Genomic DNA, 71892 nt, shown 5'->3' with positions numbered 1-71892 from the left:
ATCAGTCTGCGCACCGACAGCGGATCCGAGCAGAAGACGACGACATCGTCCATGTACAGGGAGGCTTTTACCTGAGTGCCTCCACTGCCTGGGATCGTCACTCCTCTTATGCCCGGATCCTTCCTGATGGACTCGGCCAAGGGTTCTATGCAACACACGAAAAGAACAGGCGAGAGAGGTCAGCCCTGCCTGACTCCAGATTTAATCGGAAAGCTATCTGTTTCCCACCCATTGATTGAGACTGCGCTACTGATGTTAGTGTAGAGCAGTTGGATCCAATATCGAATTCCCTCCCCAAACCCCATTTTGGAAAGCACATCCACCACGTAGGTGTGCGATATTCTGTCAAAGGCCTTCTCCTGATCCAGGCTGATGAGGCAAATGTCCACACCCCTATCCTGCACATAGGCAATCGTATCCCTGAGCAGCGCCAGGCTGTCAGAGATCTTCCTGCCCGGCACAGTGCAGGTCTGGTCATGGTGTATCACCAATTCCAGAGCGGATTCGACCCGATTGGCGATGACCTTGGACAGAATCTTATAGTCCACATTCAACAGTGAAATGGGTCGCCAAATTCTAATTTCCTCCCTTTCTTCCTTGTGCTTGTAGATGAGGGTGATGATGCCTTTCCTCATGGATTCTGACATGCTGCCGGCCAGGAGCATACTCTCGTACACTTCTAGTAGGTCTGGGCCCTTCCAGTCCCACAGAGCCGAATACAACTCCACCGGCAAGCCGTCGCTTCTGGGGAGATTTACTCTTCTCGAAGGACTCAAGGGCCTAAGTCAGTTCGTCAGGAGTTCGCGGTTTGTCAAGCCTCTCCCGTGTACTGTCGACTAAGACCTCCGTGATAGAGGACAAGGAGGACTGGGAGGCCGTGCTGCCCGTGGGCTTCACGTCATACAATCCGGCATAAAACGATTTGCTGATCCTCAAAATGTCGGACTGCGCTGACTTTACTGAGCCGTCTTCTTCCTTCAGGCTGCTGATCACAGAGCTCTCTCTCTGTACCTTTTCGAAGAAGAAACGTGAGCACGTCTCATCCTGCTCCACGGAGCGCGCTCCGGAATGGAAGATGTTCTTGGAGGCAAAGGGCTAGGCTTGCTGGCTCTTCACCTCTTAGAGTTCCTCCTTGACATCGACCCCCACCGACTGCAGCCGGAGCAGATTCTGCATGTATTTCAGGAGTCGGGACATTTCCCTCTCTTCCTTTCTAGCTTTCTGGGTGCCTTTGACGATGAAAAAACTCTTGATGTTTCCCTTGTTCGCTTCCCACCAATGTGTCAGGGACTCAAAGAGGGGTTTCATGGTTCTCCAACCTTTGTAATCCCTCTTGAGCTCCTCAATGTTCTCTGGGGTCAGCAGTTGCACGTTTAGCTTCCATGCCCCCCTGCCCACCCTCTGGTCTTCCTCTAAGTGACAGTCAACCAGTAGGAGGCAGTGGTCAGAGAACACCGGCTTGACATCGGTGGATCTGACTGCGAATGCGCGGGACACAAACAGTAAGTCTATCCTGAAACGGATGGACCCGTCTGGTCGCGACCGGGTGTATCTATGCTGTGCTCAGTCTGCAGGGTTGCTGAAGACGTCGTGCAGCTTGGCATCCTTAACTGTTTCCATCGGGGATCTGGACGTAGCGTCCAACCTTCTGTCGGCCCTGCCGGATCGTCCAGCCGCATCGATGTTGCAGTTGAAGTCACCGCCCACAATGACCGGCCTGGACGTCACCAACAGCAGTGGGAGCTGCTGAAAAACCGCCAGCCGGGCGGTCTTTTGTGCCGGGGCATACACGTTAATTAACCGGAGTGGAGCATTCTTGTACATTACTTTTGCTACGAGGAGGCACCCACCCATGACCTCCTTAACCTCGGAGACAGTGAAGTTGCCTCCCCGCAGCAGAATACCCAGGCCGGAGGAACGAGAGTCGTATCCGTCCGATCAGATCGATGGCCCGTATGACCACCACCGTGACCATTGTCTGTAGTAGCTGAGGTGCGGTATCGCACACTCCTGCAGAAACAACAGGTCAGCTTTGACCTTGGCAAAGTAATCCAAGGTCGCCACACATCGCGTAGTTGATTTAATGCTATGCACATTTATGGATACCATCTTTACACCCATTTTAAAGCATTTAGTCTCTTACCAAACCTGTTGCCTCTGAGAGTCCCAGGCCTTTGGTCTGCTCCTGCATACCCATAGTGTTTACAAATTGCCTCACTTTGGATGGGCTGAGGAAACTGTCCTGAACATCCCCATTGGCAATGTTCTGCTCAGGTGGCATCTGGGGTTCGTGCAGAGAATGGGATTTGAAATGTCCTCTGTTGGAGAAGCTTCTCCAATCCTCTCCCTCTCTGGGGCGTTGCTACTCCCGGCTTCCCGGAGCTGGGGTGCGCTGAGCGCCTCACTGCTCCCAGATTCCTGGGGCTGGGATGCGCTGGCCTCTTCGGGTTGTGGGCAAAGTTGGGGTGCGCTGGTCTCCTCATTGTCTCCAATGTTCTGGAGCTCAGGTGTCTCGTCCTCCAACTCCCTAGAGCTTTGCCGCTTCTTCTGCAGGTGTCGCCCAGGCACTTCTTCGTCCGAAGAGCAGCTGCCCTTGTTATCCGTGTCGGATGGGAGACGCCTCTTGCCTCTTGTCTGGGAAGTGGCTTGGTCCCTTCTTCCTTTTGGCTCTCTTCACCAGCTGCCACTCCCCCTGCTGATTTTCCGCTGCTTCCTCCTCCTCCATTGATTCGCTCTCCTGAGGAGTGGGAGGTTCAGGGGGCAGTGCTGTTGATCGGTTGTCTGCTGCCTCAATCTTTTCCTCCACCTTGTCTCTCCCTGTGTCCTCCTTTGTCCCCTTGTTTTCACTGGGGGCCATGGTGGTTGGAGTGTTGCAAGTGTCCTTGGTAGTGGTGACTCGAAGCATTTCTGCTGCTTCCCCCTCTTTGGCTTTGGCTGCCTGTGCATAATTGAGGCAGCGTTTGGGGCAGGTCCTGTAGAGGTGAGCTGCCTCGCCACACAGGTTGCAGCTCTTAGTCTGTTTGCAATCCTTTGTCTGGTGCCCTTCCTGTTTGCAGTTCTTGCAGAGGGCGCCGATGCAGTTGGCCGCCACATGACCAGACTTGCCGCATGAGCAACAAAGTTTGGGTTGCCCAGCGTAAACAAAGTAGCCATGGCTTCTCCCGATAGCGAAGCTGGAAGGAGGGTGGAAGATGGTTCCCTTACCGTCGGGGTCTTGAGCGTGACCTTAACCTGGCGTTTGCATGTCCAAATCCTGAAGGCGTCTCTATCCTCGCTGGAGCTCCCAACTTTGTTGACGTACCTGGCGAGGAAGGTGAACACGTCGGCGACAGGGTCGTAGGGGTTACAGAGACGCACCGTCACCACATGGTCCCGTTGCAACGGCGGAGCAAAGAGCGGCTCCACCGTCAGGATCTTCATCTCCGGCTGGTCTCTGTTCTCCTCGAACACCTTCAGGAACGTGACGCAAGCTGCCACTCGCTTGAAAGTCACATCGAAATGTCCAGCGCTTGGGAAGTCTTGCAGGGAGTAGATCTCCTCCGCTTCAAATCCACATGCCTTCAACAGGATCCGCTTGATGAAGAAGGCCCGATCCATGGGTGCTCCTCCTTCGCTGCCCTTCACCGTCACCCGAACAGTGTTACGTACCCCATCATATGGGGCTCGACTGGTTATAGCCATCGCTTCACGACTACACTTTATCTTAGCCAAAAGGCCGAGTCAATCGAATGTTGGCCAACAAATCCCAAAATGAAGAGCTGGTACCGGCAAAAAATCTCATGTCAGTTTCGGCAGCTTTACCACAGCCACCAGTAGCTGCACAATACGCAGATAATATAGATTGGAACGGGCTGGTGCAACAGGCAGCAGGATATGAGGAACAACGGGAAGCAGGTTGGGAATCACCACCCCCATAACCCGTGGCCCCAATTAAGATAGAGCATGTGCCCCCGGTGTCCGGACAACCAGGCAGACCAGCTCAAGCGGCCGTACCGGCACAAAATGGGCAGCCGGCCCAGGCGCCAATACACGGACAGAGAGCTATAACGGGGGGTTCCTGGCGCAACTGAGAACCACGTATGTGTCCCTGTCACCTAGCGACACTATGAAGCTATTGGAAATAAATTACCCCAACTAAAACCTAGACACGGAATGAGTCGTTTTGGCAAAAATTGAGGGAAATAAGGCAATGCCACCGTCTCCATAACAGGGACGTTCGCGGGTTAGTCCGGATAAAACTACCTGAGGCGTTTTGGGGACGGCTGCGGCGAGCGTATCAGGACGGAACCTGGTGTAATGATATCGCTGCAGACCAGGCACAGCAGCAAGCTGATTTCCGAGCCTTTAGAGCAGAAATGGCACAAGTCTTAGGGCAAGCCCCAGTTAATTGGAATACAGTGACTGGAGTAAAACAAGAAAAGGGCGAGAGTGCCCATGAATATGGCAATTGGAAGTTTGAGGCATATTGTAACTATGGGGGTGTAGGTGCACTGGAGGTTCACTAGAGCTTTCCCCACCAGGGACTGCAACGCCACCACGGCCACAAAGATCCTCGCTTTTGAAGTAGTACCAAGGTGGGGAATCCCTTTACAGATAGATTCGGATCAAGGAGCGCATTTTACGGACAGTATTATGAAAAGGACGTGTGAGCTGCTCGGAGTAAAACAGAAATTTCACGTACCTTACCATCCACAAAGCTCAGGAATGGAAGAATGTATGAACCGCACGTTAAAAAATGCTATTGCAATGGCAAACACAGCAACTAGTAGGGGATGGGTGGATGTGCTCCCCCGCATATTGATGCGACTGAGGGCTACCCCCAGCAGGACAACTGGTTTAACCCCTTATGAGTGGATGACCGGGAGGGCAATGCGCTTGCCAGAGGGCAGAGCCACCGGAAGTGAGGATATGGGACCCATCAGAGATAAAATTAAAAACGATATTAAGCAATTGGATGGACAGCTAAAGGAATTACAACAGGAAGTGAAGGACCAACAGGCTATCAGGGATTTAGAAGAGAGGACAAAAGGGGGACCCCCGTCACCACCGGCTGAGGTCGGAGACATGGTGTTTGTTCAAATCACCCCTAGCCAACCAGGTTTTGCCCCAAAATGGACTGGACCGTACGGAATTATTCACGTGCCTGCGCCGATATGAAGGGAAAAGCTAGGTGGAAACACTGGTCGCAACTGAAAAGGTATGATGTAAGTAAGAAAGACTAAATTACCAGGCAGCGGGGGGAAAACGGGCAACGAGCAGTCCGTACTGTGTTAGCCAAGTGGTTTAGGATTCATTCCCGATCTGGAGGACTGGCCATCTGAAAGACAAAAGGGGGAATCCTCAACTACGGGCAGGGTCACCGTGGGCTGTGCACAAGGAGGGACGTAAAGGAGAAAGCTGCCTCTTATATCCAACCTAAACCCTGGTGATCACCAGCAGTGTGCTTCATTACAGAAATAACAATAACCAGGTAACCTCCACGCCAAGATGGAAAAAAGCTGGGTGTCCATGATCATTACCAGGGCCCTGGCTATCGCAGCCACCGGCATACAGAATGTAAACCGTGAAGCAGTGGCCGGTATGGGCTTATACTACAAGAATGTCAGCGACGGATATTGCGTGAAAGGTGTGAATGTCACAACGGAAAGGTCAATGCTCTTCAAGTGTGGCACCAGGCTTACGCAACTATCCATTGGAACGAGCGATGGTGAGAGCCTAGGGCAGAGCTCGCATTCGGGAACGGAACTCCGATGGAAAAATGAGGGTCCACTATGCTTCCAGATCAGCGATGGTTTGGACGGACCCTGGACATGTGCGAAGGGGGCACAGGTCCAGATACAGTGTGTGAGAGATTTTTCGCAATTTACCTTCACAAGGAGGACTTGGGAATGACAGATACCTGGCATTGGATCTTGAGGGCCAAACACGGAGAGTTGACTGCAACGGCGGATCCCCGGACCGACACCACCCCGCTATCACAGGACGCGACGACACCAAAGAGACTATCTTGCCCAGACATGACCCCTGGGCCACAGAATGGACTGCTACTGTATACGGACGGTGAACTCTTGTATGATAATTTTAAACATGAAATTGTACAAGTAATTGTGAACCTGGCAGGTATGCGACTGTCTGAGTATTGCAGTAACCAAGCACCTCTACGAAAACTATACAAATTACTGAGTAAGGCTGTGATTAATCAGGCGGCCGACGCCACGGGTGCCACTAGATTCAGGGGACATCCTGCTTTCCACCGCCAGAAGAGAGAGTTAGTGTGGAAGAATAAAATACATCTACAGGTCAACTAAGGGTTAAACAGTTAGCACCATCGTGGAATACTACAGCACTGTTCCCTCTCTCGTTAGCACCATCGTGGAATACTACAGCACTGTTCCCTCTCTCGTTAGCACCATCGTGGAATACTACAGCACTGTTCCCTCTTTTGTTCTAGCAGGTACACCTGCAGCTGCCAGCTAATTGAGCAGGAGGGGAGAAAGGGAGTGTCATGGGCAGGCTTCCTGGAGTCATTAAGACGGGGCTGGGATGTCTGCCCCCAACACAAGGAGACAGGATCAAGCAATGGTCATCTGTTCTCTAGAGTGTACACCGCCTAGCACTAAAGATAAGGTCAAGCATGGTTATCTATTCTCTGTCTCACTTTTTATTAGTACGTGAGCTTCCCCTAATATCCTGTATAGTCATAAACTTAGAATAGACTAATTGTGTGACAATGATTCTCAATGTAATTGATCATTGAAAGTTAGACAGTCTTATCACCTTCAAGCTCTTTGATATGTACAACCTCTACTATAAATATGTGTGTGCTCTGATGCTTCCTCAGAGTGTGCTTGTATGCTACTGGGCTCTCCGTGATATCACGATTAATAAAGGCTTCCGAGACAAACCTCCTGGGTCTGAGTGTTCACTCCGATTTCCGCGACAGTTAGTTAACAATGTACTGACAGGGGTGAACACAGGGACTTCCCTGGTAAACTCTCTCGACATTCAAGGAATCAACTCCGAGGTCACGAATCTTAAAGGGATCATGAGGCAGCTTGCTCATAAGAGTAGCGAGGGGTGGTGAAACGGCAGCGGCCCTAGGGGGCAAGAGTGTGGCATCTGTATTGGAAAGCGTACACGTTATAGAGACCCATGCTAAAGCCACCAGCCAATTAACAGAAAGGGAGGAACGACAAGAGGGCAGCACCTAAAAAAGCCAGCTTACGGCCAGTGGCTGATCGGGCAATTAAGACACAATCTGGGCCAGATCCAAAGGGGGGAGGTACCGGGCTGGATCAACAGTGCCCGGTTGTGGGGGATGGCCAAGAACCCAGGCATCATCGACGCATGTACATTGAAAGGAGTGACCAGGGTGTATGCGGTGATTCAGAAGTGCACCTCAAACCAAATGAACGTGATAGGTATGGGCAATCCCCTCAGTCACAGCAGACACGGGCCCACACCCTCAGTACCGAGTGGAGAACATTGGGTTAATCCGAGACAATGACTCCCTCCGGTACTACCCCATAGATATGCATGCCATACGCAAGAATGAGGGCATACACAGGGTATCACTGAGCGGGTGCAGGAGGAAAGGTAGCCTCAATTTGCTCCCATCCAGTTGGAACGGGGGTGGTGCTGGACAAATGTGGGTACAACCGAACGGAGGGTTGTATATTAGAAATTACCCACAGAGGAAACCATCACACCCGCTCAGGATACAAGGGAACCCCGGCCCCCAGTTACTATCAGACACAGCGTGAATAATGTACGTCCAACAAAGGGGTCAGGTCTCAGTCAACGCCTCCGACACACTCCACCATACCCTGGAACACTATGACGAACCTAAGCAGGCCCCAATTCCCCACCTTCCCAAAAGTCTGACAAAGTTTGAAGGTGACTTACGAAAGGTGAGGAATCAGCATTACGTGTTACAGGCGGTGTTTAAAAGGCTAATCAATGATACGGAAGAGCACTTGAGAGATCAAGGGGAATGTCCCCCCACCCACTCAGGGAATGGCTCAGGGAATCCCCCCCCCCACCACACAGGTAGCTCTCAGCGATTGCGAGCGAGCATCACGCTGCCCGGGCCTTAATTGGCCCACCCACATAAAATGGCAACTCGCCCTCGATTGGGGGCGTCAATTGGGTTCACGCCGGCCCCTGCACAACTCCCCCCCCCCGATGGGGGGAAGATTCAGCCCATGAATATATTTCAATCTGCGTCACTCGGCAGTGAGAGAAAAGCTGAAAGGATCAATGATATCCTCAGGCTCGGTGTTCATACTTGAATTGTTGGCCTTTGTGTCATCGCATATCACATTTAGACAAAATGCTTTATAGTAAGGTTGATATAAATTGGAACTATTTCTTCCCTTCTATCACTTTACAGATAAACTGCTTTATGCAATGTGCTGCTGACAGTGGAGAATGGCCTTGGCTGACCTCTTTCTCCGGACATGCTTATTCGTACCGTCCACTTTAACAGGCTTCTCGTGGAACCCGCTCAACAGCTACCACCCAGCAAAATAGACGTGGCTGACTTCTTACCTTCCCACTAACTTCCTCATTTTTAAATTAATCCACTGGCCGTCGACATTTTGTTCAAATCGATGGGATTTTACTTTGTCCGAAAGCCTTGCAGATCCGACTAATAATAATGGATCTTTCTGATGGTGATCAGAGAAACAATGAGCGGGACATCCATCGATGTTTGTCCCCCTGTTGGAGCCACTGTCCTGGGTCATGGGAGAAACTCCGTTTCCTGACCACTGTTTCCATCCCTGGCATCTGTCGAAATCTGAGCTCCTTTATTGACAAGAAATCTTGACCCCAAGATGAGCTTCTGAACACTGAGCTGGACCCGGATTTTCCTCCACTCGTTTCTTTCCGTCCACCCAGCCTTTTTCCAGCTCCCACAAACTCTAATTTTCCTAATGACGGTTTTCCTTTCATTCCCCAATAGCTTGTGACTCCAGCCCCCTCCCCGCCGCCGCCGCCCACCAACTTGCTCCCCCCCCTCCCCCACCCCCCAGTCTCCCGCCCCGGAGTTCTCTCTCCCCCCCCACCACACCCCCCGTCTTCCCCTCCGAGCTCTCTTCCCCCAACCCCGAGCTCCCCTTCCCAGCCCCCTGCGCTCCCTCTCTCCCTCCACCCCCCAGAGTTCTCCTCCCCCCCCGCGCCGAGCTCTCTCTCCCCCCCGCCAACCACACCCCCCCCGAGCTCCCCTTCCCCCCGCCCCACCCAAGATCCCCTCCCCTCCACCCGAGCTCCCCTCCTCCCACACCCCCCAACAAGCTCCCCTCTTCCCACAACCCCCCGAGCTCTCCACCCCCCCGCCCCCTTCCCCCCGAGCTCACTCTCTCTCCCCCCCAACCCCCGAGTTCTCTCCCCTCCCCCCCCACTCCCCCGAGTTCTCTCCCCTCCCCCCCCACTCCCCCGAGTTCTCTCCCCTCCCCCCCCACTGCCCCGAGTTCTCTCCCCTCCCCCCCCACTCCCCCGAGTTCTCTCCCCTCCCCCCCCACCCCCCCGAGTTCTCTCCCCTCCCCCCCCCACCCCCCCGAGTTCTCTCCCCTCCCCCACCCACCCCCCCGAGTTCTCTCCCCTCCCCCCCCACCCCCCCGAGTTCTCTCCGCCCCCCCCCCCACCCCCGCCGCTATTTCTATATTTTGCCCTCGGTCCTTTTCTCTCCCGTTTGATTCTCCATCGCCGCGCGCGCCATTCAGTTTACCGCCAAAACCAACCGCCGCCTCCCGATCCCCGGCAACGCCCGCGTGACCCGGCTCAAACCTCGCGAGAGGGCCCCGGAGCGGCATCACGTGACAATGGGTATTTAAGGCGCCGCCGGAGCCCCTGTCTCTCCAGCGGGCAGGGTTTGGGAATTTATGTCTTTGGGAACTCTCATTGGGGGGAAACTCTCAGGGAGGGAAAAACGGGCCGAATGGGCTTTAGTCCGATGAGGCTGTGTGGAGAGCTCGGGCTCGGCCACTGACATTAACACTCGATGTCCGGCTCTCTCCGCTCTTTCCAAAGCTTCTTGTGACATTCAGGCTTTTTCTTCTCTTTCCATCCGGATGAAGCAAATGTGGCTGCAACAAAACAAGGCCAATGCGGTCAGACATTGTGGAGAATGTACTGCCTGGAAAGATGCTGGAAGCCCATGCAATGATTTCCCTAAAGGAATTGGACATCAGCTTGAATTGGAACAATGGCTGGGGTTGGGGGGAGAGCAGAGGAATGGGATCAATTGGATCTTTTAAAGAGCCAGCACAGCCTCAATGGTCGAATAGCTGCCTTTTTTAATGTATGATTTTAGACACTGAAGAATCAATGGGAATCTGCATTGGTGCAAGAATTCATCACATTAATCCTCATTAATTTAGCATTTAATTAGTTCCCTGATTCAAGAAGCTGCTGATCATTTCCAGAGAGTATTTATATTTTCCTGATGCTCTGGACATTGGTGAGAAGTTGTGTAAACATCAACAGCTTGTGTTTTTGTGCAGGCTCTCCCCATAAAAGGATGCCCCAAACTGCTGAATTGTTTAAGTGCTGTCACTTATTGTAAAGAGTCAACACTAAAATGGAGGCCCTTTGGCAAAACTGTTCACTGATTTTAAACTCCTCAGGAGTTCCCTCCCACTCTGAACTGTTTCCACCTGCCTGTATTTCTCTATTCCCCTCAGGCTCCCCTTAAATGTTTGCAATCTGTTCTACTACTCTGTGGTAGTAAGTTTCATCAGAGTATGCAAGTATTTTCTCTTTAAAATCTTGATTTGATTTTAGTGGTTCTTGTATTCATTTAAGCAAATGTGGGACCCCTTTCCCTCAGCAGACTGTCACTGACAGCAATGAGTGTTCATCTGTCCTTGTCGTGTAATTGATCTCCCTATATTTTCTGAACATCAACTTGAATAGGCAAACAAAGCACCCCTCTCAACATCTTTTGCTTTTGGGGGATTTCTGATAGTACAGTGGACACGTGTTGGGGAGTAAGAAGCTGGGGGAAGTCTGGAGGGTATTAAATAATAAAAAGGTACATGTCTTTATTACATCATCTGATTTCTGGATTGTTTAAAAGAATGCAGTCTATTGCATTGAGCTAAAATGAATTGGTGCCAATATTCTACTCTTATTAGGAAGTGAAAGCAATTTGGGTACAGTTTCCAGAGATGCTCAACTTGATTTCCAAACCATTAGTATTTTGGCTGTCAACACTGGCAGGGCACCTACAATCATGGCCCTTAAGGGTGTCAAAAATCAATTTCCAGACTTTGTAAACAAACATCCAGCTCTTGGTGCATGAATGGTTTCTTCAGAAGAGCCATTGCAAATCGTTGTAAAGCCTTTTTTATGGTGAAGGAGGGGCAACAAAAGAGAAGGGGCAGCATAGGACGTGAACATGTCCCAACACCGTGCCCTACCCTGCATAGAATGCAATGTACAGGTAACAAAATCACAAGGGCCTTGGTGAGATGTGCATTAGAATTGTATACCTCAACATAGGGGGTATATGTCATCTCTGCCACCTACTGCATGAAGACCAGCAGCTTATCACCTGTCCAGTTTGAAGGTGTTGACCAAAGTACGTTTATAGCACAGACTCTGAAATGGGGGGGCCTCTGGGACATCTCTGTAATGCCTGAGTCTGTGGGACAGGAGAGCAGGGAAACTGGTCACATTTGTCACCTCAGCAAAGTGGTAGCAAGATGTGGCCATTCAGTCTCACGAGGTCACTGGCTTACTTATGGTCCAGGCTACGTAACTAATGCCATCAATGTTGTGTTTCATTCTCAAATAGAAAAGCACCTCCAAAGGACTTTTACACCCAGAATATACATTGTGCGTGACAACACATGAGGTTTCGGTCAATGTGAAGGATGCTGGAAATTATGATGTGTTCCTTCCAAATTTCTCTTGATCTCATCTTCAAAACAAAATCATTTCAATGGATGGCTTGTGGTTGACCTAAGTTTAGCTCCTCTGCCATGGCTCTGACCTCCAGATGAGTGCTCCAAATGTTACCTGAGGTGTGCCAGTGACAAATTGTGTGTGTGCCTCTACAACAGGATTGGTCATTTACAGATTCTTTGGGATTTTAAAGGGGCCACTTTTGCTGCCTACACTAACCTGTAGAGGCTCTGCAGTATCTTTAGTTTGTGAATATGGGGATATTTGAAACCTACCGCATGCAGTACAAATTCATCATGCCAAAAAAAGGCCTGAGCTGCTTCATTTGAAGTGCTCGGTAGAACGCAGTTTACCTTGTTGTAGAAGGTGTTGAGCTTCTTGTGTTGTTGGAGCTGCACTCGTCCAGCCAAGTGGAGAGCATTTCATCACACTCCTGACTGGTGTCACAGAATTCCCTACACCCATTAGCAATAATGCCGGTAGTTGCAAACGTGTTACAAGAAATTAACAGCGAGTTGTCAACCCCCTGATCTTTCCTTCTAGTAGTTGACCCAGGCTGCTTGGCTAAGCACTTTTATTTTTATTTATTTATTTTTTTGCAACAATTTTTATACCATTGGATGGGCAGGATATTCCATTGACAAGGTCATTTTTTAAAAAATTCATTTATGGGATGTGGGCTTCGCTGGCTGGGCCAGCATTTATTGCCCATCCCTGAAGGAGGAGGAGGAGGAGGTGGTGGTGGTGGTGAGCTACCTTCTTGAACCACTGCAGTCCATGTGGTGAAGGTGTACCCATAGTGCTGTTAGGAAGGGAGTTCCAGGATTTTGACCCAGCTATGGTGAAGGAATAGCAATATATTTCCAAGCCAGGATAGTGAGTGGTTTGGAAGGGAACTTCTACGTGGTGGTTTTCTCATGTATCTGCTGCCCTTGTCCTTCAAGATGGTAGTAGTCGTGGGTTTGGAAGGTGCTGTCGAAGGAGCCTTGGCGAATTCCTGCAATGCATCTTGTAGATGGTACACGTTGCTACTGTGTGTTGATGGTTGAGGGAATGAATGTTTGTGGACAAGTGTAGCTTAAGCTCGATAGGACAACGTGCTCCTTCAGAGATCCAGCACTGATCTGATGGGTAGAATGTCCTCCAGTGCTGTAACCAATGATATTAGATACTCTGTCCATATCCTAGGCTTTCCCTGTCTATCATCCCAGCTGTGTATGATCTGATGGTGTTCCCTTCACAAGCCCCTGTCGAGGTGCTATGTGTTTGCCTTATTTCAATATTAACTGTGTGCAGTCTCTTTGACCTTATACTGTGACTGAGTGCTTGAGAAAGCAGTTCATACATCACCTTCCTCCCTCTTGAGACTTTGGCCTGCTCTGCAGAGCTCTTTCCATATCCAGAGTATTGATCTCAGTCAGACCTCCCACTCATACCATGCTAACTGGCACTAAGTCTCACTTTCTTATGCTGTGCTCAGCACTAAATTTCTTGGCGTTGTGGGTGTGTTTTCCATAGCCTGGCTCTTTCTTTTCCCAGGAAGCCTTCGTAAACGGCCTCAGCATACAATCTGGCAACGTGCCCTCTTTTCCCCAGCTGCTCTACAAAGGTGACAACTTTACACCCCTGGTGGCAGAAATGTTATTCTTGAATCTGCAGCCTTAGCTGAATGCAGCAATTTCTCAGTTGCAGGATCAACCTTGTGTACCTTTTTTTTTCCTGAGTGAGCTTGAGAATGAATGAAAATTTTTCAGAGCAAATGGATTTGCCATCCTCCTTCAAATTCCTCAGGAAGCGCACCCTTTTGTGAGCAGGGCTAGAAGGGGTGGAATGTACAGAAGAATGGGGAGAGAGCAGTCCCCTCGCGTGACTCAAGGGGTTCACACAGACTCGAGGGTCAAATGGCCTCCCTTTGCATTGTTACATTCCATGATGACTCCAAAGCAGGATGGTGTGTTACTCAGCAAGGCTTGCAGGCAATGCTATTGTGAACTGGGACAATCAAGATTGTCTGTCTGTACAATTTGTTGCAGCATCAACTACAGTTGTCATCTGAAGCTTCATATGGCAATGTTCATTTAGTGAAATGCTTCCTTAGAGTAGATCAGGCAGGCATCAATTTGCCCTAAAATCCTGGAGCTGTGTAAAGTCTGAACAAGTGCATGACCTAGATGTTAAGTGTTCTGAATGGGTGCATCACATTTACAACACTTGCATTTGGCAGGGCAGTGATGAGTTCATTTTTGTTTTAAAGAAAGGAAACATGGGCTAGGGCGAGTCCTGAGCTCTGGTAATTAGGACACAAGTGATGTGGTGGGCAGATGCTGATACTGGTCAGATGGAATATTGGAAGTGGAGATGGAGGTGAAATGGGTGCTGTGCCACCACCAATTTTAACATCATTTTAACTTCCCAGTGTTTAATGCAGTTTGTTCGTGTAATACAGGATTAAGTTTAAAAACAAACACTGGAATATGACCTTGGAAACTCAAAAAAAGCCCAAATTTTTAAAGAGCACTACTCTGGTTTGGTTTTCCCTTTTCTTTAACAGTAAGATATGGAGCTGTAACATGGGCCTTCTAAGCAGTGACCCTTGGCAGAATGTTTAGTGGCCAGTTTCTGCTGTGTGATTTCTAGCATTTCCAGCGACTTTCTGCCCTGGGGTTTCACCTCAGCATACGTATTGTGCACCTCTTGTGCACACTTCACAAGCTTGCTACTGCCAGGATTACTACTTTTGCTTTACTTTGCAAAGTAAGCTACACTTGACTGATCCTCTGCTCAGTGCTAATTTTGCTGTTTGGATGGCGCTGAATATGCTAAAGTTCATCCAGAGGCATCCAAGTCCATGATATTACCCTCGCTGCTTAAGCAACACTTGGCCATAGGCACATACCTGCTGCATAATCCATTTGGTCAGCATCAGCCCTGATAATTTTTGTGTGTTAAATAAACCAATATCATTAGAGGATGATGGTAATACTCAAAAGTATAGCACGCGTGCAATTTCCCTTGTTCTCCAGTCTGAAGTCGCTGGCCATTAGTGACTGATACTGATAAACATTTTGATTATTATCAATGACTCAGAATCCTTGCATTTGAAGAACACTCTTTTTTTCAATTTGTGTGATTACGTCTAATAATGACCCTGGAACAAATTCCAGGCAGATTCTGTGAATCTGCTTTTACAAGCTCCGCTCCTTCTTCCAATCACAGCACCTCTTGCAGATGGAGAGCTTCAAATGCAAAGGGGAATGAGCTGGTTGAGTGGGTGAACCTGCTGAAAGTAATGTCTGGGAAGAGTGGAATCAGATTAAAGCTTAACTGTTTTTATTGTTAATTCAACAATTTACAGACTTTATTATATCCTTTGGGAGGAAGGGACTTGCCTGAAGGTGGCAGCTCCAAGTTTTACTTCGCAGACTTTTTTTGTACAATTATCACATGAGAGATCTGGATTTTGCTCATCGTGTCCAGAGGTGAAATGAGAACTACCAGAATGTTGACTGAAGCTTTGCACTTTCACACCGATTTTAATTTGGCGGGGAGGTTTTCTTTCCGGGACAGAGATGAGCATTTTAGAAGATGCAGGCAGCAAATCAACTTGCAGATTCACACTGTCGGCATGAAGCTTAAATGACCAAATAGTGTCTATGGGGGAGAATTGTTGATACACGTACCTATAGGTCCTATAGGGTGTAATAGACAGAGATACCTTGATGTCAACTGACCCACAAGTTTCAGTTCCCAGCATGTGCACCTTTTGTATGGAAGCTCAGAGCTGGCAATGTGAATTCATAACTTGCACCTTTTATGGAGCCTGCTATTACATACTGACTCAGCTACAATTAACAATTAATGTTTTCAAAAGCACTTGAAGTTATTAAGCAATTAATTAATTAAGACATTAATTGCGTAAAAAGACAGACAATTAAGCACAGCTTGCTTTTGTGTCTGTCTGGGGGTTGAGTAACTGGAATTTTGATGTTGCTGAAATTGTCTGGAGTTGGATTCCAGACTTTGATTTTTCTTGCATCCCCTCCAAAACTTTCAAGAAAAGGATCATTAAAGGAAATTGCACGATGGTTCAAACCACAATGCAGGTGCTGTAGTGTCCGGACTGTCACATGACCGGCTGCGAGAGAAACACAGCTGGGAAGATGCTGGGTTAACAGCAGTGCAGTAATATTTTAACAGGAGCAATTACAGCACGAAGATATCGGGATTGGGAGGGTCCAAAATAACAGGCAACACTGAATTAACGCAAGAGTTATTTGAATTCATCTCTGAAAACAATACTGTTGTGACTTTCTTAATTCATTGGAGCACTTCTAATGCAGTAACTTTAAACTGGTGCTGAAAACTGACAGGTATGTTGGCTGTATATTTCTGCTCTGTTTCTCTGCAGCATCCTTCCTGCTGCACTAATACTGGTTTCAGGCTAGCTGAGCACTGATCAAACAATCAAACCATTACCAACTGAGGCAGGAGGGGATCTCCTAGAAAAGTTTCAGGTTCTCTTGACATATGAATGATTTCATATTTTGCAATTTACATTAACTAATGACGTGAATGTGTTCAATCCCAAGTACCAATACTTGATAGTAATGCAAAAGGGTTTCACCCTTACAGTAAACAGCTCTTAAACTGCTGTTGGAATTGATTTTTAGTTTCACCCTAGATGAAAGCCAATCCAGTAGATTCCAGATAAATTTTTCCATAAGCCCATTTTCATACTCATAGGTTGCTATATTATTCGATACGTAAACATTGCAAAGAATATGATCGAACCTCTCCAAAATATAGGATTGTGGGAGTGAACAAAGCATTTTGAGAAGCTCTTTGTCAGTATAAAAACTCGTGGTCTTAGATTGACAGGTGGCAATTAAACGGTGGAGTTATAATAGGCCCTGATATCTTGGAATGATTTAATAGTAAAAGACAGCCAAGAGTATAAACCGGTACCCAACACTTTCCCTTTCCATCCTCCTTTTTCACTGTCAGTGGTAAAGTAAGAGCTTTCAGCCCAGAGAGCAATTAGTGCAGAGGGATTACTGTACATTGAAAGACACGGCATGTCTAACCCAAGCAAACACTTTCAATGTTTCCTGTCATCCAGCCAGCAGTGATCTGCAGCTGGATATTATCATCTCCACACAGAATAGAATCATAGAAAGTTTATGGCACAAAGCGGCCACTTGGCCCATTGTGTCTGCTCGGGCTGAAAAACGAGCCACCCAGCCTAATCCCACTTTCCAGCATTTAGTCTGTAACCCTGCAGGTTCCGGCATTTTAAGGTGCATATCCAGACACGCTTTTAAATGAGTGTTTCTGCTTCTACTAATCTTCAAACGTCTTGATCATTCCCCCTACATTTACATCCAAATTATTAGATATACCTCAAAAAGCAGGGGATCTAATACACGTCAACCCACAAATGCAACTATTTATATGGAAGTATTTCTTCTAGAGCGGCTGAGGTGGGATGTGGTCGTGTTTTATGGAGAAGGTGATGGTTGGGACTGAGCACAAAAAGATCAGTTCTATTGATTTGAAATTTTCACTTGAACGGCATTGCAAAATAATAAAGTAATAACGAGCATCACTGCGGTCCTGCAGCTGAACCTTGTAGAGTTTAAAGACTTTCCATTCTGGAACTACCTCACTCATTAAAAATTGGTTCCAGTGTCATTATTAGACCTGCATGTTAAGGACTAGCTGACTACACCTTTTGTAGCCTTCATGTGTACTGTGTATGGAAAAGCCTCAAACCATCCTTGTTCCTGTGAAAGGTCTTTGCATTTTGGTGATGTTTCTTTAACAGGATGTGCACAGCAGCTTGACCAGCTCCAGCTCAAAGGATTTTCCCAGCAGTGGCTGCTCTCACTCCAGGCCTTTATCTGTACCTCAGATCAGCAGGAGCTGAATACAAGATTTGTGCCAGCAGGTACAGGCTAGGTTGGGAGTGGACAAAACTGCAGCATTTCAGGTTCTACTTGGAATTTACTCAGATATAAAGAGTCAAATGTTTCTCCTTTAGCAGCCACTACAAAAAAAGTACAGAGCACTGATCTATTACAGAGCATTGTAAACTGTGAGGAGGACAGTATAGAACTTCAAAAGAACATAGACAAGTTGGTAGAGTGGGCAGATAGGTGGCAGATGAAGCTCAATGCGGAGAAGTGTGAGGGGATGCACTTTGGTACAAAGAACATGGAGAGACAATATAAAATAAGGGGTACAATTCTTAAGGACGTGGCGGAGCAGAGGGATCGGGGTGCATAGGTCATTGAAGGTGGCAGGACAGTGGTGCGAGCAGTTAGTAAAGCATGCAGTATCCTGGGCTTTATTAAGAGGAGCATAGAGTACAAGAGTGGAGAGGTTATGCTGAGCTCATATAAGATGCTATTTAGCCCTCAGCTGGAGTATTGTGTCCAGCTCTGGGCACCACACTATAGAACGGATGTGAACACATTGGAGAGAGTGCAGAAGAGGTTTACAAATATGTCTCCGGGGTAAGAAACTTCAGTTACGAAGATAGATTGGAAACGTTGGGACTGTTCTCCTTGGAGAAGAGAAGGCTAAGAGGAGATTTGATAGAGGTGTTCAAAATCATGAGGGGGCTGGATAGAGTAGATAGGAAGAATCTGTTCCCGCTCTGAAAAGGATCGAGACCGAGAGAGCACAGGTTTAAAGTGATTTACAAAAGAAGCAAACGTGATGTGAGAAAAATCTTTTTCACACAGCGAGTGGTTCGAGTCTGGAATGCACTGCCTGGAAGTGTGGTGGAGGCAGGTTCAATCGAGGCATTCAAGAGGATTATCACTAGATGATTATTTGAATAGAAACAATGTGCAAGGGTAAGGGGAAAAGGGAGGAGAATGGTGCTAAGTCATAATGCTCATTCGGAGAGCTGGTGTAAATATGATGGGCCAAATGGTCTCCTTCTGAACCCTAACAATTCTGTGATTCTGTGACATTATCTGATTGGTTTTCCTTGTGGGAACTTTTATGTTTTTCATTCTAATGGTTCAGTTTCTGCTGTGTTTCTCAACCAAGAGGCAATCATTTCTATTCCTGCTCGCTACTGGATGGTGCAAAATACTTCAATCAATTAAATATTTTTGAAGTGCTGATATCTGTTGTGATGCTGGAAATGTGTCAGTTAATTTACTCACAGCAAAGTCCCACATACAGAAATGACATCATGACAAATAATGTTTTCAGTAATGTTGGTTGAAGGAGAAATATTGGCCAGGAGACCAGGGAGAATTCGGCCACTCTTTCTTGAATAGTGCCATGGAATATTTTGCATCCAGTTATGATGTTAGCTGGAATATCTGCTCAATTCTCTGGGGTGATACTAGATCTCACACAACCCTCTTCCCACAGAAAAACAGCAGTTTAGAGGTCTACTAATGGAAGTCAAATTACTTTTGGTTATTTTAATGGACTATCTCTTTAAATCTATGAGCAGTGGGCAGCCCAGCTCCACAAGCTTTTCACACACAATCTGGAAACAGGCTTTTTATTGGGGTGTGGGGAGCTGTGTAGCTGTTGGGATGAGGCTCTTTGTCAGAACACAGTACTCTCCAAACAAAGGGTCAAAGGGACTCGAAATGTTAGCTGTGTTTCTCTCTCCACAGATGCTGCTGGACCTGCTGAGCTTTTCCAGCATTTTTTGTTCTTGTTTCAGATTTCTATCTGCATCCAGCATCCATCAGCAGTATTTTGCATTTACTCTCTGATCAAATCATGAGTTGTCTGCAATTTTCCGTTTGAATGTCAGACCTGATCTGCAGGGTGTCTTTGTTTTCAATGTGTCTCACTTCTCACTTCCTTGCATGTCTGACCTATCCACATGTTCTTTGTTTTGCTAATGTCTTTAATTTCTTCAATGCTTCTTTCCATTGTTTCCATCTCACTCAACAATGCAGCAGTTTACATCACAGAAACGAGCTGAGATAATTTCACTTTGGGTACAATCGGGAAATTGCACGGGAAGAACACTTGAAATTGTGCAGGTTAGGTTAGGCTTCTGGCCACCAATTCATTTGGAAAATCATGAATGCAAAATCTCCCTGAACCAACGCAACAAGGCAGAATAATAAAAAGTAACTTTATTTTCTCTGTATTCCTTGATGCATTTGAATGGTAGGTGACAGATAATGTTTCAGTGATATATCTGAAACTGGTTTATTGTAATAAAATGAGAATTTGTAATCTGGGTGACCAGTTGTCCCTGAGTAAGCTGATTTAAAATGGCAGAAAAAAAATTATACTGAACCACTTAATTGTTTCATTGGGACACATCAGTAAGTTTCTTATTAAATTAAACAATTCTGATGCGACAAAAACTTTTAAAACATGCCGATGTCCACTACATGCTTTAACCTGGTCTTGCAGGGTATAGCAGAATGGTGCAACTCCCCTGTTTACGATGAGCAGATGTAACAGTCAACAGAACAATGTTTTTACAGCTGCCTGACCATGCTTTACATTTCTTCTGAAACTGCTCCTCATTAAGAGTTGCTTTTCTCACCTTCAATGTGCCATTTACATGTGGGTATTTGCGCTGAAGTTCAGCTCAGGGCCTTGCAATTTTTCTCCTGTGCAGCTAGGCCAGACACTGCCCCCTGTTGGATTTCTGTGCAACTGTAGGCACAACCACACTAAGGCAGTTGTCCACGTTAGAAAATAGGGTGACAGCACCTGTACCCCGCTTCACCCTGTTGGCTGCAGTTTCTTTTGCCTGTGCCAGCCTTCCTATCCTTTGTGCTGTACTCTCCTTCCCTCCACTTTCCTCAGCACAGCCTTAGTGAACCCAAGACCACGGCTCATTCTTCTAAACTCCAGAAAATATTGGCCACTCCATTCAATCTTTACTGAACCATTGTTGCATCCCTACTATGGAAAATATATCCTTCATTTGGTGAGGAGACCAAAACAATGGTACACAATACTCTGGGTATGATCTCGCCAAAGCTCCGTTTGTTGCAGCAAGAATTCATGTAAACACAAATAAGGATCCTCGGCTTTATAAATTGAGGCGTGGAGTCCAAAGGGAAGGAAGTTATGCCAAACCGTTATGATACACTGGTTAGGCTACAGCTGAAGGAACAGGAAGTGACGGAAGGTAAGAAATGCTTTATCTGATTGTGCTGTGCAGCAACACAAAGGTTGACAATTCTTCAGGTGTGAACCCTGGTGAGCACCACTGATCTTTTCCAACTATTAAACCACTGTCCAATAGCACAGAGTGAAATGTGCTCCTGTTACATTTTCCTGAAACTGAAGTCGGTTAAACACAGCAGCCCATGTTGAGCAATGTACATTGAGTTTGGCTGCTGGGTAGTGATGCAGCAATGATGTCATTAGCACAGTGACCTAAGACGCCCCAATGCTCAGGCCCAAGAATCCAGGCCCAAGTGTCACTCCGTGCTGAGATTCTACCTCTTCCCGGTGTTGGGAAGAATGGATATGGCTATGTTACCAGAGAACGCTCCATTCAGTTGGAACCTGCTGTATCACCTATCCCTTGTGGAACAGTTTATGCAGAAAAACCTGTTGACCACAAGTCCATCAGGCAGTGGGCTGCACGTATTGTAATGTGGTCCTGCGGGAAAAGGAGATAGTGAATGCTGTCGGGTGGTTTCCTGAGCTGAGTGTCAAAGTAATTTGGAAGAATGCCTCATCACCAAAACTTTCAAATTAGCATTAGGATGTAGCTTGGCTGATAGTGACAAAGGCCCTCCCCATCATGTGCATGACGGGTGTGGACACCTGCCTCATCAGCTTGGATCAGGAGAAGGCCTTTGACAGAATATCGCACACCTACATGGGGGATGTGCTCTCCAAAATGGGCTTTGGGGAGGGAATTCGAAATTGGATCCAACTGCTCTACACTAACATCAGTAGCGCAGTATCAATCAATGGGTGGGAAACAGATAGCTTTCCGATCAAATCTGGAGTCAGGCAGGGCTGTCCTCTCTCGCCTGTCCTTTTCGTGTGTTGCATAGAACCCTTTGCCGAGTCCATCAGGAAGGATCCGGGCATAAGAGGAGTGACGATCCCAGGCAGTGGAGGCACTCAGGTAAAAGCCTCCCTGTACATGGACGACGTCGCCGTCTTCTGCTCGGATCCGCTGTCGGTGCGCAGACTGATGCACATCTGCGACCAGTTCGAACTGGCCTCGGGAGCCAAGGTAAATCGTGGGAAGAGCGAGGCCATGTTCTTTGGGAACTGGGCTGACCGATCCTTTGTCCCCTTCACTGTCAGGGCTGACGGCCTGAAGGTGCTGGGGATATGGTTCGGAGGGACCGGGGCATGCGTTAGAAACTGGAAGGAGCGAGTGGCTATGGTGAAGAGGAAACTGGGCATGTGGGAGCGACGCTCCCTCTCCATTGCGGGTAAGAACCTGGTCATCAGGTGTGAGGTACTCTCGCTGTTGCTGTACGTGGCGCAGGTCTGGCCCATTCCAGACTCCTGCGCGACGGCGATCACTCGAGCCATCTTCCGCTTTATCTGGAGGTCGAAAATGGATCGTGTCCGCAGGGACGCGATGTACAAGCCTCTAGATAAAGGGGGAAAAAACGTGCCCAACATCGCCCTCATACTGATGGCCACCTTTGTGTGCGGCTGCATCAAGCGGTGCGTAGACCCTCAGTACGCAAACACCAAGTGTCACTACGTGCTGAGGTTCTACCTGTCCCCGGTGTTGCGAAGGATGGGTCTGGCCACGCTGCCGCGGAACGCTCCAAGTAGTTGGACCGTGCCGTACCACCTGTCCCTGGTGGAAAAATCTATGCAGAAAAACACCTTTGACCACAAGTCCATCAGGCAGTGGTCAGCACGTAACGTCCTAGAGGCCCTGAGGGATAAGGAGAGGGTGGACCCTGTGGGATGGTTCCCCGAGCAGACTGTCAAAGTCATTTGGCAGAATGCCTCATCGCCAGAACTTTCCAACAAGCACCAAGACGTAGCTTGGCTGGTGGTGAGAAAGGCCCTCCCCGTCAGATCCTTCCTACACGCCAGGAAGCTCACCCCCTCTGCACGTTGCCTTCGAGGTGGCTGTGGTGGGGAAGAGACCGTTGTCCACCTCCTTATGGATTGTGCCTTTGCAAAGAAAGTCTGGAGAGAGATGCAGTGGTTGCTGTCGAGGTTCATCCCGAGCAGTTCTGTGACACAGGACTCTGTGCTCTACGGGCTGTTCCCAGGGACACACACCGAGACAAACATCGACTGCAGCTGGAGGATCATCAACTCGGTGAAAGAGGCGCTTTGGTCTGTCCGAAACTTGTTGGTCTTCCAGCACAAAGAGTTGTCCCCGACCGATTGTTGCGGACTGGCACAATCCAAAGTCCAGGACTACGTGCTGAGGGACGCACTAAAGCTTGGGGCAGCTGCCGCAAAGGCGCAATGGGGAAGGGTCGCTGTCTAAGACCTTTCTGCCACAGCGCACCGAGAGACTGGGAACTGTTTAGAGCCCCTCGGGCTGTACAGATCAAAATGAAAGGCTGTAAATGATTGTAATATTGTTTGTACTGACGCACCTGGTGATACATTTTGTAAAAGTTTAACCTGGATTGTACCCTTGTAATGTTGTTTTTGAAATGGTTTGGAATGTGATTGAAGATATTTTATGAATAAAGTATATTTTTACAAAAAAAAAAAAAATCTGTTCTTATCAGTTTAATATCTGATACGTCCCTTATCTGGGGACCTTATATTAAATTGATTTTTGGAGCAGGGAGATGGAATAGGGGCTTGCTCCGTCCACTCCACGCATCGACCCGGTATTGCAGTATCTCTGGGAATGGTGCACCACCCCTTTCCAGGGGATTTTCAATGCTAAAAATAGTTTTCTTACAAACATCTGCTTTCTTTACTTTTCAACATGCACATCTTTCAAAACACAACTTTCTTTCTTTCTCATCGCTTCTCGGCCTTTTGGCTAACATCAAGTGTTGCAGGGGCGACACCATGGTCCTGCCAAGGCAAGGTCGGGATGGAAGGCCGATAACCAATCGCAATCCAAATCCATACCGTGGGTTACCTATCACCGTCCGAGTCACGGTGAACCACAGCGAAGGAGGATCACCTATGGATCGGGGCTTCTTCACCAGGAGGATCCTGTTGAAGGCGTGCGGCTTCCAAGCTACGGAGATCTTCACCCTGCACGACTCCCGCAAAGGCGGTTATTTTGACGTGACGTTCAAGCGGGTGGCAGACTGCGTCCGGCTCCTGAGGGTGTTCGAGGAGAAGAGAGACCTGCCGGAGATGAAGATCCTGACGGCGGAGCCGCACTTTTCTCTGCCGTTGCAACGGGAACGTGAGGTGATGGTGCATGTGTACAACCCCTTCGTCCCTGTCGCCGACGTGGTCACCTTCCTCACCAGGTACTTCGATAAGGTGGGGAGCAGCACCGAGATTCGAGACGACTTGGGGATCTGGACAGGCAAACGCCTGTTTAAGGTCACGCTAAAGACCGATGGTAAGGGAGCCATTTTCCACCCTCCCTCCAGTTTCGCCATCGGGGGAAACCGGGGCTACCTGGTCTACGCTGGGCAACCCAAGCATTGTCGCTCATGCGGCAAGGCTGGTCATGTGGCGGCCAACTGCAGCGCCTCCCTCTGCAAGATCTGCAAACAGGAAGGGCACCAGACAAAAGACTGCAAACAGGCCAAGTGCTGCAACCTGTGTGGCGAGGCAAGTCACCTCTACAGGACCTGCCCCAAACGCTGCCGTACTTACGCACAGGCAGCCAAAGCCGACCAGGGGGAAGCAGAAGGAATGTTTCGTGTCACTCCAACCACCAAGGCCCCCAGGGAGCTCAACGGGACAAAGGAGGACACAGAGAGAGACAAGGTGGAGAAAGAGATTGAGGCAACAGAGAGCCAATCAACAGCACTACCCCCTGAACCTCCCAGTCCTCAGGACAGCGAATTAATGGAGGAGGAGGCAGCAGTGGAAAAGCAGCAGGGGGAGTGGCGGACGGTGAACAACAAGAAAAGTAAGAGGGAGCGAAGAAGAAGCAAAGGCGTTTCCCAGAGAAGCGGCAAGAGGCGTCTCCCATCCGACACGGACGACAAGGGCAGCAGCTCTTCGGATGATGAAGTGCCAGGGCGGCACCGACAGAAGAGGCGGCAAAGCTCCAGGGCGTTGGAGGACGAGACACCCGAGCTCCAGAAAATTGGAGACAACAAGGAGACCAACGCACCCCAACTTTGCCTGCAACCTGAGGAGGCCAGTGCACCACAGCCCCTGGAATCTGGGAGCAGTGAGGCAATCATCGCACCCCAGCTCCAGGAAGCCGGGAACAGCAACACCCCAGAGGGGGTGAGTTTTGGAGAAGCTTCTCCAGCAAAGGTCATCTCAAAATCCGCTCTCTACGTGAACCTCCAGATGCCACCGGAGCAGAACACGGCCAAGGAGATCTACCTCAGCCCATCCAAAGTGAAGGAATTTGAGCTCACTACGGGTATGAAGGAGCAGACTAAAGGTCTGGGACTCTCAGAGACAGTGGGTTTGGTAGGAGAATAAATGCTTTAAAATGGGTTTAAAGATTGTATCCATAAATGTGCGTAGCATTAAATCTACTACGCGATGTGTTGCGACCTTGGACTACCTAGCCAAGGTCAAAGCTGACCTGTTGTTTCTGCAGGAGTGTGCGATACCGCACCTCAGCTCCTACAGGCAATGGTCACGATGGTGGTCCCACGGGCCATCGATCTGGTCGGGCGGAAACGACTCTCGTTCCTCCGGCCTGGGTATTCTGCTGCGGGGAGGCAACTTCACCGTCTCCGAGGTCAAGGAGGTGGTGGGCGGGCGACTCCTCGTAGCAGACGTAATGTACAAGAACGCTCCACTCCGGTTAATTAACGTGTATGGCCCGGCACAAGGGGCTGAGCGGCTGGAGGTTTTTCAGCAGCTCCCACTGCTGCTGGCGACCTCCAGGCCGGTCATACTGGGCGGGGAGTTCAACTGCATCATCGATGCGGCTGGACGATCCGGCAGGGCCGGCAGCAGATTGGACGCTACGTCCAGATCCCTGATGGAAACAGTTAAGGATGCCAAGCTGCACGACGTCTTCAGCAACCCTGCAGACGGAGCGCAGCGTAGATACACCTGGTCGCGGCCAGACGGGTCCATTCGTTCCAGGATAGACTTCCTGTTTGTGTCCCGTGCATTCACAGTCAGATCCACCGAGGTCAAGCCGGTGTTCTTCTCTGACCACTGCCTCCTACTGGCGGACTGCCACTTGGAGAAGGACCTGAGGGTGGGCAGGGGGGCATGGAAGCTAAATGTGCAACTGCTGACCCCAGAGAACATTGAGGAGCTCAAGAGGGATTACAAAGGTTGGAGAACCGTGAAACCCCTCTTTGAGTCCCTGACAGACTGGTGGGAAGTGATCAAGGGAAGCATCAAGAGGTTTTTCATCCGTAAAGGCACCCAGAAAGCTAGAAAGGAACAGAGGGAAATGTCCCGACTCCAGAAAAAGATGCAGAATCTGCTCCGGCTGCAGTCGATGGGGGTCGATGTCAAGGAGGAGCTCCAAGAGGTGAAGGGCCAGCAAGCCTCGCACTTTGCCTCGGAGGCCTCCAAGATCATCTTCCGTTCCAGAGTCCGCTCCGTGGAGCAGGATGAGACGTGCTCACGTTTCTTCTTCCAAAAGGTACACAGAGAGCGCTCTGTGATCAGCAGCCTGAAGGAAGAAGACGGCTCAGTAAAGTCATCACGGTCCGACATTCTGAGGATCAGCAAATCCTTTTATGCCGGACTGTATGACGTGAAGCCCACGGACAGCACGGCCTCCCAGTCCTTCCTGTCCTCTATCACGGAGGTCTTAGACCACAGTACGCGGGAGAGCCTGGACAAACCGCTAACTCCTGACGAACTGACTAAGGCCCTCGAGTCCTTCGAGAAGAGTAAAACCCCCGGAAGCGACGGCTTGCCGGCGGAGTTGTATTCGGCTCTGTGGGACTTGATCGGCCCAGACCTGCTAGAAGTGTACGAGAGTATGCTCCTGGCCGGCAGCATGTCAGAATCCATGAGGAAAGGCATCATCACCCTCATCTACAAGCACAAGGGGGAAAGGGAGGAAATTAGAAATTGGCGACCCATTTCACTGTTGAATGTGGACTATAAGATTCTGTCCAAGGTCATCGCCAACCGGGTCAAATCCGCTCTGGAATTGGTGATTCACCCTGACCAGAGCTGCTCTGTGCCAGGCAGGAAGATCTCTGACAGCCTGGCGCTGCTCAGGGATACGATTGCCTATGTACAGGACAGGGGTGTGGATACCTGCCTCATCAGCTTGGATCAGGAGAAGGCCTTTGACAGAATATCGCACACCTACATGGGGGATGTGCTCTCCAAAATGGGGTTTGGGGAGGGAATTCGAAATTGGATCCAACTGCTCTACACTAACATCAGTAGCGCAGTCTCAATCAATGGGTGGGAAACAGATAGCTTTCCGATTAAATCTGGAGTCAGGCAGGGCTGACCTCTCTCGCCTGTCCTTTACTGTGTTGCATAGAACCCTTTGCCGAGTCCATCAGGAAGGATCCGGGCATAAGAGGAGTGACGATCCCAGGCAGTGGAGGCACTCAGGTAAAAGCCTCCCTGTACATGGACGACGTCGCCGTCTTCTGCTCGGATCCGCTGTCGGTGCGCAGACTGATGCACGTCTGCGACCAGTTCGAACTGGCCTCAGGAGCCAAGGTAAATCGTGGGAAGAGCGAGGCCATGTTCTTTGGGAACTGGGCTGACCGATCCTTTGTCCCCTTCACTGTCAGGGCTGACGGCCTGAAGGTGCTGGGGATATGGTTCGGAGGGACCGGGGCATGCGTTAGAAACTGGAAGGAGCGAGTGGCTATGGTGAAAAGGAAACTGGGCATGTGGGAGCGACGCTCCCTCTCCATTGCGGGTAAGAACCTGGTCATCAGGTGTGAGGTACTCTCGCTGTTGCTGTACGTGGCGCAGGTCTGGCCCATTCCAGACTCCTGCGCGACGGCGATCACTCGAGCCATCTTCCGCTTTATCTGGAGGACGAAAATGGATCGTGTCCGCAGGGACGCGATGTACAAGCCTCTAGATAAAGGGGGAAAAAACGTGCCCAACATCGCCCTCATACTGATGGCCACCTTTGTGTGCGGCTGCATCAAGCGGTGCGTAGACCCTCAGTACGCAAACACCAAGTGTCACTACGTGCTGAGGTTCTACCTGTCCCCGGTGTTGCGAAGGATGGGTCTGGCCACGCTGCCGCGGAACGCTCCAAGTAGTTGGACCGTGCCGTACCACCTGTCCCTGGTGGATAAATTTATGCAGAAAAACACCTTTGACCACAAGTCCATCAGGCAGTGGTCAGCACGTAACGTCCTAGAGGCCCTGAGGGAAAAGGAGAGGGTGGACCCTGTGGGATGGTTCCCCGAGCAGACTGTCAAAGTCATTTGGCAGAATGCCTCATCGCCAGAACTTTCCAACAAGCACCAAGACGTAGCTTGGCTGGTGGTGAGAAAGGCCCTCCCCGTCAGAACCTTCCTACACGCCAGGAAGCTCACCCCCTCTGCACGTTGCCCTCGAGGTGGCTGTGGTGGGGAAGAGACCGTTGTCCACCTCCTTGTGGATTGTGCCTTTGCAAAGAAAGTCTGGAGAGAGATGCAGTGGTTGCTGTCGAGGTTCATCCCGAGCAGTTCTGTGACACAGGACTCTGTGCTCTACGGGCTGTTCCCAGGGACACACACCGAGACAAACATCGACTGCAGCTGGAGGATCATCAACTCGGTGAAAGAGGCGCTTTGGTCTGCCCGATACTTGTTGGTCTTCCAGCACAAAGAGTTGTCCCCGACCGAGTGTTGCGGACTGGCACAATCCAAAGTCCAGGACTACGTGCTGAGGGACGCACTAAAGCTTGGGGCAGCTGCCGCAAAGGCGCAATGGGGAAGGGTCGCTGTCTAAGACCTTTCTGCCACAGCGCACCGAGAGACTGGGAACTGTTTAGAGCCCCTCGGGCTGTACAGATCAAAATGAAAGGCTGTAAATGATTGTAATATTGTTTGTACTGATGCACCTGGTGATACATTTTGTAAAAGTTTAACCTGGATTGTACCCTTGTAATGTTGTTTTTGAAATGGTTTGGAATGTGATTGAAGATTTTTTATGAATAAAGTATATTTTTACAAAAAAAAAAAAAAAAAATCTGTTCTTATCAGTTTAATATCTGATACGTCCCTTATCTGGGGACCATATATTAAATTGATTTTTGGAGCAGGGAGATGGAATAGGGGCTTGCTCCGTCCACTCCACGCATCGACCCGGTATTGCAGTATCTCTGGGAATGGTGCACCACCCCTTTCCAGGGGATTTTCAATGCTAAAAATAGTTTTCTTACAAACATCTGCTTTCTTTACTTTTCAACATGCACATCTTTCAAAACACAACTTTCTTTCTTTCTCACTCACCCGCACCATCTACACACAAAAAACACGCACGCTCACCCAACGCTCACAGACACCACTCTCATCTCACAAACACTCTACCTCACTCATACAAAAACATCTTTCACTTGCAAATACACCTCTCAAACACTCTCTCAGCTGCACCTTTCGCCTCACAACATTTTCAACCAGCTCTCTGCTGCCGCTCCCGCCCGCTGCTGCTGCTGCTGCTGATACAGCAACAGTCAAAACTCACACCTCAAAGCTCACACACTTTACACAGCTACTCGGAAACGTCTACATCCACGTTCACACAATCCTTACACTGCACAAGGAGCCCATTCCGCCCGTCGTGACTGCACCAGCTCTCCCAATGAACATTTCACTTCGTGCCATTCTCCTGCCTTCTCCACGTAACCCAGCACATGCTTTCTTTTCAAATAATCATCTCATTCCCTCTTCAATTGAACCTGCCTCCGCCACGCTATCAGGCGGTGCATTCCAGACCCTGACCACTCGCTGCTCCTATCACTTTTGCTTCTTCTGCTAGTTACTTTAAACCTGTGCCCGCTCCTTCTCGATCCTTTCATCGGTGCAAGCAGTTTCTCCCTATCTACTCTCTCCAGATACCTCATGATTTTCAATACCTCTATCAAGTCTCCTCTCAGACTTCTTTTCCCCAAGGAATACAGTCCCAACTTCTCCAATCTTACTTCATAACTCAACTTCCTCGCCCCTGGAACCAAACTCGTAAACCTCTTCTGCACTCTCTCCAATGCCTTCACTACCCTCCTAAAATGCAAGTCAAAATGCAATCCATCAGAGTCAGCATGGCTTTATGAAGACTAAATCGTGTTTGACTAAATCGCTAGAGTTCTTTGAAGATGTGACAAGCAAAGTGGATAATGGCGATCCTGTAGATGTAGTATGTCTGGACTTCCAGAAGGCATTTGATAAGGTGCCGCACAAAAGATTAATACACAAGATAAGATCACACGCAGCTAAGGGTAATATATTTGCTTGGATAGAGCTTTGGCTAACCAACAGAAAGCAGAGAGTCAGGATAAATGGGTCTTTTGTGGATGGCAAGCTGTAACTAGTGGGGTGCCACAGGGTTCGGTCCTTGGGCCCCAACTATTTACTTGGATTCAGGAGTAGAAGGTACCATAGCTAAATTTGCAGATGACACCAAAATAGGTGGGAAAGTAAGTTGCAGTGAAGAAATAAGAAATTTACAAATGGATATGGACAGGTTAGGTGAATGGGCCAAAATTTGGCAGATGGAGTTTAACGTGGATAAGTGAGGTTATCCAGTTCAGCTCCTACAGGCAATGGTCACGGTGGTGGTCCCACGGGCCATCGATCTGGTCGGGCGGAAACGACTCTCGTTCCTCCGGCCTGGGTATTCTGCTGCGGGGAGGCAACTTCACCGTCTCCGAGGTCAAGGAGGTGGTGGGCGGGCGACTCCTCGTAGCAGACGTAATGTACAAGAACGCTCCACTCCGGTTAATTAACGTGTATGGCCCGTCACAAGGAGCTGAGCGGCTGGAGGTTTTTCAGCAGCTCCCACTGCTGCTGGCGACCTCCAGGCTGGTCATTCTGGGCGGTGACTTCAACTGCATCATCGATGTGGCTGGATGATCCGGCAGGGCCGGAAGCAGATTGGACGCTACGTCCAGATCCCTGATGGAAACAGTTAAGGATGCCAAGCTGCACGACGTCTTCAGCAACCCTGCAGACGGAACGCAGCGTAGATACACCTGGTCGCGGCCAGACGGGTCCATTCGTTCCAGGATAGACTTCCTCTTTGTGTCCCGTGCATTCACAGTCAGATCCACCGAGGTCAAGCCGGTGTTCTTCTCTGACCACTGCCTCCTACTGGCGGACTGCCACTTGGAGAAGGACCTGAGGGTGGGCAGGGGGGCATGGAAGCTATTCGTGCAACTGCTGACCCCAGAGAACATTGAGGAGCTCAAGAGGGCTTATGAAGGTTGGAAAACCATGAAACCCCTCTTTGAGTCCCTGACACACTGGTGGGAAGCGATCAAGGGAAACACCAAGAGGCTTTTCATCCTCAAAAGCATCCAGAAAGCTAGAAAGGAAGAGAGGGAAATGTCCCGACTCCAGAAAAACATGCAGAATCTGCTCCGGCTGCAGTCGGTGGGGGTCGATGTCAAGGAAGATCTCCAAGAGGTGAAGAGCCAGCAAGCCTAGCCCTTTGCCTCCAAGAACATCTTCCGTTCCAGAGTCCGCTCCGTGGAGCAGGATGAGACGTGCTCACGTTTCTTCTTCCAAAAGGTACAGAGAGAGAGCTCTGTGATCAGCAGCCTGAATGAAGAAGACGGATCAGTAAAGTCAGCGCAGTCCGACATTTTGAGGATCAGCAAATCCTTTTATGCCGGATTTTATGACGTGAAGCCGACGGACAGCACGGCCTCCCAGTCCTCCTTGTCCTCTATCACGGAGGTCTTAGGCGACAGTACACGGGAGAGGCTGGACAAACCGCGAACTCCTGACGAACTGACTTAGGCCCTTGAGTCCTTCGAGAAGAGTAAATCTCCCCAGAAGCGACGGCTTGCCGGCGGAGTTGTATTGGGCTCTGTGGGACTGGATGGGCCCAGACCTGCTAGGGGTGTACGAGAGTATGCTCCTGGCCGGCAGTATGTCAGAATCCATGAGGAAAGGCATCATCACCCTCATGTACAAGCACAAGGAAGAAAGGGAGGAAATTAGAAATTGGCGACCCATTTCACTGTTGAATGTGGACTATAAGATTCTGTCCAAGGTCATCGCCAATCGGGTCAAATCCGCTCTGGAATTGGTGATACACCCTGACCAGACCTGCACTGTGCCGGGCAGGAAGATCTCTGACAGCCTGGCGCTGCTCAGGGATACGATTGCCTATGTGCAGGACAGGGGTGTGGACACCTGCCTCATCAGCCTGGATTAGGAGAAAGCCTTTGACAGAATATCGCACACCTACATGGTGGATGTGCTCTCAAAATGGGGTTTGGGGAGGGAATTCGCAATTGGATCCAGTTGGATCCTACTCTACACTAACATCAGTAGCGCAGTCTCAATCAGTGGGTGGGAATCAGATAGCTTTCCAATTAAATCTGGAGTCAGGCAGGGCTGTCCTCTCTCGCCTGTTCTTTGCTGAGTCCATCAGGAAGGATCCGGGCATTAGAGGAGTTACGATCCCAGGCAGTGGAGGCACTCAGATCAAAGCCTCCCTGTACATGGACGATGTCGCCGTCTTCTGTTCTGATCCGCTGTCGGTGTGCAGACTGATCCACATCTGCGACCAGTTCGAACTGGACTCGGGAGCCAAGGTAAATCGTGGGAAGAGCGAGGCCGTGTTCTTTGGGAACTGGGCTGACCGATCCTTTGTCCCCTTCACCGTCAGTGCTGACGGCCTGAAGGTGCTGGGGATATGGTTCAGAGGGACCGGGGTATGCGTTAGAAACTGGAAGGATCCAGTGTCTATGGTGAAAAGGAAACTGGGAATCTGGGAGCGACGCTTCCTCTCCATTGCGGGTAAGAACCTGGTCATCAGGTGTGAGGTACTCTCGCTGTTGCTGTACGTGGCGCAGGTCTGGCCCATTCCAGACTGCTGCGCGACGGCGATCACCCGAGCCATCTTCCGCTTTATCTGGAGGTCGAAAATGGATCGTGTCCGCAGGGACGCGCTGTATAAGCCTCTAGATAAAGGGGGAATAAACGTGCCCAACATCGCCCTCATACTGATGGCCACCTTTGTGTGCGGCTGTATCAAGCTGTGCGTAGACCCTCGGTACGCAAACACCAGGTGTCACTACGTGCTGAGGTTCTACCTGTCCCCGGTTTAGCGAAGGATGGGTGTGGCCACGCTGCCGCGGAACGCTCCAAGTAGTTGGACCGTGCCGTACCACCTGTCCCTGGTGGAAAACTTTATGCAGAAAAACACCTTTGACCCCAAGTCCATCAGGCAGTGGTCGGCACGTAACGTCCTATAGGCCCTGCGGGGAAAGGAGATGGTGGATCCTGTGCGATGTTTCCCCGAGCAGACTGTCAAAGTCGTTTGGCAGAATGCCTCGTCTCCAGAACTTTCCAACAAGCACCAAGACGTAGCTTGGCTGGTGGTGAGAAATGCCCTCCCCGTCAGATCCTTCCTGAAGTCTCACCCTCTCTGCATGTTGACCTCGAGGTGGCTGTCGTGGGGACGAGACCGTTGTTCACCTCTTTGTGGAATGTGCGTTTGCAAAGAAGGTCTGCAGAGAGTTGCCGTGGTTTTTGTCGCGGTTCATCCCAAGCAGTTCTGTGACACAGGTCTCTGTGCTCTACGTGTTGATCCCAGGGACAGGGACGCACATCGAGACAAGCAGGTGGAGGATCATCTACTCGGTGAAAGACGCTCTTTGGTCTGCCCGAAACTTGTTGGTCTTCCAGTGCAATGAGTTGTCCCCAGCAGAGTGTTGCAGACTGGCTGGCACATTCCAAGGCCGAGGACTACGTGCTGAGGGACGCACTAAAGCTTGGGGCAGCCGCCACAAATGCGCAGTGGGGAACGGTCGCTGTCTAAGACCTTTCAGCCATAGTGCACCGAGGGACTGGGAAAGGTATGGACCCCTCGGCCTGAAAGACTCACATTGAATGTATGCAGTGAATATTACATTTATCACAATTGTATTGAAGCACCTCAGAGTGCAACATGATCTATGTAGATAACTTGAATACTATTGCACTGTCTGACTGCCTGTAATGAGCATGTTGAAATGTCTGTAATGTTCATTGATCGTATTGAAGCGTCGCAGGGTGCGACATGATCTATTTGAAAAACTGGAATATGATTGCACTTTTTGCGATGGCCATTTTGAAATGTTTTGTAATGTTCTTTCAGATATTTTATGGATAAGGTATATTTTTCCACAAAAAAACGACAACAGTTACAAAGAAAACCAACAGCAGCAACAACAGCTCTTCTCCACAGTCTGAATTAGAATTTCAGAGTCAGAAAACAGAGCAAAAAAACACGCAGCGTCCTGAAATGACAAACCTGAAATGAAAGTGTACTTAGTGTATCAAGCCTTTAAACTGCATTGCTGAAAACTCCTTCCTGCCTGCTAGTGCAACAAGATGCTGCAAAGTATATTACACAGCGAATCAGGCCTTCAGTCGTCTTGACTTGTGCAGCTCCAGTGACTTCAGGCCTCCAAAAGCAGGCCAGTATTTGAAAGGGCTCCTCTTGACAAGTGTAAGACCCTGATCAAACTAAATATTTTAATTTTCTTAACCAGTGAGATTGAACGAACCGTGATGCATGTCCAAGACAAAATAGAATATAAAGCAATGTAAAGTAAATTAATAACAAATTGAGAAAGTAAATATGGAACACAAAATATTTTAAAACTAGGGCACAGGTTAAAAACATGATCCTAATTTCTGTTGAACTGAATGAGGCGAGTCATTACAGTGCGTGACCGATTTGTTTAAGTGTGCGGGCCCATTAAACTTTTTGCACAGCCGCGCAAATTTAAAGGGGCTTATGTGGCGGTGTGTCTGTGAGGAAACCTTACTGAGGTAAAAGGTGATTGAAAAAGTCAAGCCTTTCTCCCCTAGCAGTTACCACTGAGGACAGAAATAATACCGAGCGCTGATCTATCACCGAGCACTGAGGCCGGCCAAGGGGAGGCATCTGAAAGCTGCAGAGAGAGCAAGAAGCCAGGATGGACGACTGAGAATACTGGCTGAGATAGACAGCAAAAACTGTGACACAAGCTCAGGTAAGCGTGGTGTTTTGCAGTTCAAGTTCATCACTTTGTGACAGTATAGGTATTTTTCACTTTCCTAGGATAAGGCTGTTCCCTTTCTAGAAGTTAGAAACAGCCGTGCAGATGTATTTTCTGCGCTCCTTTGCTTGCCTGCTGAATAGGACTGATGGGAGGGGAAAAGGTGATTAAAAGAGAGCCGACATCATTGCAGGCTGGCAGATGGTGTGCTGTGCTGTGCACGCAGGTGGTTTTGTTGTTTGGCTTGTGTGTGACTTCTGGTTGAAGCTGAAAGATTTCTAAAATTTTGAAGGAAATAATCTTCGAGAAGGGGAGAAACATTTTCAACATTTTAACAGGATCTAAGGCTGTTCGCTGTGTCGTACCTGTACTTATCCTTGCTGCCACCTGCCTTCTCACTGCTGATCATCATCTTGTGTTATTATAATGATATAATGCATTGGACTTATTTACTGTGACTTCATAACATGACACATTTCCCTTCTGGTGATGTCATGCTGACATCCCGTAAAGGAAATAGACCAACAGTCAGCCCAAAAGAAGGCCCAATGCCAAGCAAAGGAAGCCCATAAACGAGGATGCTAGACAGCTCGTACAAAAGAAAGCAGGGCATCAGGAAACAACTCAACAGCAGCTGACGTAGTACTCTCCAGGTTCAGTGCAGGAGAAGCACTGGAATCAGTAAAAAGTAATGCCCCTACATGTCTGAACATACAACTTAGGAGCAAGAGTAGGCCACTGGGCCCCAAGAGCCTGCTCCACTACTCAGAAGATCATGGCTGATCCGATTGTAACCTCAACCCCACATTCCTGCCTACCAGCGATAACCTTCCAACCCCGCCTTGTTAATCTATCCAGCTCTGTCTTGAAAATATTCAAAGACTCTGTTTCCACCACCTTTCGAGGAAGAGAGTTCCAAGGACTCTCTACACTCTGGGAGAAACGCTGCTGACTTTGCCTTCCCTGTAGATGTGGAAGGACTTTAGCTGCATACCTGGTCAGCTGGCAAGCTCCACAGACCGATCGGCGCAGGCTTGGAGGGCCGAAGGGCCTGTTCCTGTGCTGTACTTTTTTTTCTTCTTTGTTCTTTGACTGCTCAAGCTGAAAGCAAAGACAAAAATACAGCAGGCCTCGATCGAAGAACTCCTCTGCGCTGTGAGCTAGTTGCTCACACGGAAACTCAGCTACAAAGACTCATGGATTGTCTCTCATGCCTGTCACGTGTTCTCCCTTGTGACTGAGTGTTTCTCGAAATTTTCCATTACCTGCCAGTTACACGACACATCTAGCGCAACCGTAGACAGCGACCTTTCTCCATTACGCCTTTGCCCCAAACTTTAGTGCGTCCCTCAGCACGTAGTCCTGGACCTTGGAATGTGCCAACTCTTTGCAATGGAAGACCAACAAGTTTCGGACAGCCAAAGAGTGTCTTTCACCGAGTGGATCCTCCGGCGGTAGTTGATGTTTGTCTCGGCGTGTGTCCCTGGGAACAGCCCCTGGAGCACAGAGTCCATACCTGTGTCACGGAACTGCTCGGGATGCACCTCGACAAGAACCACGGCCACTCTCTTCAGAGTTCTGGTGATGAGGCATTCTGCCAAATGACCCTGACGGTCTGTTCGGCGAACCGTCCGCCGGAATCCACCATCTCCTTTTCCCGCAGGGCCTCTAGGGTGATACGTGCTAACCACTGCCTGATGGACTTGCGGACAAAGGTGTTTCTCTGCATAAGTTTTTCCACACGGGGCAGGTGATACGGCACTTGGAGCGTTCCGCGGCAGGGTGGCCAGACCCATCCTTCGCAACACCAGGGACAGGTAGAACCTCAGCACGTAGTGACGCTTGGTGTTTGGGTCTACACACAGCTTGATACTGCCATACACAAAGGTGGCCATCAGGATGAGGGTGATGTTGGGCATGTTTTTTCCCCCTTCATCCAGAGTTTTTTTACATCATGTCCCTGCAAACAGGATCCACTTTTGACCTCCAGATAAAGCGGAAGATGGCTGGCGTGATCGCCACAGCGCAGGAGTGAGGAATGGGCCAGACCTGCGCCACGTACAGCAACACCTGTCCCTGGTGGAAAAATTTATGCAGAAAAACACCTTTGACCACAAGTCCATCAGGCAGTGGTCAGCACGTAACGTCCTAGAGGCCCTGAGGGAAAAGGAGAGGGTGGACCCTGTGGGATGGTTCCCCGAGCAGACTGTCAAAGTCATTTGGCAGAATGCCTCATCGCCAGAACTTTCCAACAAGCACCAAGACGTAGCTTGGCTGGTGGTGAGAAAGGCCCTCCCCGTCAGATCCTTCCTACACGCCAGGAGGCTCACCCCCTCTGCACGTTGCCCTCGAGGCGGCTGTGGTGGGGAAGAGACCGTTGTTCACCTCCTTGTGGATTGTGCCTTTGCAAAGAAAGTCTGGAGAGAGATGCAGTGGTTGCTGTCGAGGTTCATCCCGAGCAGTTCTGTGACACAGGACTCTGTGCTCTACGGGCTGTTCCCAGGGACACACACCGAGACAAACATCGACTGCAGCTGGAGGATCATCAACTCGGTGAAAGAGGCGCTTTGGTCTGCCCGAAACTTGTTGGTCTTCCAGCACAAAGAGTTGTCCCCGACCGATTGTTGCGGACTGGCACAATCCAAAGTCCAGGACTACGTGCTGAGGGACGCACTAAAGCTTGGGGCAGCTGCCGCAAAGGCGCAATGGGGAAGGGTCGCTGTCTAAGACCTTTCTACCACAGCGCACCGAGAGACTGGGAACTGTTTAGAGCCCCTCGGGCTGTACAGATCAAAATGAAAGGCTGTAAATGATTGTAATATTGTTTGTACTGATGCACCTGGTGATACATTTTGTAAAAGTTTAACCTGGATTGTACCCTTGTAATGTTGTTTTTGAAATGGTTTGGAATGTGATTGAAGATATTTTATGAATAAAGTATATTTTTACAAAAAAAAAAAAAAAATCTGTTCTTATCAGTTTAATATCTGATACGTCCCTTATCTGGGGACCATATATTAAATTGATTTTTGGAGCAGGGAGATGGAATAGGGGCTTGCTCCGTCCACTCCACGCATCGACCCGGTATTGCAGTATCTCTGGGAATGGTGCACCACCCCTTTCCAGGGGATTTTCAATGCTAAAAATAGTTTTCTTACAAACATCTGCTTTCTTTACTTTTCAACATGCACATCTTTCAAAACACAACTTTCTTTCTTTCTCACTCACCCGCACCATCTACACACAAAAAACACGCACGCTCACCCAACGCTCACAGACACCACTCTCATCTCACAAACACTCTACCTCACTCATACAAAAACATCTTTCACTTGCAAATACACCTCTCAAACACTCTCTCAGCTGCACCTTTCGCCTCACAACACTTTCAACCAGCTCTCTGCTGCCGCTCCCGCCCGCTGCTGCTGCTGCTGCTGATACAGCAACAGTCAAAACTCACACCTCAAAGCTCACACACTTTACACAGCTACTCGGAAACGTCTACATCCACGTTCACACAATCCTTACACTGCACAAGGAGCCCATTCCGCCCGTCGTGACTGCACCAGCTCTCCCAATGAACATTTCACTTCGTGCCATTCTCCTGCCTTCTCCACGTAACCCAGCACATGCTTTCTTTTCAAATAATCATCTCATTCCCTCTTCAATTGAACCTGCCTCCGCCACGCTATCAGGCGGTGCATTCCAGACCCTGACCACTCGCTGCTCCTATCACTTTTGCTTCTTCTGCTAGTTACTTTAAACCTGTGCCCGCTCCTTCTCGATCCTTTCATCGGTGCAAGCAGTTTCTCCCTATCTACTCTCTCCAGATACCTCATGATTTTCAATACCTCTATCAAGTCTCCTCTCAGACTTCTTTTCCCCAAGGAATACAGTCCCAACTTCTCCAATCTTACTTCATAACTCAACTTCCTCGCCCCTGGAACCAAACTCGTAAACCTCTTCTGCACTCTCTCCAATGCCTTCACTACCCTCCTAAAATGCAAGTCAAAATGCAATCCATCAGAGTCAGCATGGCTTTATGAAGACTAAATCGTGTTTGACTAAATCGCTAGAGTTCTTTGAAGATGTGACAAGCAAAGTGGATAATGGCGATCCTGTAGATGTAGTATGTCTGGACTTCCAGAAGGCATTTGATAAGGTGCCGCACAAAAGATTAATACACAAGATAAGATCACACGCAGCTAAGGGTAATATATTTGCTTGGATAGAGCTTTGGCTAACCAACAGAAAGCAGAGAGTCAGGATAAATGGGTCTTTTGTGGATGGCAAGCTGTAACTAGTGGGGTGCCACAGGGTTCGGTCCTTGGGCCCCAACTATTTACTTGGATTCAGGAGTAGAAGGTACCATAGCTAAATTTGCAGATGACACCAAAATAGGTGGGAAAGTAAGTTGCAGTGAAGAAATGAGAAATTTACAAATGGATATGGACAGGTTAGGTGAATGGGCCAAAATTTGGCAGATGGAGTTTAACGTGGATAAGTGAGGTTATCCAGTTCAGCTCCTACAGGCAATGGTCACGGTGGTGGTCCCACGGGCCATCGATCTGGTCGGGCGGAAACGACTCTCGTTCCTCCGGCCTGGGTATTCTGCTGCGGGGAGGCAACTTCACCGTCTCCGAGGTCAAGGAGGTGGTGGGCGGGCGACTCCTCGTAGCAGACGTAATGTACAAGAACGCTCCACTCCGGTTAATTAACGTGTATGGCCCGTCACAAGGAGCTGAGCGGCTGGAGGTTTTTCAGCAGCTCCCACTGCTGCTGGCGACCTCCAGGCCGTTCATTCTGGGCGGTGACTTCAACTGCATCATCGATGCGGCTGGACGATCCGGCAGGGCCGGCAGCAGATTGGACGCTACGTCCAGATCCCTGATGGAAACAGTTAAGGATGCCAAGCTGCACGACGTCTTCAGCAACCCTGCAGACGGAGCGCAGCGTAGATACACCTGGTCGCGGCCAGACGGGTCCATTCGTTCCAGGATAGACTTCCTCTTTGTGTCCCGTGCATTCACAGTCAGATCCACCGAGGTCAAGCCGGTGTTCTTCTCTGACCACTGCATCCTACTGGCGGACTGCCACTTGGAGAAGGACCTGAGGGTGGGCAGGGGGGCATGGAAGCTATTCGTGCAACTGCTGACCCCAGAGAACATTGAGGAGCTCAAGAGGGCTTATGAAGGTTGGAGAACCATGAAACCCCTCTTTGAGTCCCTGACACACTGGTGGGAAGCGATCAAGGGAAACACCAAGAGGTTTTTCATCCTCAAAAGCATCCAGAAAGCTAGAAAGGAAGAGAGGGAAATGTCCCGACTCCAGAAAAACATGCAGAATCTGCTCCGGCTGCAGTCGGTGGGGGTCGATGTCAAGGAAGAACTCCAAGAGGTGAAGAGCCAGCAAGCCTCGCACTTTGCCTCCAAGAACATCTTCCGTTCCAGAGTCCGCTCCGTGGAGCAGGATGAGACGTGCTCACGTTTCTTCTTCCAAAAGGAACAGAGAGAGAGCTCTGTGTTCAGCAGCCTGAATGAAGAAGACAGATCAGTAAAGTCAGCGCAGTCCGACATTTTGAGGATCAGCAAATCCTTTTATGCCGGATTTTATGACGTGAAGCCGACGGACAGCACGGCCTCCCAGTCCTCCTTGTCCTCTATCACGGAGGTCTTAGGCGACAGTACACGGGAGAGGCTGGACAAACCGCGAACTCCTGACGAACTGACTTAGGCCCTTGAGTCCTTCGAGAAGAGTAAATCTCCCCAGAAGCGACGGCTTGCCGGCGGAGTTGTATTGGGCTCTGTGGGACTGGATGGGCCCAGACCTGCTAGGGGTGTACGAGAGTATGCTCCTGGCCGGCAGTATGTCAGAATCCATGAGGAAAGGCATCATCACCCTCATGTACAAGCACAAGGAAGAAAGGGAGGAAATTAGAAATTGGCGACCCATTTCACTGTTGAATGTGGACTATAAGATTCTGTCCAAGGTCATCGCCAATCGGGTCAAATCCGCTCTGGAATTGGTGATACACCCTGACCAGACCTGCACTGTGCCGGGCAGGAAGATCTCTGACAGCCTGGCGCTGCTCAGGGATACGATTGCCTATGTGCAGGACAGGGGTGTGGACACCTGCCTCATCAGCCTGGATTAGGAGAAAGCCTTTGACAGAATATCGCACACCTACATGGTGGATGTGCTCTCAAAATGGGGTTTGGGGAGGGAATTCGCAATTGGATCCAGTTGGATCCTACTCTACACTAACATCAGTAGCACAGTCTCAATCAATGGGTGGGAATCAGATAGCTTTCCAATTAAATCTGGAGTCAGGCAGGGCTGTCCTCTCTCGCCTGTTCTTTGCTGAGTCCATCAGGAAGGATCCGGGCATTAGAGGAGTTACGATCCCAGGCAGTGGAGGCACTCAGATCAAAGCCTCCCTGTACATGGACGATGTCGCCGTCTTCTGTTCTGATCCGCTGTCGGTGTGCAGACTGATCCACATCTGCGACCAGTTCGAACTGGACTCGGGAGCCAAGGTAAATCGTGGGAAGAGCGAGGCCGTGTTCTTTGGGAACTGGGCTGACCGATCCTTTGTCCCCTTCACCGTCAGTGCTGACGGCCTGAAGGTGCTGGGGATATGGTTCAGAGGGACCGGGGTATGCGTTAGAAACTGGAAGGATCCAGTGTCTATGGTGAAAAGGAAACTGGGAATCTGGGAGCGACGCTTCCTCTCCGTTGCGGGTAAGAACCTGGTCATCAGGTGTGAGGCACTCTCGCTGTTGCTGTACATGGCGCAGGTCTGGCCCATTCCAGACTGCTGCGCGACGGCGATCACCCGAGCCATCTTCCGCTTTATCTGGAGGTCGAAAATGGATCGTGTCCGCAGGGACGCGCTGTATAAGCCTCTAGATAAAGGGGGAATAAACGTGCCCAACATCGCCCTCACACTGATGGCCACCTTTGTGTGCGGCTGTATCAAGCTGTGCGTAGACCCTCGGTACGCAAACACCAGGTGTCACTACGTGCTGAGGTTCTACCTGTCCCCGGTTTAGCGAAGGATGGGTGTGGCCACGCTGCCGCGGAACGCTCCAAGTAGTTGGACCGTGCCGTACCACCTGTCCCTGGTGGAAAACTTTATGCAGAAAAACACCTTTGACCCCAAGTCCATCAGGCAGTGGTCGGCACGTAACGTCCTATAGGCCCTGCGGGGAAAGGAGATGGTGGATCCTGTGCGATGTTTCCCCGAGCAGACTGTCAAAGTCGTTTGGCAGAATGCCTCGTCTCCAGAACTTTCCAACAAGCACCAAGACGTAGCTTGGCTGGTGGTGAGAAATGCCCTCCCCGTCAGATCCTTCCTGAAGTCTCACCCTCTCTGCATGTTGACCTCGAGGTGGCTGTCGTGGGGACGAGACCGTTGTTCACCTCTTTGTGGAATGTGCGTTTGCAAAGAAGGTCTGCAGAGAGTTGCCGTGGTTTTTGTCGCGGTTCATCCCAAGCAGTTCTGTGACACAGGTCTCTGTGCTCTACGTGTTGATCCCAGGGACAGGGACGCACATCGAGACAAGCAGGTGGAGGATCATCTACTCGGTGAAAGACGCTCTTTGGTCTGCCCGAAACTTGTTGGTCTTCCAGTGCAATGAGTTGTCCCCAGCAGAGTGTTGCAGACTGGCTGGCACATTCCAAGGCCGAGGACTACGTGCTGAGGGACGCACTAAAGCTTGGGGCAGCCGCCACAAATGCGCAGTGGGGAACGGTCGCTGTCTAAGACCTTTCAGCCATAGTGCACCGAGGGACTGGGAAAGGTATGGACCCCTCGGCCTGAAAGACTCACATTGAATGTATGCAGTGAATATTACATTTATCACAATTGTATTGAAGCACCTCAGAGTGCAACATGATCTATGTAGATAACTTGAATACTATTGCACTGTCTGACTGCCTGTAATGAGCATGTTGAAATGTCTGTAATGTTCATTGATCGTATTGAAGCGTCGCAGGGTGCGACATGATCTATTTGAAAAACTGGAATATGATTGCACTTTTTGCGATGGCCATTTTGAAATGTTTTGTAATGTTCTTTCAGATATTTTATGGATAAGGTATATTTTTCCACAAAAAAACGACAACAGTTACAAAGAAAACCAACAGCAGCAACAACAGCTCTTCTCCACAGTCTGAATTAGAATTTCAGAGTCAGAAAACAGAGCAAAAAAACACGCAGCGTCCTGAAATGACAAACCTGAAATGAAAGTGTACTTAGTGTATCAAGCCTTTAAACTGCATTGCTGAAAACTCCTTCCTGCCTGCTAGTGCAACAAGATGCTGCAAAGTATATTACACAGCGAATCAGGCCTTCAGTCGTCTTGACTTGTGCAGCTCCAGTGACTTCAGGCCTCCAAAAGCAGGCCAGTATTTGAAAGGGCTCCTCTTGACAAGTGTAAGACCCTGATCAAACTAAATATTTTAATTTTCTTAACCAGTGAGATTGAACGAACCGTGATGCATGTCCAAGACAAAATAGAATATAAAGCAATGTAAAGTAAATTAATAACAAATTGAGAAAGTAAATATGGAACACAAAATATTTTAAAACTAGGGCACAGGTTAAAAACATGATCCTAATTTCTGTTGAACTGAATGAGGCGAGTCATTACAGTGCGTGACCGATTTGTTTAAGTGTGCGGGCCCATTAAACTTTTTGCACAGCCGCGCAAATTTAAAGGGGCTTATGTGGCGGTGTGTCTGTGAGGAAACCTTACTGAGGTAAAAGGTGATTGAAAAAGTCAAGCCTTTCTCCCCTAGCAGTTACCACTGAGGACAGAAATAATACCGAGCGCTGATCTATCACCGAGCACTGAGGCCGGCCAAGGGGAGGCATCTGAAAGCTGCAGAGAGAGCAAGAAGCCAGGATGGACGACTGAGAATACTGGCTGAGATAGACAGCAAAAACTGTGACACAAGCTCAGGTAAGCGTGGTGTTTTGCAGTTCAAGTTCATCACTTTGTGACAGTATAGGTATTTTTCACTTTCCTAGGATAAGGCTGTTCCCTTTCTAGAAGTTAGAAACAGCCGTGCAGATGTATTTTCTGCGCTCCTTTGCTTGCCTGCTGAATAGGACTGATGGGAGGGGAAAAGGTGATTAAAAGAGAGCCGACATCATTGCAGGCTGGCAGATGGTGTGCTGTGCTGTGCACGCAGGTGGTTTTGTTGTTTGGCTTGTGTGTGACTTCTGGTTGAAGCTGAAAGATTTCTAAAATTTTGAAGGAAATAATCTTCGAGAAGGGGAGAAACATTTTCAACATTTTAACAGGATCTAAGGCTGTTCGCTGTGTCGTACCTGTACTTATCCTTGCTGCCACCTGCCTTCTCACTGCTGATCATCATCTTGTGTTATTATAATGATATAATGCATTGGACTTATTTACTGTGACTTCATAACATGACACATTTCCCTTCTGGTGATGTCATGCTGACATCCCGTAAAGGAAATAGACCAACAGTCAGCCCAAAAGAAGGCCCAATGCCAAGCAAAGGAAGCCCATAAACGAGGATGCTAGACAGCTCGTACAAAAGAAAGCAGGGCATCAGGAAACAACTCAACAGCAGCTGACGTAGTACTCTCCAGGTTCAGTGCAGGAGAAGCACTGGAATCAGTAAAAAGTAATGCCCCTACATGTCTGAACATACAACTTAGGAGCAAGAGTAGGCCACTGGGCCCCAAGAGCCTGCTCCACTACTCAGAAGATCATGGCTGATCCGATTGTAACCTCAACCCCACATTCCTGCCTACCAGCGATAACCTTCCAACCCCGCCTTGTTAATCTATCCAGCTCTGTCTTGAAAATATTCAAAGACTCTGTTTCCACCACCTTTCGAGGAAGAGAGTTCCAAGGACTCTCTACACTCTGGGAGAAACGCTGCTGACTTTGCCTTCCCTGTAGATGTGGAAGGACTTTAGCTGCATACCTGGTCAGCTGGCAAGCTCCACAGACCGATCGGCGCAGGCTTGGAGGGCCGAAGGGCCTGTTCCTGTGCTGTACTTTTTTTTCTTCTTTGTTCTTTGACTGCTCAAGCTGAAAGCAAAGACAAAAATACAGCAGGCCTCGATCGAAGAACTCCTCTGCGCTGTGAGCTAGTTGCTCACACGGAAACTCAGCTACAAAGACTCATGGATTGTCTCTCATGCCTGTCACGTGTTCTCCCTTGTGACTGAGTGTTTCTCGAAATTTTCCATTACCTGCCAGTTACACGACACATCTAGCGCAACCGTAGACAGCGACCTTTCTCCATTACGCCTTTGCCCCAAACTTTAGTGCGTCCCTCAGCACGTAGTCCTGGACCTTGGAATGTGCCAACTCTTTGCAATGGAAGACCAACAAGTTTCGGACAGCCAAAGAGTGTCTTTCACCGAGTGGATCCTCCGGCGGTAGTTGATGTTTGTCTCGGCGTGTGTCCCTGGGAACAGCCCCTGGAGCACAGAGTCCATACCTGTGTCACGGAACTGCTCGGGATGCACCTCGACAAGAACCACGGCCACTCTCTTCAGAGTTCTGGTGATGAGGCATTCTGCCAAATGACCCTGACGGTCTGTTCGGCGAACCGTCCGCCGGAATCCACCATCTCCTTTTCCCGCAGGGCCTCTAGGGTGATACGTGCTAACCACTGCCTGATGGACTTGCAGACAAAGGTGTTTCTCTGCATAAGTTTTTCCACACGGGGCAGGTGATACGGCACTTGGAGCGTTCCGCGGCAGGGTGGCCAGACCCATCCTTCGCAACACCAGGGACAGGTAGAACCTCAGCACGTAGTGACGCTTGGTGTTTGGGTCTACACACAGCTTGATACTGCCATACACAAAGGTGGCCATCAGGATGAGGGTGATGTTGGGCATGTTTTTTCCCCCTTCATCCAGAGTTTTTTTACATCATGTCCCTGCAAACAGGATCCACTTTTGACCTCCAGATAAAGCGGAAGATGGCTGGCGTGATCGCCACAGCGCAGGAGTGAGGAATGGGCCAGACCTGCGCCACGTACAGCAACACCTGTCCCTGGTGGAAAAATTTATGCAGGAAAACACCTTTGACCACAAGTCCATCAGGCAGTGGTCAGCACGTAACGTCCTAGAGGCCCTGAGGGAAAAGGAGTGGGTGGACCCTGTGGGATGGTTCCCCGAGCAGACTGTCAAAGTCATTTGGCAGAATGCCTCATCGCCAGAACTTTCCAACAAACACCAAGACGTGGCTTGGCTGGTGGTGAGAAAGGCCCTCCCCGTCAGATCCTTCCTACACGCCAGGAGGCTCACCCCCTCTGCACGTTGCCCTCGAGGTGGCTGTGGTGGGGAAGAGACCGTTGTTCACCTCCTTGTGGATTGTGCCTTTGCAAAGAAAGTCTGGAGAGAGATGCAGTGGTTGCTGTCGAGGTTCATCCCGAGCAGTTCTGTGACACAGGACTCTGTGCTCTACGGGCTGTTCCCAGGGACACACACCGAGACAAAAATCAACTGCAGCTGGAGGATCATCAACTCGGTGAAAGACGCGCTTTGGTCTACCCGAAACTTGTTGGTCTTCCAGCACAAAGAGTTGTCCCCGACCGATTGTTGCGGACTGGCACAATCCAAAGTCCAGGACTACGTGCTGAGGGACGCACTAAAGCTTGGGGCAGCTGCCGCAAAGGCGCAATGGGGAAGGGTCGCTGTCTAAGACCTTTCTGCCACAGCGCACCGAGAGACTGGGAACTGTTTAGAGCCCCTCGGGCTGTACAGCTCAAAATGAAAGGCTGTAAATGATTGTAATATTGTTTGTACTGATGCACCTGGTGATACATTTTGTAAAAGTTTAACCTGGATTGTACCCTTGTAATGGTGTTTTTGGAATGGTTTGGAATGTGATTGAAGATATTTTATGAATAAAGTATATTTTTGCAAAAAAAAAAAAAAAAAAATCTGTTCTTATCAGTTTAATATCTGATACGTCCCTTATCTGGGGACCATATATTAAATTGATTTTTGGAGCAGGGAGATGGAATAGGGGCTTACTCCGTCCACTCCACGCATCGACCCGGTATTGCAGTATCTCTGGGAATGGTGCACCACCCCTTTCCAGGGGATTTTCAATGCTAAAAATAGTTTTCTTACAAACATCTGCTTTCTTTACTTTTCAACATGCACATGTTTCAAAACACAACTTTCTTTCTTTCTCACTCACCCGCACCATCTACACACAAAAAACACGCACGCTCACCCAACGCTCACAGACACCACTCTCATCTCACAAACACTCTACCTCTTTCACTTGCAAATACACCTCTCAAACACTCTCTCAGCTGCACCTTTCGCCTCACAACATTTTCAACCAGCTCTCTGCTGCCGCTCCCGCCCGCTGCTGCTGCTGCTGCTGATACAGCAACAGTCAAAACTCACACCTCAAAGCTCACACACTTTACACAGCTACTCGGAAACGTCTACATCCACGTTCACACAATCCTTACACTGCACAAGGAGCCCATTCCGCCCGTCGTGACTGCACCAGCTCTCCCAATGAACATTTCACTTCGTGCCATTCTCCTGCCTTCTCCACGTAACCCAGCACATGCTTTCTTTTCAAATAATCATCTCATTCCCTCTTCAATTGAACCTGCCTCCGCCACGCTATCAGGCGGTGCATTCTAGACCCTGACCACTCGCTGCTCCTATCACTTTTGCTTCTTCTGCTAGTTACTTTAAACCTGTGCCCGCTCCTTCTCGATCCTTTCATCGGTGCAAGCAGTTTCTCCCTATCTACTCTCTCCAGATACCTCATGATTTTCAATACCTCTATCAAGTCTCCTCTCAGACTTCTTTTCCCCAAGGAATACAGTCCCAACTTCTCCAATCTTACTTCATAACTCAACTTCCTCGCCCCTGGAACCAAACTCGTAAACCTCTTCTGCACTCTCTCCAATGCCTTCACTACCCTCCTAAAATGCAAGTCAAAATGCAATCCATCAGAGTCAGCATGGCTTTATGAAGACTAAATCGTGTTTGACTAAATCGCTAGAGTTCTTTGAAGATGTGACAAGCAAAGTGGATAATGGCGATCCTGTAGATGTAGTATGTCTGGACTTCCAGAAGGCATTTGATAAGGTGCCGCACAAAAGATTAATACACAAGATAAGATCACACGCAGCTAAGGGTAATATATTTGCTTGGATAGAGCTTTGGCTAACCAACAGAAAGCAGAGAGTCAGGATAAATGGGTCTTTTGTGGATGGCAAGCTGTAACTAGTGGGGTGCCACAGGGTTCGGTCCTTGGGCCCCAACTATTTACTTGGATTCAGGAGTAGAAGGTACCATAGCTAAATTTGCAGATGACACCAAAATAGGTGGGAAAGTAAGTTGCAGTGAAGAAATGAGAAATTTACAAATGGATATGGACAGGTTAGGTGAATGGGCCAAAATTTGGCAGATGGAGTTTAACGTGGATAAGTGAGGTTATCCAGTTCAGCTCCTACAGGCAATGGTCACGGTGGTGGTCCCAAGGGCCATCGATCTGGTCGGGCGGAAATGACTCTCGTTCCTCCGGCCTGGGTATTCTGCTGCGGGGAGGCAACTTCACCGTCTCCGAGGTTAAGGAGGTGGTGGGCGGGCGACTCCTCGTAGCAGACGTAATGTACAAGAACGCTCCACTCCGGTTAATTAACGTGTATGGCCCGTCACAAGGAGCTGAGCGGCTGGAGGTTTTTCAGCAGTTCCCACTGCTGCTGGCGACCTCCAGGCCGGTCATTCTGGGCGGTGACTTCAACTGCATCATCGATGCGGCTGGACGATCCGGCAGGGCCGGCAGCAGATTGGACGCTACGTCCAGATCCCTGATGGAAACAGTTAAGGATGCCAAGCTGCACGACGTCTTCAGCAACCCTGCAGACGGAGCGCAGCGTAGATACACCTGGTCGCGGCCAGACGGGTCCATTCGTTCCAGGATAGACTTCCTCTTTGTGTCCCGTGCATTCACAGTCAGATCCACCGAGGTCAAGCCGGTGTTCTTCTCTGACCACTGCCTCCTACTGGCGGACTGCCACTTGGAGAAGGACCTGAGGGTGGGCAGGGGGGCATGGAAGCTATTCGTGCAACTGCTGACCCCAGAGAACATTGAGGAGCTCAAGAGGGCTTATGAAGGTTGGAGAACCATGAAAACCCTCTTTGAGTCCCTGACACACTGGTGGGAAGCGATCAAGGGAAACACCAAGAGGTTTTTCATCCTCAAAAGCATCCAGAAAGCTAGAAAGGAAGAGAGGGAAATGTCCCGACTCCAGAAAAACATGCAGAATCTGCTCCGGCTGCAGTCGGTGGGGGTCGATGTCAAGGAAGAACTCCAAGAGGTGAAGAGCCAGCAAGCCTCGCACTTTGCCTCGGAGGCCTCCAAGATCATCTTCCGTTCCAGAGTCCGCTCCGTGGAGCAGGATGAGACGTGCTCACGTTTCTTCTTCCAAAAGGAACAGAGAGAGAGCTCTGTGATCAGCAGCCTGAATGAAGAAGACAGATCAGTAAAGTCAGCGCAGTCCGACATTTTGAGGATCAGCAAATCCTTTTATGCCGGATTTTATGACGTGAAGCCGACGGACAGCACGGCCTCCCAGTCCTCCTTGTCCTCTATCACGGAGGTCTTAGGCGACAGTACACGGGAGAGGCTGGACAAACCGCGAACTCCTGACGAACTGACTTAGGCCCTTGAGTCCTTCGAGAAGAGTAAATCTCCCCAGAAGCGACGGCTTGCCGGTGGAGTTATATTCGGCTCTGTGGGACTGGATGGGCCCGGACCTGCTAGAAGTGTACGAGAGTATGCTCCTGGCCGGCAGCATGTCAGAATCCATGAGGAAAGGCATCATCACCCTCATCTACAAGCACAAGGGGGGAAGGGAGGAAATTAGAAATTGGCGACCCATTTCGCTGTTGAATGTGGACTATAAGATTCTGTCCAAGGTCATCGCCAACCGGGTCAAATCCGCTCTGGAATTGGTGATCCACCATGACCAGACCTGCACTGTGCCGGGCAGGAAGATCTCGGACAGCCTCGCGCTGCTCAGGGATACGATTGCCTATGTACAGGACAGGTGTGTGGATACCTGCCTCATCAGCTTGGATCAGGAGAAGGCCTTTGACAGAATATCGCACACCTACATGGTGGATGTGCTCTCCAAATTGGGGTTTGGGGAGGGAATTCGAAATTGGATCCAACTGCTCTACACTAACATCAGTAGCGCAGTCTCGATCAATGGGTGGGAAACAGATAGCTTTCCGATTAAATCTGGAGTCAGGCAGGGCTGTCTTCTCTCGCCTGTTCTTTTCGTGTGTTGCATAGAACCCTTTGCCGAGTCCATCAGGAAGGATCCGGGCATAAGAGGAGTGACGATCCCAGGCAGTGGAGGCACTCAGTTCAAAGCCTCCCTGCACATGGATGATGTCGCCGTCTTCTGCTCGGATCCGCTGTCGGTGCGCAGACTGATCCACATCCGCGACCAGTTCGAACTGGCCTCGGGAGCCAAGGTAAATCGTGGGAAGAGCGAGGCCATGTTCTTTGGGAAGTGGGCTGACCGATCCTTTGTCCCCTTCACTGTCAGGGCTGACGGCCTGAAGGTGCTGGGGATATGGTTCGGAGGGACCGGGGCATGCGTTAGAAACTGGAAGGAGCGAGTGTCTATGGTGAAAAGGAAACTGGGCATGTGGGAGCGACGCTCCCTCTCCATTGCGGGTAAGAACCTGGTCATCAGGTGTGAGGCACTCTCGCTGTTGCTGTACGTAGCGCAGGTCTGGCCCATTCCACACTCCTGCGTGGTGGTTATCACACGAGCCATCTTCCGCTTTATCTGGAGGTCAAAAATGGATCGTGTCCGCAGAGACGCGATGTACAAGCCTCTAGATAAAGGGGGAAAAACCGTGCCCAACATCGCCCTCATACTGATGGCCACCTTTGTGTGTGGCTGCGTCAAGCGGTGCATAGACTCTCAGTACGCAAACACCAAGTGTCACTACGTGCTGAGGTTCTACCTGTCCCCGGTGTTGCGAAGGATGGGTCTGGCCACGCTGCCGCGGAACGCTCCAAGTAGTTGGACCGTGCCCTACCACCTGTCCCTCGTGGAAAAATTTATGCAGAAAAACACCTTTGACCACAAGTCCATCAGGCAGTGGTCAGCACGTAACGTCCTAGAGGCCCTGAGGGAAAAGGAGAGGGTGGACCCTGTGGGATGGTTCCCCGAGCAGACTGTCAAAGTCATTTGGCAGAATGCCTCATCGCCAGAACTTTCCAACAAGCACCAAGACGTAGCTTGGCTGGTGGTGAGAAAGGCCCTCCCCGTCAGATCCTTCCTACACGTCAGGAGTCTCACCCCCTCTGCACGTTGCCCTCGAGGTGGCTGTGGTGGGGAAGAGACCGTTGTTCACCTCCTTGTGGATTGTGCCTTTGCAAAGAAAGTCTGGAGAGAGATGCAGTGGTTGCTGTTGAGGTTCATCCCGAGCAGTTCTGTGACACGGGACTCTGTGCTCTACGGGCTGTTCCCAGGGACACACACCGAGACAAACATCAACTGCAGCTGGAGGATCATCAACTCGGTGAAAGAGGCGCTTTGGTCTGCCCGAAACTTGTTGGTCTTCCAGCACAAAGAGTTGTCCCCGACCGATTGTTGCGGACTGGCACAATCCAAAGTCCAGGACTACGTGTTGTGGGATGCACTAAATCTTGGAGCAGCTGCCGCAAAGGCGCAATGGGGAAGGGTCGCTGTCTAAGACCTTTCTACCACAGCGCACCGAGGGACTGGGAACTGTTTAAATCCCCTCGGGCTGTACAGCTCAAAATGAAAGGCTGTAAATGATTGTAATATTGTTTGTACTGATGCACCTGGTGATACATTTTGTAAAAGTTTAACCTGGATTGTACCCTTGTAATGTTGTTATTGAAATGGTTTTGAATGTGATTGAAGATTTTTTATGAATAAAGTATATTTTTGCAAAAAAAAGAAAAAAAAGGTTCTCCCAGGACGAGGCTAGCCCATTGCACTTCGGGTGTGCTAACGCCTGCGATGTCCCCAAATGCGGGATACTCGACTGCAAAATTTGTGGTAGTGGGGGACTGCGTTCGCTCTCTCCCCTGATTCACAATTCAAAAAATAGATTTCATCATATCTTTCATTTTCTCTTCTATTTCCTGTCAGCAACCTTTTCTGAAAAAAAGAAATATATAACCCCCAATGTGTGCTCTTCAAAATCTATACTGGACTGGTTATTTAGTTTTTTCTTTCCTCCTCGCAAATATTATCCAACCCCCATTCTTTTCCTCCCTGTCATTATCAGCCGGCAATTATTCCATCTCTGCATCATTTTCGCCAGACCGTTTGTTTCGTGGCCGCCAAATTACTCGCGCCATTTTTAACCCCGCGTTTGCCCACTCAAAAATCTCTCTCAAACAACCCCCATCTAACACCCAACCCACCATCACAACAGTCCCCACACTCCCAGCACCGCCCCACCCCCTATCTCTCTGGACGTCTGTATAAATACAAACTCATATCAGTCAGCTATTAACTCATATGCATTCACCATTTTAAACATGTAGCAGCGACCCCTCACTATTTCAAACATGAACAAGCACCCTGTCCCCATGTTCATTCAAATTATCCCCCTCCGAAACGAACAGCAGCCTCCCACCTCCTCTGTATAATCTCCCCCTTAATCAGCCCCCTGTGTGACTCCTACCTTCTGAAACTCCTGCCTCCTCTCCCCATGTGTAAAGTCTTTCCCTGCCCCTTCTGCAGCTCACTTCCCCTGCTGTGGGTCCATCAATTCACCTGTGATTATTCCTTGAAGGCTTAAATAGCGCAAAGCGAAGAAATAAACAGAAAGAAAACTGGAGAAAGGCAGATAGAAACCTAAACCCTCAGTAAAATGACCACCGGGAATCCCGTTTAACCGTCAGAATGATCGCGCAGCCCAAATTACACGCATTATCCCTGAATTATAACAAGATTTTAGGCAGCTTCACTTTAGGACTTTTCATTTCCTCTTGTGGGGCTCCTGTTCCTCACACACTGGAGGCTAACATGTAAGTTTTAGATTGCAAGGCTGGGCTACTTTAACCCCAAGATTTTCTTTTTGAAACTCCAGGCCCACAGTCCAACAGGAACTGGTTAACCGGAGCCACCGAAAACCAGGGTCCCGGAGAGGAATTGAAATCTCGGGGTAAGAAACGGACACAAACTCACGTGGGCCCATGGAGCACGGCCTTGGAGAAGGTCTCAGGAAACTCCTGAAGAAGAAGAGTCCTTGTCCCAGTCTGGATCTTCAGATTGCAGGTTTCAAAATAAAAATTCTTTGAGGGGTGGGGGAGAAAATTAATTCCATTAAAACAGAGAGCAAAGAACATTTTCAAACAAAATAACGCAAGAGCCAATGAATCACTCTCAGTTACAACTCAGCAACATCCAAATACAAACAAGTCAAAGAGTTATAAAGCAGATTGAGACAGAGGGAACACACACGCACATTAAGCCAGAGTGGGGACTAGCTCCGCACTCTGGAGGCGGTTTTCGGATTGGGTTCCTAGCCAGGTATATCCTGAATGAGCAGTTTGCAGACTCCACCCCTGGCATGTTGGGATGTCTCTCAATCTGCTCCCCAGGAGGCCTGACCATTGATATGTTAATCCCAGGGCAGGACAACTTTCTGATTCTTCCTGTCCTTTGATGTGTTCACCCCAGGAAAACAATGTTTCAGCCATTTTCTGGTTAATGTTAAAACTTTAACTCATCTTGTCGGGAATGTCACTGCAGTTTGAAATATCAAACACTAAACCCCCAACACAAGACTGTGCAAAGCATGTGGATTGTTACTGAGATTCCGTCTGTGATTTTTAGTGATGTCAGTGTGGATTGTGTAATCTGTGTGTGTGTGAGTGTTGCTGGTCCCATAATGTAACGCAAATGTCTCCTTGCAGCCTCTCAGTACGCCACTCATGGTCCCCTGGTACTTTTTGGATTGTCTGGAGAAGACATTGAAAGAATTAGAGTTAAACAATGCTAACACTAGCTGCACTGCGACGAGTATATGAGAGCTTATTCTTATCCAGGGGTGTATGTCCACATTCAGCCCCCATTCCCACACTTGCTCCCGCCGTCGGATCTCTCAAGTGCTCTTCCGTATCATTGATTAGCCTTTTAAACACCGCCTGTAACACGTAATGCTGATTCCTCACCTTTCGTAAGTCACCTTTAAACTTTGTCAGACTTTCGGGAAGGTGGGGAATTGGGGCCTGCTTAGGTTCCTCATAGTGTTCCAGGGCATGGTGGAGTGTGTCGGAGGCGTTGACTGAGACCTGACCCCTTTGTTGGACGTACATTATTCACGCTGTGTCTGATAGTAACTGGGAGCCGGGGTTCCCTTGTATCCTGAGCGGGTGTGATGGTTTTCTCTGTGGGTAATTTCTAATATACAACCCTCCGTTCGGTTGTACCCGCATTTGTCCAGCACCCCCCCCCCGTTCCAACTGGATGGGAGCAAATTGTGAGGCTACCTTTCCTCCTGCACCCGCTCAGTGATACCCTGTGTATGCCCTCATTCTTGCGTATGGCATGCATATCTATGGGGTAGTACCGGAGGGAGTCATTGTCTCGGATTAACCCAATGTTCTCCACTTGGTACTGAGGGTGTGGGCCCGTGTCTGCTGTGACTGAGGGGATTGCCCATACCTAACACGTTCATTTGGTTTGAGGTGCACTTCTGAATCACCGCATACACCCTGGTCACTCCTTTCAATGTACATGCGTCGATGACGCCTGGGTTCTTGGCCATCCCCCACAACCGGGCACTGTTGATCCAGCCCGGTACCTCCCCACTTTGGATCTGGCCCAGATTTTGTCTTAATTGCCCGATCAGCCACTGGCCGTAAGCTGGCTTTTTTAGGTGCTGCCCTCTTGTCGTTCCTCCCTTTCTATTAATTGGCTGGTGGCTTTAGCATGGGTCTCTATAACGTGTACGCTTTCCAATACAGATGCCACACTCTTGCCCCCTAGGGCCGCTGCCGTTTCACCACCCCTCGCTACTCTTATGAGCAAGCTGCCTCATGATCCCTTTAAGATTCGTGACCTCGGAGTTGATTCCTTGAATGTCGAGAGAGTTTACCAGGGAAGTCCCTGTGTTCACCCCTGTCAGTACATTGTTAACTAACTCTCTCTTCTGGCGGTGGAAAGCAGGATGTCCCCTGAATCTAGTGGCACCCGTGGCGTCGGCCGGCTGATTAATCACAGCCTTACTCAGTAATTTGTACAGTTTTCGTAGGGGCGCTTGGTTACTGCAATACTCAGGCAGTTGCATACCTGCCAGGTTCACAATTACCTGTACAATTTCATGTTTAACATTATCATACAAGAGTTCATCGTCCGTATACAGTACCAGTCCATTCTGTGGCCCAGGGGTCATGTCTGGGCAAGATAGTCTCTGTGGTGTCGTCGTGTCCTGTGATAGCAGGGTGGTGTCGGTCCGGGGGTCCGCCGTTGCAGTCAACTCTCCGTGTTTGGCCCTCAAGATCCAATGCCAGGTATCTGTCATTCCCAAGTCTTCCTCCCCGGGACAGTGACCCCAGTTGTTGTTCTCCTGGGGTGTGAAGGTAAATTGCGAAAAATCTCTCACACACTGTATCTCTCACACACTGTAGCTTTCTCCTTTACGTCCCTCCTTGTGCACAGCCCACGGTGACCCTCCCCGTAGTTGAGGATTCCCCCTTTTCTCTTTCAGATGGCCAGTCCTCCAGATCGGGAATGAATCCTAAACCACTTGGCTAACACAGTACGGACTGCTCGTTGCCCGTTTTCCTCCCACTGCCTGGTAATTTAGTCTTTCTTACTTACATCATACCTTTTCAGTTGTGACCAGTGTTTCCACCTAGCTTTTCCCTTCATATCGGCGCAGGCACGTGAATAATTCCGTACGGTCCAGTCCATTTTGGGGCAAAACCTGGTTGGCTAGGGGTGATTTGAACAAACACCATGTCTCCGACCTCAGCCGGTGGTGACGGGGGTCCCCCTTTTGTCCTCTCTTCTAAATCCCTGATAGCCTGTTGGTCCTTCACTTCCTGTTGTAATTCCTTTAGCTGTCCATCCAATTGCTTAATATCATTTTTAATTTTATCTCTGATGGGTCCCATATCCTCACTTCCGGTGGCTCTGCCCTCTGGCAAGCGCATCGCCCTCCCGGTCAGCAACTCATAAAGGGGTTTATCTTAAATCCAGCATTTTTCAGTGTCCTTATGACTATCAGGAGAGCTCCGATGTGGCCCCTTTCCGATTCTGACGCTATTAGGATATCATCTGCATATTATAAGATTGTACTGTTGTTAGACTCTACGTCGCACGGACTCAGCTTCTCACTCGTGACCCGATGGAGGATGTTGGGGCTGTTGTGGAATCCCTGTGGGAGCCTCGCCCATGTTCACCGTCTCCCTCCCACTGTGAAAGCGAATTTATCTTGGGATTCCTGGTCCAGTGGTATCGACCAAAATCCATTGGCTACATCTAACACTGTAAATATTTTATGTTCGGGTTTTTACAATTAAAGCACACCTCGGGTTTAGGAACGGCTGCTGCAGTGGCCACCATTTCAGTGGGGTTTGTAACCTCACTGCCGACACCTTTATCTTAGTTTTCCCTATGTGGTTATCTACCCCGGTGGCCCATCTTCCTCGATCATATGTGTTCTTGTCTACTAGCCCGGTGTCTAGGATTGACTGGTGGGCCCGGGCCCGGTGTCTAGGATGGCCTGGTGGGCCCGGGCCTGGTGTCTAGGATGGCCTGGTGGGCCCGGGCCCGGTGTCTAGGATGGCCTGGTGGGCCCAGTGTCTAGGATGGCCTGGTGGGCCCGGGCCCGGTGTCTAGGATCGCCTGGTGGGCCCGGGCCCGGTGTCTAGGATTGCCTGGTGGGCCCGGGCCCGGTGTCTAGGATTGCCTGGTGGGCCAGGCTAAGGCCATCCTTGTACAATTGCATAAACTGTACATCGTCTCGGTTCAGCGCAGCACCTACACCCCCGTAGTTACAATATGCCTCAAACTTCCGATTGCCATATTCATGGGCACTCTCGCCCTTTTCTTGTTTTATGGGGCTTGCCCTAAGTCTTGTGCCATTTCTGCTCTAAAGGCTCGGAAATCAGCTTGCTGCTGTGCCTGGTCTGCCTGGTTGTCCGGGCACCGGGGGCACAAGCTCTATCTTAATTGGGGCCACGGGTTATGGTGGTGGTGATTCCCAACCCGCTTCCCGTTGTTCCTCATATCCTGCCGCCTGTTCCACCAGCCCGTTCCAATCTATATTATCTGCGTATTGTGCAGCTACTGGTGGCTGTGGTAAAGCTGCCGAAACTGACATGAGATTTTTTGCCTGGACCAGCTCTTCATTTTGGGATTTGTTGGCCAACATTCGATTTACTTTCTTACTTAACTCTATGTGTTGTCTTAACATTAGGATCCAGGCTTCATCATCTTTGTCTTTTTTCTGATTATCCCACCATTTTCTCTGATCAGCGGGTGAGTCAAATGGGTTCCAATTGTTCTTTCTTATTTTGCCTATCGATTTCTTATTTTTGTCAGCTCAATGCTGTGTCAAGGATCCCTCTGGTCCCCACTCGAGTTTGTCACCACTGGCCATCTCTGGGTAAGACGGTCGGGGTATAGTTGTTGTCAGCGGTACGGTTCTTACCCTGGATCCTTTCTGACCGAACTCGTTACTTGCGGCTAATACCGGATGTAATTATAACAATCTATAAGACAAGCAAACTACCCCACCCTTACCACTCCTTGAACTATTGCCTGGAGCCCAGGTTTCTGATACGCGGGGTGCCTGACACTTCCTGGATCGGGACGGAGTCGGATTTAGTATGAATAAAAATGAATTCACACTGTGACTCATCCCATTTCCCCGTCGGTGTCCTGCATCCTTCGGGCCCTGCTCGCAGCACCAATTGAAAGGTCCGAGGAATACTCTGGGACAAAATTTCAACACTCGGATTCCAGATACAATATTCAAGTGGTTCCTTTACTACACTTTTTTTTTTGCAAAAATAAACTTTATTCATAAAATATCTTCAACCACATTCCAAACCATTTCAAAAACACCATTACAAGGGTACAATCCGGTTCAACTTTTACAAAATGTATCACCAGGTGCATCAGTACAAACAATATTACAATCATTTACAGCCTTTCATTTTGAGCTGTACAGGCCGAGGGGATTTAAACAGTTCCCAGCCCCTCGGTGCGCTGTGGTAGAAAGGTCTTAGACAGCGGCCCTTCCCCATTGCGCCTTTGCGGCAACTGCCCCAAGCTTTAGTGCGTCCCTCAGCACGTAGTCCTGGACTTTGGATTGTGCCAGTCCGCAACACTCGGTCGGGGACAACTCTTTGCGCTGGAAGACCAACAAGTTTCGGGCAGACCAAAGCGCGTCTTTCACCGAGTTGATGATCCTCCAGCTGCAGTTGATGTTTGTCTCGGTGTGTGTCCCTGGGAACAGCCCGTAGAGCACAGAGTCCTGTGTCACAGAACTGCTCGGGATGAACCTCGACAGAAACCACTGCATCTCTCTCTAGACCTTCTTTGCAAAGGCACAATCCACAAGGAGGTGAACAACGGTCTCTTCCCCACCACAGCCACCTCGAGGGCAACGTGCAGAGGGGGTGAGACTCCTGACGTGTAGGAAGGATCTGACGGGGAGGGCCTTTCTCACCACCAGACAAGCTACGTCTTGGTGCTTGTTGGAAAGTTCTGGCGATGAGGCATTCTGCCAAATGACTTTGACAGTCTGCTCGGGGAACCATCCCACAGGATCCACCCTCTCCTTTTCCCTCAGGGCCTCTAAGACGTTACGTGCTAACCACTGCCTGATGGACTTGTGGTCAAAGGTGTTTTTCTGCATAAAGTTTTCCACGAGGGACAGGTGGTACGGCACGGTCCAACTACTTGGAGCGTTCAGCGGCAGCGTGGCCAGACCCATCCTTCGCAACACCGGGGACAGGTAGAACCTCAGCACATAGTGACACTTGGTGTTTGTATACTGAGGGACTACACACCGCTTGATGCAGCCACACAAAGGTGGCCATCGGTATGAGGGCGATGTTGGGCACGTTTTTTCCCCCTTTATCTAGAGGCTTGTACATCGCGTCCATGCGGACACGATCCATTTTTGACCTCCAGATAAAGCGGAAGATGGCTCGAGTGATCGCCACCACGCAGGAGAGTGGAATGGGCTAGACCTGCGCCACGTACAGCAACAGCGAGAGTGCCTCACACCTGATGACCAGGTTCTTACCCGCATTGGAGAGGGAGCTTCGCTCCCACATGCCCAGTTTCCTTTTCACCATAGACACTCACTCCTTCCAGTTTCTAACGCATGCCCTGGTCCCTCCGAACCATATCCCCAGCACCTTCAGGCCGTCAGCCCTGACAGTGAAGGGGACAAAGGATCGGTCAGCCCAGTTCCCAAAGAACATGGCCTCACTCTTGCCACGATTTACCTTGGTACCCGAGGCCAGTTCGAACTGGTCGCAGATGTGGATCAGTCTGCGCACCGACAGCGGATCCGAGCAGAAGACGGCGACGTCGTCCATGTACAGGGAGGCTTTGACCTGAGTGCCTCCACTGCCTGGGATCGTCACTCCTCTTATGCCCGGATCCTTCCTGATGGACTCAGAAAAGGGTACTATGCAACACACGAACAGGACAGGGGAGAGAGGACAGCCCTGCCTGACTCCAGATTTAATCGGAAAGCTATCAGATTCCCACCCATTGACTGAGAGTGCGCTAGTAATGTTAGTGTAGAGCAGTTGGATCCAATTGCAAATTCCCTCCCCAAACCCCATTTTGGAGAGCACATCCACCATGTAGGTGTGCGATAATCTGTCAAAGGCCTTCTCCTGATCCAAGCTGATGAGGCAGGTGTCCACACCCCTGTCCTGCACATAGGCAATCGTATCCCTGAGCAGCGCGAGGCAGTCAGAGATCTTCCTGCCCGGCACAGTGCAGGTCTGGTCAGGGTGGATCACCAATTCCAGAGCGGATTTGACCCGATTGGCGATGACCTTGGACAGAATCTTATAGTCCACATTCAACAGTGAAATGGGTCGCCAATTTCTAATTTCCTCCCCTTCCCCCCTTGTGCTTGTAGATGAGGGTGATGATGCCTTTCCTCATGGATTCTGACATACTACCGGCCAGGAGCATACTATCGTACACTCCTAGCAGGTCTGGGCCGATCAAGTCCCACAGAGCCGAATACTACTCCGCCGGCTAGCCGTCGCTTCCGGGAGTTTTACTCTTCTCGAAGGACTCAAGGGCCTTAGTCAGTTCATCAGGAATTAGCGGTTTGTCCAGGCTCTCCCGTGTACTGTCGTCTAAGACCTCCGTGATAGAGGACAGGAAGGACTGGGAGGCCGTGCTGTCCGTGGGCTTCACGTCATACAATCCGGAATAAAAGGATTTGCTGATCCTCAAAATGTCGGAGGGCGATGACTTTACTGAGCCGTCTTCTTCCTTCGGGCTGCTGATCACAGAGTGTACCTTTTGGAAGAAGAAACGTGAGCACGTCTCATCCTGCTCCATGTAACGGACTCTGGACCGGAAGATGATCTTGGAGGCCTCCGAGGCAAAGGGCGAGGCTTGCTGGCTCTTCACCTCTTGGAGTTCCTCCTTGACATCGACCCCCATCGACTGCAGCCGGAGCAGATCCTGCATGTTTTTCTGGAGTCGGGACATTTCCCTCTGTTCCTTTCTAGCTTTCTGGGTGCCTTTGAGCATGAAAAACCTCTTGATGTTTCCCTTGATCGCTTCCCACCAGTGTATCAGGGACTCAAAGAGGGGTTTCACGGTTCTCCAACCTTTGTAATCCCTCTTGAGCTCCTCAATGTTCTCTGGGGTCAGCAGTTGCAGGTTCAGCTTCCATGCCCCTCGGCCAAGCCTCTGGTCTTCTTGAACCACTGCAGTCCATGTAGTGTAGGTACACCCACAGTGTTTTTAGAGTGGGAGTTTCAGGATTTTGACCCAGCGACAGCGAAGGAAAGGTGATATGTTTCCAAATCAGGATGGTGCGTGATTTGGAGGGGGACTTCCAGGCGCTGGTGTTCCCATGTATCTGCTGCCCTTGTCCTTCTAGATGGTAGTGGTCATGGGTTTGGAAGGTGCTGTCTAAGGAGCCTTGGTGAGTTCCCGCAGTGTATCTTGTAAATGATACACACTGCTGTTACTGAGCGTTGGTGGTGGAGGGAGCGAATGTTTGTGGATGGGGTGCCAATCAGCGCGCTGCTCTGTCCTGGATGGTGTTGAGCTTTTTGAGTGTTGTGGCAGCTGCACTCATCCAGGCAAGTGGGGAGTATTCCATCACATTCCTGACTTGTGCCTTGTAGGTGGTGGACAGGCTTCGGGGAGTCAGGTGGTGAGTTACTCTCCACAGGATTCCTAGCCTGTGGTCAGCTCTTGTAGCCACAGTATTTATACAGCTAGTCCAGTTCAGTTTCTGGTCAATGGCACCCTCAGGATGTTAATAGTGGGGGATTCAGTGATGGCAATGCCATTGAATGTCAAGGGGCGATGGTTGGATTCTCTCTTGTTGGAGATGGTCATTGCATGACACTTGTCTGGCACCAATGTTACTTGCCACTTGTCAGCCCAAGCCTGGATATTGTCCAGGTCTTGCTGCATTTGGACATGGACTGCTTCAGTATCTTCAACCATCAGCAAACATCCCCACTTCTGACCTTATGATGGAAGGAAGGTCATTGATGAAGCAGCTGAAGATGGTTGTGCCGAGGACACGACGCTGAGGAACTCCTGCACTGATGTCCTGAACCAAGATGACTGACCTCCAACAACCACAACCATTTTCCTTTGTGCTAGGTACGCCTCCAACCAGTGGAAGGTTTTCTCCCGATTCCCATTAACTCCAGTTTTGCTAGGGCTCCTTGATGCCACACTCAGTCAAAAACAGCCTTGATGTCAAGGGCAGTCAATCTCACCTCACCTCTGGAGTTCAGCTCTTTTATCCGTGTTTGAACCAAGGCTGTAATGAGGTCAGGAGCTGAGTGACCCTGGCGGAGTCCAAACTGGGCATCAGTGAGCAGGTTATTGCTAAGCAAGTGCTGCTTGGCAACACTGTTGATGACCCCTTCCATCACTTTACTGATGACCAAGAGTAGGCTGATGGGGCGGTAATTGGCCAGATGGGATTTTTCCTGCTTTTTGTGTACAGGACAAATCCGGGCAATTTTCCACATAGCCGGGTAGATGTCAGTGTTGTAGCTGTACTGGAACAGCTTGGCTAGGGGCGTGGCAATTACTAAAGCACAAGTCTTCAGTAGCATTGCCGGAATATTGTCAGGGCTGATAAAGACCTGTACTGATATACATAGAAGACAGAGGGTAGCAGTGGAAGGGTGCTTTTCTGAATGGAGAGCTGTGACTAGTGGAGTTCCACAGGGATCAGTGCTGGGACCATTGCTGTTTGTAGTATACATAAATGATTTGCAGGAAAATGTAACTGGACTAATTAGTAAGTTTGCAGACGAGACCAAGGTTGGAGGAGTTGCAGATAGTGAAGAGGATTGTCAAAGGATACAACGGGACATAGATCGGTTGGAGACTTGGGCGGAGAAATGGCAGATGGAGTTTAATCCGGACAAATGCGAGGTAATGCATTTTGGAAGGTCTAATACAGGCAGGAATTACACAGTAAATGGCAGAACCATTAGTGCATCGACGGGCAGAGGGATCTGGGTGTACAGGTCACTGAAAGTGGCAACGCAGGTGGATAAGGTAGTCAGGAAGGCATATGGCATGCTTGCCTTCATCGGCAGGGGTATTGAGTATAAAAGCTGGAAAGTCATGCTGCAGCTGTATAGAACCTTGGTTAGGCCACACTTGGAATATTGCGTGCAATTCTGGTCACCACATTACCAGAAGGATATGGAGGCGTTGGAGAGGGTGCAGAGGAGGTTTACCAGGATGCTGCCTGGTCTGGAGGTTATTAGCTATGAGGAGAGGTTGGAGAAACTCGGATTGTTCTCACTAGAGCGACGGAGATTGAGGGGCGACTTGATCAAAGTTTACAAAATTATGAGTGGCATGGACAGAGGAGATAGTCAGAAGCTTTTTCCCTGGGTGAAAGAGTCAATTACTAGGGGACATAGATTTAAGGTGAGAGGAGGAAACTATAGAGGAGATGTGTGGGGCAAGTTTTCTACGCAGAGGGTAGCGAGTGTCTGGAATTCGCTGCCAGAGGAGGTGGTGGAAGCAGGTACGATAGTGGTGTTTAAGAGGCAGCTTGACAAATACATGAATAGGATGGGAATAGAGGGATACGGACCCCGGAAGTGCAAAATGTTTTAGCTGACGGGCAATATGATTGGCACAGGCTTGGAGGGCCAAAGGGCCTGTTCCTGTGCTGTACTTTTCTTTGTTCTTTGATAAAGACCTGTGTGTGTGTTAATACTCATGTATTCTCTCGATGATTTATCCAGTTCTAATTGTTGGATGGTTGGCTCATATCCACTATTGTATAGGACTTGCCTCCAGCCAGCTTTGCATACAATTGGTCTATCCTTGGAATGGGGCAGTTGTCTGGTTTTGCTGCCTTATTCACTGTCAACTTATACTTCCCACCAATTCCTATGGTTTGGTCAGGCTTAACCACTGGAACTATGAGTGCTGCCCACTCTGAGAATTGGACAGCTTGGGCGATGCCCAGTTTTTCTAACTGGCACAGTTCTGCATCCGCCTTCTCCTTCAATGCATAAGGCACAGGTCCGGTCTTAAAGAAACGTGGTGTCACCTGTGGATCCACATATATCGTGGGCTTTTAACTTCCCTGATTAATCCCAAAATACCATGGCGTATTTCCTTAGCAGTTCAGGAACTCCTGTTTTCAGGTGAAATATCTCAGACCAGTCAAGCTTGATCTTCTGTAACCAGTCTCGGCCTAACAGACTGGGTCCTTCTCCAGTCACTATTATCACAGGCAGCTGGGCTGTCTGTTGCCTGTAAGACACTGGTGCTGTGGCGATCCCCTTTACCTGAATAGATTCTCCAGTGCAATATCTTTAATTTAGCGGTTCTCTGCTCCAGGTTTACTAACTTTCTACCTTTAGTCAGGGATCTGAAAGTGTGCTCTCCCACCACTGTAGTTGAGGCCTCCATATCCACCTCCATTATTAATGGCTTCTCATTAACTTGGATTGTGACAGTGATGGATTCGGTTTTTACAGCTGTTACATTACACAGTGAATAGATGTCGGTGTCAGCAGCTTCAGGTTCTGCTGTATTCTTTAATTCAATCTTCTTGGTTTGATGCTTTGTGGGCTGTTTCGACCCTTCTTATGGCAATAATGACATTCTGCCTCCTTGAATTTACAGCTCTCTGGCACATGGTCACCTCCACATCTATAACAACTTAATCTTGGAGCCGCTGATGAATTCTTTCTTTTGATAAAGGACTTTTCATGGTTTTAACAGCAGACATTGCATCTCCCCTCGATGCTGTGGGTCTGGTTTCCACGCCACACTCAGCAGCAGGTTCCTGCCCCACATGAAGAACAGCGCCATGTTGTATGTGTACAAAGCCTGCCAGTCTCTCACTGCACTTTCCATGGCGAGGGAGATTCCTTGGGTACGCTTAAAGACGATGTTTACCTCGGTGAGTGAAAGGCGCTCTGTGGCATCGTCTTGAACTCCACAAACTAATCGGTCCTGCAGCAAATCATTTACCGTGTTCCCGATGTCAGTGTTCTGTCAGTGCACCCCATCTCTGGGAAGCAGCAACGCCCCTGAGGGGGAATGGATCAGAGAGATTTCTCCAGCAGAGAACAATCCAAACCTCGCTCCTTGCACGAACCCCCCGTTGTCACCTGAGCGGAACATTTCCAACGGGGCGGTTCTGGGCTGTTTCCTCAGCCCGTCAAAAGCGAGACAATTTGCAAACACTATGGGTTTGTAGGAGCAAACCAAAGGACTGGAACTGACAAAAACAACAGGACTGGTAAGTGAGAAAATGCATTAAAATGGGGATCAAGATTGAGTCCATCAACGTGTGTAGCGTTAAATCTGCTACGCGATGTGTTGCAACCTTGGATTACCTTGCCAAGGTCAAAGCTGACCTGTTGTTTCTGCAGGAGTGTGCAATACTGCACCTCAGCTCCTACAGGCAATGGGCACGATGGTGGTCCCAAGGGGCATCACTCTGGTCGGGAGGAAACGACTCTCGTTCCTCCGGCCTGGGTATTCAGCTGCAGGGAGGCAATGTCACCATGTCCGAGGTTGAGGAGGTGGTGGGCGGGCCCCTCCTCGTAGCGGACATTATTGTACAAGAATGCGCCACTCTAGTTAATTAACATGTATGCCCCGGATCAAAACAGCGAGTGGCTGGTTGTCCTTCAGCAGCTCCCACTTCTGCTGGCGACTTCCAGGCTGGCCATTCTGGGCGGTGACTTCAGCCGCATCATCGATGGAGCTGGACAATCTGGCAGGGCCGACAGCAGACTGGACACCACGTCCAGATCCCTGATGGAAATAGTAAAGGATGGCAAGCTGCACAACGTCTTCAGCAACCCTGCAGATGAAGCGCAGCAGAGATACACCTGGTCGCGGCCAGAGTGGTCCACCCACTCAAGGATAGACTTCCTGTTTGTGTCCCGAGCGTTCACAGTCAGGTCCACGGACATCAAGCCAGTGTTCTTCTCTGACCACTGCCTCCTACCGGTCAAATGTCACTTACAGGAAGACCAGAGGCTTGGCCGGGGGACATGGAAGCTGAACGTGAAACTGCTGACCCCAGAGAACTCAAGAAGGATTACAAAGGCTGGGGAACTGTGAAACACTCTTTGATTCCCTGACACACTGGTGGGAAGCGATCAAGGAGGATATCAAGAAGGTACTCATCCAGAAAGCGAGAAAGGAACAGAGGGAAATGTCCTGACTCCAGCGAAACATGCAGAATCTGCTCCGGCTGCAGTCGATGGGGTTGATGTCAAGGAGGAACTCCAAGAGATGAAGCCCACAGACAGCACGGTCTCCCAGTCCTTCCTGTCCTCTATCACAGAGGTATTAGACGACAGTACACGGGAGAGCCTGGACAAACCGCTAACTCATGACGAACTGACTAAGGCCCTTGAGTCCTTCGAGAAGAGTAAAACTCCCGGAAGCGACGCCTTGCCGTTGGAGTTGTATTCGGCTCTGTGGGACTGGATGGGCCCAGACCTGCTGGAAGTGTACGAGAGTATGCTCCTGGCCGGCAGCATGTCAGAATCCATGAGGAAAGGCAACACCCTCATCTACAAGTGGAAGTGGAAAGGGGAGGAAATTAGAAATTGGCGACCCATCTCACTGTTGAATATGGATTATAAGATTCTGTCCAACGTCAATGACAATTGGGTGAAGTCTGCTCTAGCGTTGGTGATCCACCCTGACCAGACCTGCACTGTGCCGGGCAGGAAGATCTCTGACAGCCTCGCGCTGCTCAGGGATACGATTGCCTATGTGCAGGACAGGGGTGTGGACACCTCCCTCATCAGCCTGGATCAGGAGAAGGCCTTTGACAGAATATCGCACACCTACATGGTGGATGTGATCTCCAAAATGGGGTTTGGGGAGGGAATCTGCAATTGGATCCAACTGCTCAACACTAACATCAGTAGCGCAGTTTCAATCAATGGGTGGGAATCAGATAGCTTTCCCATTAAATCTGGAGCCAGGCAGGGCTGCTCTCTCTCCCCTGTCCTGTTCGGATGTTACACTGAACCCTTTGCTGAGTCCATCAGGAAGAATTAGGGCATAAGAGGAGTGACGATCCCAGGCAGTGGAGGCACTCAGGTCAAAGCCTCCCTGTAGATGGACGATGTCGCCATCTTCTGCTCGGATCCGCTGTCGGTGCGCAGACTAATCAGCATCTGCGATCAGTTCAAACTGGCCTCGGGAGCCAAGGTAAATCATGACAAGTGCGAGGCCATGTTCTTTGGGAACTAGGCTGACCGATCCTTTGTCCCGTTCGTCACCAGGTGAGACTGCCTGAAGGTGTTGGGGATATGGTTTGGAGGGACCAGGGCATGCGTTAGAAACTGGAAGGAGCGAGTGGCTATGGTGGAAAGAAAACTGGGCATGTGGGAGCGACGCTCCCTCTCCATTGCGGGTAAGAACCTGGTCATCAGGTGTGAGGCACTCTCGCTGTTGCTGTACGTGGCGCAGGTCTGGCCCATTCCTCACTCCTGCGTGGTGGCGATCACTCGAGCCATCTTCCGCTTTATCTGGAGGTCAAAAATGGATTGTGTTCGCAGGGACGCGATGTACAAGCCTCTAGAAGAAATGTGCTTAACATCACCCTCATCCTGATGGCCACCTTTGTGTGTGGCTGCATCAAGCTGTCTGTAGACCCTCGGTACGCAAACACCAAGTGTCACTATGTGCTGAGGTTCTACCTGTGCCCGGTGTTGCGAAGGATGGGTCTGGCCACGCTGCCGCAGAACGTTCCAGGTAGTTGGACCGTGCCGTACCACCTGTCCCTCGTGGAAAGATTTATGCAGAGAAACAACTTTGACCACAAGTCCACCAGGCAGTAACGTCCAAGAGGCCCTGAGGGAAAAGGAGAGGGTGGATCCTGTGGGATGGTTCCCCGAGCAGACTGTCAAAGTCATTTGGCAGAATACCTCATCACCAGAACTTTCCAACAAGCACAAAGACATAGCTTAACGGGTGGTGAGAAAGGTCCTCCCCGTCAGTTCCTTCCTACACACCAGGAGTCTCACCCTCTCTGCACGTTGCCCTCGAGGTGGCTGTGGTAGGGAAGAGACCATTGTTCACCTCCTTGTAGATTGTGCCTTTGCAAAGAAGGTCTGGAGAGAGATGCAGTGGTTTATGCCGTGGTTCATCCCGAGCAGTTCTGTGACACAGGACTCTGTGCTCTACGGGCTGATCCCAGGGACAGGGACGCACATCGAGACAAACATCAGCTGCAGCTGGAGGATCATCTACTCAGTGAAAGACGCTCTTTGGTCTGCCCGAAACTTGTTGGTCTTCCAGCGCAAAGAGTTGTCCCTGACCAAGTGTTGCAGACTGGCACATTCCAACGCCCAGGACTATGTGCTGAGGGACGCACTAAAGCTTGGGGCAGCCGCTGCACAGGGGAAAGGTCGCTGTCTAAGACCTTTCAGCCGTAGTGCACCGAGGTGCTGGGAATCGTATTGACCCTTCAGGCTGTGTGACTCACATTGAATGTATGCAGTGAATATTACATGTATCACAATTGTACTGAAGCACCTCAGAGTGCAACATGATCTGCAAGGAAAAGCTGAATATTATTACTCTTTTTGTGAAGGCCATTTTGAAATGTCTTGTCATCTTCTATGTTCATAAAATATCTGAAAGTACAGTTTTGCACAAAAAAATCATTTTTCACTCCTCACTGGATACAGGCGAGGTACCAGAGCACTGGAGGTCTGTGAATGTTGTGCCATTGTACAGATAGGCCAAATAATTATAGACCAGTCAGTCTTACTTAGGTAGTATTCAGATTATTAGAATCAATTCTCAGACACAGAGAAAACTGTCAATTAGAAAGGCACAGATTAATCGGGGACAGTCAGCATGGTTTTCTTAAGGGAAAGCTGTGCCTTATTAACTTAACTGAATTTTTTGAGTAAATAACGAGGATTGATGAGGGTAGTGCAGTGAATGTTGTCTACATGGATTTTAGTAAGGTATCTGACAAAGTTCCATATGGCAGACTGGTCAGAAAAGTCAAAGCCACAGGGGACACAGGGGAATGTGGTGGGTTGGATCCAAAATTGGCTCAATGACAAGAAACGAATGGTAATGGTCGACAAATGTTTTAGCGAAAGGAAAGCTCTTTCCAGCGGTGTTCCACAGGGCTCAGTATTGGGCCCCTTGCTGTTTGTGGTGTGTATTAATGATTTGGACTTAAATGTGGGAGGCATAGTTGGGAAATTTGCCCATGTCACAAAAATTGTCCATGTCATGAATTGTGAAGATATCAATGGTTTGGCCGAGTGCGCAGAAAAGTAGCAAATGGGGTTCGATCGGAAATGTCTGAGGTAATGCATTTGGGGAGAGCAAACAAAGCAAGGGAATACTCAATAAATGGGAGGATATTGAGAGGGGTTGAGGAATTGAGAGTCCTTGGAATGCATGTCCAGAGGTCCCTGAAGGTGGCAGGACAGGTGGATAAGGTGCTCAAGAAAGCATATGGAATGCTGTCTTTTATTTGACAAGGTATTGAATATAAAAGCAGGGATGTAATGAGGGAACTGTATATAGCGCTGGTTAGGCCACAGCTGGAATTTTGTGCACAGTTCTGGTCACCAGATTACAGGAAGGACATAATTGCTCTGGAGAAAGTGCAGAGGTGATTTACAAGAATGCTGCCCGGGCATGAAAATTGCAGCTATGAGGAGAGACCGGGTAGGCTGGGGTTGTTTTCCTTAGAACAGAGGAGGCTAAGGGGTGACCTAATTGAGGTGTACAAAATTATGAGGGGCCGAGATAGAGAGGACAAGATGCCCTGTTTACCCCAGTGGAGAGGTCAATTAGCAGGAGGCACAGATTTAAGATGCTTGGAAGAAGGGTTCGAAGGGATATTAGGAATAACTGTGTCACCCAGAGGGTGGTGGGCATTTGGAATTTGTAGCCCAGATTGGTATCGAAGCAGGAACCCTAAAACCATCGGTTGCACACCGCGATTTTACGTGGGCGGGCCAATTACAGCCCGCCCAGCGTAATTCGTGCCTCCTGATATCTGCAGCAAGGGGCGGGCAGCGGCAGGAGGCCAATGACTGCCGGGTCCAATGGCGACCCGGCGGCCTATTCAAAAACGGTGCAGGCAGCCACTGAGTTCGGTCATCTGCTATGTATTGATTTCAGCCTCCAACATGGGATTCCCATTGATAATGGAAAGACGAGCGCATCCTGATCCGGGTGCCAGGCATGCACATTAACAGTGTAACTACTTCAACTAATCAAATGTCCTGGTTTTCCCTTTCAGCCTCACCAGAGCACGCCCGGTCTCAGGAGCCTGAGGGACCGCCGCTGACCCCTGAGACACAGATGATATGAACGTACCAGCGCCACACCCTCTCAGCCAGGCAGGCACCAGCGCCACACCCTCTCAGCCAGGCAGGCACCAGCGCCACACCCTCTCAGCCAGGCAGGCACCAGCGCCACACCCTCTCAGCCAGGCAGGCACCAGCGCAGATACCAGCACCTCAGTGAGAATAAGATTGTCAGCTAGAAACTCGGTGCACAGCGGTGAGGGCACTTCATACTCGCTTGAGGTGTAGGCGGAGGCAGAGCACGTCCAGGGCGCTGGCAGTTGGAGGACGGCTGGGGACCAGAAACATGCTCAGTCAGTGGCTGCTGATGAGCCTCTGGTGTCGTCCCTGAGACAGCAGATGCTGGAAGTCCAGCAGGTTGTGTGGGAGGATCTGACGGAGATACATGAGGGAATGCGTGCCATGGTCTACGTTGTGGAGGAGTCCATACGGAGCATGAGCAATGCAACGACCCTCATGGCCGAGTGCGCTGCCTCCTCCATAGAGAGAGTGGCAGCTCTCATGGAGAGGCTCCTCCAGGAGAACAACCAGGGCTTCCTGGGGATGCGCTCAGACCTGCAAGCCCTCAATGACCGGCAATGACCTCAGGTGGTCACCGTCAGTGTGGGAGATGGATTGGTACCCAGTATCCCAGCTAGGCGACTATCCATCAGTGGTGAGCAGGGAGGTCCAAAGTGACCTGACGGTGGCGCACCAACTGCCTGTCGTCTCTGCGAGCTCCTCTCAGGCCGCTCTGGGAGGCTCCGTGAGCAGCAGCTCCTCTACCCCTCTGCCAGTGACCGTGGCGTCTGGTGAGGCTACGGCAACTGGGGAGATGCCAGCCATGGCACTGGCCACTCCCTCCCAGGCAGGGACAGCATAGGCTCCATGGCCAGAGGATGCCCACCAAGGTCATCAAGGCCAACAGGACAGCAGAGTGAGCAGGCTGTCTGCAATGCCAGTGTCAACGAGGGGGGAGCACCAAGACGTAGCACCCGCCAGTGTAAATGTAAAGCACTTTATGCACAACACGGGCTTAACACTAGTCGTTTTCTTTTGTCCCGCTTTTAAGTTCCTGTTAAGTTGGTGCTGGTGTTGAACACATTTTCATTTAGTTTAATTTCTGTATGCCAAGCTGTAAAGCATTAAATGGGTTGGTTCTCAACAAGCCTCTGGGTGCTTCATTACTTCTGCAGGTGAAGGGGAATCCATGATGTTATGAGTGACTGTTTGTCACTGAGCTTTATTGAAATGGCACATAGTGCATGTTGCTGACCAAGCAACTATTGCTCTCAGGTATTGAGTATGGAGCCTCCAGCCCTGCCATGTGGTGGTGGTTCATGTGTGGTAGGCGAGCTGAAGGAACAGTAGATCAAAGCCTCCCGAGTGTCCCTGCTTCCCTGGAGGTTGCCCAGGTCGGCATCTATCTCTTCAGCGTTCTCCTGACCGTGTTCGTCCTCGGACTCACGACTGGACTCATTGTCTGCTGCCAGAGCAGCTGTGGCAACATCATCCTCCACTGATTCCCCCCTTTCCGATGCCAGGTTGTGGAGAGTCCAGCATGCAACCACTATCAGTGACACACGATCTGGGGGGTACTGGAGTGTGCCCCCTGGACGGTCCAGGCATCGGAAGTGCATCTTGAGAAGACCGATGGTTGTCTCTATCACCGCCCTTGTGGTGCCATGACTCCTATTG

General features: G+C 49.8%; 1 non-coding gene and 4 pseudogenes across 1 annotated transcript; all 5 read left to right on the top strand.

The window, feature by feature from the left end:
* Window positions 1–23562: 23562 nt before the first annotated feature.
* Window positions 23563–23739, top strand: LOC144674225 (U2 spliceosomal RNA; annotated as a pseudogene).
* Window positions 23740–29081: 5342 nt separating this feature from the next.
* Window positions 29082–29262, top strand: LOC144674226 (U2 spliceosomal RNA; annotated as a pseudogene).
* An 8793-nt stretch (window positions 29263–38055) lies between these two features.
* LOC144674235 (U2 spliceosomal RNA) lies at window positions 38056–38234 on the top strand (annotated as a pseudogene).
* Window positions 38235–47027: 8793 nt separating this feature from the next.
* Window positions 47028–47209, top strand: LOC144674230 (U2 spliceosomal RNA). The gene has a single exon (XR_013574490.1). It is a non-coding gene; the product is annotated as a U2 spliceosomal RNA (small nuclear RNA).
* Window positions 47210–52084: 4875 nt separating this feature from the next.
* Window positions 52085–52236, top strand: LOC144674221 (U1 spliceosomal RNA; annotated as a pseudogene).
* The last annotated feature ends 19656 nt before the right edge of the window (window positions 52237–71892 follow it).

The sequence above is a fragment of the Cetorhinus maximus genome, unplaced genomic scaffold (assembly GCF_964194155.1).
Source record: "Cetorhinus maximus unplaced genomic scaffold, sCetMax3.hap1.1 HAP1_SCAFFOLD_592, whole genome shotgun sequence".
Classification (NCBI taxonomy): domain Eukaryota; kingdom Metazoa; phylum Chordata; class Chondrichthyes; order Lamniformes; family Cetorhinidae; genus Cetorhinus; species Cetorhinus maximus.
This window is presented reverse-complemented; position numbering and strand designations above follow the sequence as displayed.